The sequence below is a fragment of the Colius striatus genome, chromosome 11, assembly GCF_028858725.1.
Source record: "Colius striatus isolate bColStr4 chromosome 11, bColStr4.1.hap1, whole genome shotgun sequence".
NCBI lineage: Eukaryota > Metazoa > Chordata > Aves > Coliiformes > Coliidae > Colius > Colius striatus.
Genome location: NC_084769.1, coordinates 13481457 through 13553545, shown reverse-complemented (window position 1 = coordinate 13553545; position 72089 = coordinate 13481457). Strand labels below are relative to the sequence as shown.

Here is a 72089-nt window from a genome sequence, read left to right as displayed (position 1 = left end):
AGAGTCCAGCACAGGGCCACCAAGATGATCAGGGGACTGGAGCATCTTCCTAATGAGGAAATGCTGTGGGAACTGGGGCTGGTTAGTCTGAAGACGACTAATGGGAGACCTTATCAACACTTAAAAGTTCCTAAAAAGTGTATGTCATGAGGATGGTACAATACTTTTTTTCTGTAGTGTCCAATGACAGGATTAGAAGTAATTAACATATCAGTTCCACTTAAACAGAAGGAAAATCTTCTTTCCTGTTCAATTGAGGGAGCCCTGGCACAGGCTGCCCAGGAAGGGTGTGGAATCTCTTTCTCTGGAGGTTTTCAAAACCTGACTGGACCTATTCCCGTGTGACCTGATTGAGGGAAATCTACTTGAGCAGAAGATTGGACTGGATGATCTCTAGAGGTCCCTTCCAACCCCAGCCATCCTGTGATTAGCCTACAGTCCACGCCTAGGTGCCAGATCTCTGCGTGTCTTTCAGGCTGCCCTGTCCAACAAGTACCTCCCCTCACAAAATCTAGAAATAAATAAAAAATGTAACAACTAGAATGTCCCAGTTAATGATTAATCAGGGACAGTTGCACAACTTTCCCTGGAATGTCTATGCTGATGGCTGCGGTACACTGACGGGCAGGAATGGCACAAACAGCCTGACAGCAAGGAGGGGACAGGCCTGATTGTTACAGCAACCACAGTAAGACTTGGCAGGAGATGGGCTGTCCTTCCAGGACAGGAGGCTGGTCCCCACTTTAGCATGCCTGGGCCTCAAGCTTCAGAGGTTTGAGGCACAGGGCTGGTGGCAGCCAGGCTCAGCAGGGCGCGGGGCTCCTACCATAATGGCAAGAAGGAAAGCACAGCATCCCTGTGTCTTTTATGCAACTGGTTGATTTGCAGGCACGGGTCAACACAAAGCAAATGCAAACCTCATGCCTCAATGTCCTTACAGATGCATTTAAAAGCACAGAGTACGCTCATAAAACGGCTGAGTCTCCAGGGCTAACTTATAAGTGCCAGACAAAAATCCATCCAGATTGATGAGTCTTTTTTTGTTGTTTATGACGTTTGGCACATCAGATGTTATACCGGACTTTGAAAAGCCCTGTAGGAAGGAGGGCAGTTAAATATGTACAGTAAATACAGTCAAATAGAAGTTCAGCCCCCCAGCTGTTTGTTTGCATGGGCATGTCCTATACTTGGAAATGCAGTAAGCTTTCAAGTCAAATTCCTGGAAAGATTAGCCTAATGCACGAATCCCAGAATCCAGAGCTCATTAGGAAGAGAGTCTAATGCAATACCTTCTGAGCAGTCCATAGTACACCGGGGCGGTAGCTTCTTGTATACAATTGTTGGAGAAAAAACTTCTCTACCTGGTCATTGGGTCATTTTGGCTTCAGGGACATCACCCAGCATGAAGGTACATACATAGCAGCACAAGGGATATTCAATGATAAGTCCTGCAGAGCAGTGGAACGGGCTGCCCAGAGGGGTTGTGGAGTCTCCTTCCTTGGAGGTCTTCAAGACCCACCTGGACATGTTCCTATGCGACCTGATCTAGGTGAACCTGCTTCTGCAGGGGGGTTGGACTAGATGATCTCTAAAAGTCCCTTCCAATCCTTACCATTCTATGATTCTATGATTCTATTTCCAACTACTTCATTATTTAAATTAAATACAAGAAATTCCTTGACCACAGCCTGTGTGAAGGCATCTGGAGCTGATGTAATTTTTTAAAGGGAAGTTCTGCTCTGAAAACTCATGGTCTGTGATGCCCAGGGTTCCATGAGACACTTTTGTGGGGTTTTAAGAGATGCATCTATTGGAGACCATAGAAGAGCTGATGTTCCCTACAGCTCATCACAGGGAGAGAGTAGTTTGTATGCATGCTGGGGCTGTTGGGAAGAAGAGAGGGGGCCAGATCTAACACTATGTTCAGACCTGAAAGGAAGTTGTAGCGAGGTGGGTGTAGGTCTGTTCTCCGTAGTGACAAGCAATAGAACAAGAGGAAACGGCCTCAAGTTGCACCAGGGGAGGTTGAGGCTGGATATGAGGAGGAATTTCTTTCCTGCAAGGGTTGTCAGGCATTGGAACAGGCTGCCCAGGGAGGTGCTGGAATAACTGTCCCTGGAGTTGTTTAAGAGATGGGTGGATGTGGCACTTAGGGAAATGGTCTAGTGGTTGATAGGGCTGCGACAAAGGCTGGACTCAATGATCTTAAAGGTCTCTTCCAGCTGAAATGATTCTATGATTCTATGACATAGATGGTATTAGGGATGTACACATTCCTGCTTATCCTTCCTAGCCGTGTACTCTCACTGTTTTTCCAGCAACATGGTTGTATTTGCCTGTGTTTGTGGCCTGCAGCACTGGCAGTTGTTTGAGGGCTGTCAATGCTCCAGACCTGCCTCTCCTCTTTCCAAGGGTTTTACCTACCCATATCAGTGAATTATTTCCACCTCTGCTGAAAATGCTTCTGAAGATACTCTTCATAAAAAGTACTTAGTTTCCTGATTTTCTGAGCCTGATTCAAGCCTCATTTAGCTCAAGAGGGACAGAGAACTGCTGGAGAGAGCTGAGCACAGGGCCACCAAGATGATCAGGGGACTGGAGCATCTTTCATATGAGGAAAGGCTGTAGGAACTGGGGCTGTTTAGTCTGGAGAAGAGGAGACTGAGGGGGGATCTTATTAATATTTACAAGTACCTCAATGGTGGGTGTCAGGAGGTTGGGGCATCCTTTTTTGAAATGGTATCTAGCAGCAGGACAAGGGGTAATGGGATGAAGCTGGAACACAAAAAGTTCCACTTAAACATAAGAAAAAACTATTTCACTGTTCAGGTGAGGGAGCCCTGGCACAGGCTGCCCAGAGGGGTTGTGGAGTCTCCCTCCTTGGAGGTCTTCAAGACCCACTTGGACATGTTCCTATGTGACCTGATCTGGGTGAACCTGCTTCTGCAGGGGGGTTGGACTAGATGATCTCTAAAGGTCCCTTCCAACCCCTACCATTCTATGGTTCTACGATTCATTGACACTTTTTTAAGCCTTCACCTCAATTCGCTCTTACAGTGAAACATTGTTTTACTCAAGTGTCCACTAAAGTGTTTTGGAAAGCAAAGCAAAGAAGCAGAATCTTGGTAAAATCCATCTTTGCAGATGCATCAGTTTTGCATGCATTGCCTGCCTTTAAACCCAGGAGAGCTCTGCTTTTAGTGGCAGCACAGCTGTCCATGCTGGGAGCCACAGGCGTTAGCCACTTGCAGAGGGAAGAGCCAGCCTGCAACACTATACATCTCACTGCATGCACTGGTAGGTGTTATTGTCCACCCAGAGTGCTGGTAGCATACTTTATCTCACCACAGGACTGAGCTTTTTTACCTCCTCACCTCAAGTTCAGTTTCAGACAACCTTTGCTTGGCCCATCTGGGAAGGAGATCAGCATACACCACTTGTATACTACAAAAAGTTGCCTCTTTATCTCAGGAATACCTGGGAATGATGAAATCTAGGATTCTGATCCCATTCTTGTGAGTTCAGGGTTTGCAGTACTTTGTAACAATGTGCACTCATACATCATCACAAATTAATTAATATACACTCATACACCACTCACACAAATGTTTCCAAAATACTTATCATGTGTTCTTGTTTGTTTCCCATGTTCTGAGTATTAAACAAAAGGTTTTCCAGCACATATGTGAATTTTTTACCAAATGAAGGACTAATGAGTGTATTTTGCCAAGAGATGGAGTACAAAATTCTGTATATCTGTAACATTATTATCCAAAAACTCATCTTTTAACAAATATTCAGCCCAGTATTTGCACTAGGCTGATGTCTCATGGAAAGCTCAGGGTGTGTTTATCCATCATGTACCTCCATCCTCACTGCAAGGCACATCTCTCCAAAAGAGGGGAAAACAAAGCAAAACACACATATGTACCTCCCTCCCCTGAAAGGATCAACTGGACCATCAAGGAGGTATATTCTTCATAATATCTGAGCACTTAATGGCATAAACCCTGCTGAACATAGCAGAAAGGAATAAACATCAAACTTCACGCATATGGCCCTGTATGTGCTTGGGTCTTTTCCCAGGACTGAACATCGAGGAAGGTATATTGAAATTCATAAAAGCTATGGCTGAGAAAACCCCCACTGAGATCCTGATAATTCTGGGAAGTTAAAGCCAAAAGGAACCACCTTGCTTGTCAGTCCTCTTCCCGTTTATTGAAATGTCTTTTTCTGCTTAAAGTAGTGCATTGGTATAGCTAAAATGTACCTTTCAGCAAGGTATATTCAGCAGTTACTCAGAGGCAGATAATTAACCACATCCCATAGTAATTTGGTTAGGTACCTTCCCATTGAAAGTTATGCTTTATTTTTGTATTTCAGCATCTCTCTTCACCTGGCTGCAAACACTGATGGTGGCTCTTTCCAGAAAAAGTGGCATGCTGCTCTCACTTCTGCTATGCTTAGGGTGGTAAAGGCAGCCTGCCCTACCACAGGTTAAAAAGACAGAGGGAGTTTCTTTGATCTCTTATGGTAAAAGGAGGCTTCTGCAATCCCAATGCCCTTTTTGGGGCACTTTTCTGTATATCGTTCATTCTTTTCATTTCTTACAAAGCTCTAGAAGTGCAGGTACTAGGCCAGTATCAACCTCAACAGTACACAATAAAAGCAGCATAAACCAGCTGAACAGATGAATGAGAGAATTAAAAGCCACAAATCTACTTAGATTTTAGTAATGTAGTCGACACTTTACCATCACTGAAATGCAGCCAACTTCCAAATGCACTATTGGTGCTTTAAAACTACACTTCAAATACACATCAGTTGCTTTGGCCAAGATGAAAAGAGCACTACAAAGAGCATAGTAAAATATAATATGATATAACCTAGCATAATAAAATATAATGACTAGAATTGCAGAGATTAATATCACCACAGAAGAAGTGCCTTTTTCAGTCTTTGAGGGCCCTATCTTAAATCCTTTAATGACCTCTTAACTTTATGGTAGTGCCACTATGTCTGTGCTGCTGCACGTGATTCAGTCACTCATACAGCCATGTACAAGAGATTATGTTTTAGTTATATTTTAACTGAAGTAAAAAGACAAGTTGTACAGCTGTTTCATACATGGTAGTCTCTCGTTTGTGTAATGTAATCAAAGTGCCCTCTGAGAGCTCATATGCTTGTTAAAGATGTCTTTGGTGAGTAGAACTGGACTACTGGTATTGAATCAGTTATTAAAATCACTGTGGATGGCTATAGCACAAGCCACATCACAAAAGCCCAAGAACAATCTTTTCAAGGACACTGATGAATATATTTGAAATGGCTGTTGGTTCTGCCCTCAAAAATCTCCACAAATGCCTGAAGTTTCTGCTAAAACCTGTATTTCACAGGCTGCTCTGCCAGGGATTTCAAGTCTGTGCTTCATACCATCACTGAGGAGTTCATAAAAAGCGTACTTCCAAACTGGGCGTGCTTTTTCCCTCTCAGCCACACATTATGTGATTCTAAATGCATTGCAGTTTTTCCCATGAGTCTGCCGTAAGAACCAAATCAAGTAACTCCCAGCTTGTAGCTAGATTAGAAATTGAAGACAAGCAGGAGCAATAACCAGACTGACAACATGCTAATCCAAACAAGATGATCTGATTACATTGCAGGGAAGGTTTTTCTGTAAGCTCTTGCAGGAACAAGGGACTTCACTGTCTCAGAAACTCGGCAGAAACACCAGCCTTTGGCAAGGTTTGGAATTGTCCCTAAGTGTAAAGATGGCTGTCAGCAGAAGGAAGTGATGACACAAAGTTGAGAACTCAAACTGCAGACCACCTTTGCTAAGGAAACTGGTGTTGTCTTACTCAGCCCATGTAAGGAGAAGCCTGTATGAGTGTGGGCACGTGTGCACAGATCATGGAGCTGGCTGAAAACACGACTGGTCAGCTCTATAACTAATTATTGTTCATGGTCTCTCAGAAGAACAACTTAGAGTCTCTTTAAATGTGGCACAGTGGAAATGCTGTTCATGGGCACTTAAAAACTTAAACTAGGACAGGGGAAACCTGAGTTTTGTAGGGAAGGTCAGTGCTCTGATAGGGTTTATGTATTGCTGATTACATTGGTTTTCAAATATAGGTACTGTGATTTTTTTCAAAAATGAGTGTCAGCTCATTGTACCACAGGAACTGTGATTAGGAATCATAGAATCATAGAATCATTTCAGCTGGAAGACACTTTTAAGATCATCGAGTCCAGCCTTTGTCCCAACCCTATCAACTACTAGACCTAAGTGCAACATCCACTCATGTCTTAAACACCTCCAGGGATGATGACTCCACCAGCTTCCTGGAAAGAAGACAATATTTTCCAGAGAGTGTCAGCATCTGCACACTGCATATCCTGACTCTAAAGATAGAATAGAATTACAGCAATAAACTTCCAATTACCAAACCTCTGTGTGAACAATTTCTGTCTTGTCACTATCAGAGCAAAAATGGTTATAATACTGAACAAGTGATCAAAACAGCATTAAAATATTTTGTTTCTGTAGGTATTTGACTCAAAAAAAATGAGTCAAGATTATTTACAGAGGATTATGTAAATGAAAGTACTACCTACATGTATGTGCACACACATGTGCATGCATCATGTTCAGTATGCAAAGGCATACCCAGAGTTTCTTGAGCCACATTGGTTTGAATGCATGCCATTCCCATCTCACTATCCTTTCTAAAGAGCATTCCTTGGTTTCAAAACAGGAATGTGTTTTATTGAAAACTGGCTTCAACCAGTTCAAACAGGTTGAAATTTACATCCTTTCTAACAGCAATCAGTCTCTTGGGAGCAATGCTAAAGGGAAATGACCCTTGAAACACCACTCTGGGTGCCTATGGAAATCCTTTTAATTGTACACTACTCCCAGTGGTGACAGTAAGTAGATACATTGATTGCCATCAGTCTGGGGTTACTATACTTTCATACCTACAGACTGCATCTCAGATAACCCACATATAAAAGTATGAGTGTTTGTGTGTGTGTCCTCAGTTCACCTGGACATCAACTACACCCCACAAAGCTGGAGGCAGAAGCAAGTACCAGAGGAGGTGGGACAAGGAGGGGGTGTTTGGGCAGTGCAGCAAAGCAGCTTTCTCTTGTGTCATGTTTGGGAGTGTGTGGTCCCTCCCACTACCAAATCACAGGGACTTTACAGCTGACGTGGATTGATAAATTGCTAATTAAAATACAAGTAGGAGAAGAAGGAGGGTGCCCCAATGGCATATCTCAAGCTGAGCACACAGAATCCTCAGTCACTTGTCACTTTAGACAGTTTCAGACAAGTAGCCACACACCAGAGAAGATAAGGAAGGTGCAGGAATGCCAGCATGCTAGTTTGGATGGTCACAGCAGTGCCTCTTGTAGCCACCTGGCAGGGATGCCTACACCACACAGGGAGTATAGCAAGCTGCAGTGACATGCTGAGACGTCATGCCAGACATCTCCAGCAAAGCCTGATGGCCACAGATGAGTCCAAAGCTTGGCAGAAATTACATGTGTGCTACCAAGACTTTTTCAAGAGGAGAATCTTATAGGCATACATGTTTGCAAGAACATCACTAACTGAAGTTAGAAACTAGGGATCCACTAGTCATTCAATCCAGCCCCTGATTATGTCTGGCAGCTGTAGAAAAGTCTCTGAAATGAAACTAGGGAGGCAGACAGTCATGTCTGCTCCCATCCTTTGCCAGTTTACTTAAATACAACAACAATGTGCACACAAGCCATGCTTCTTCACCTCCTTTGTGTAATACAGCCCTTTTGTTATCCTGATTGTATTGAATGCGTCCCCTCTGCCTCCCTTCTGGTTTTAGTTCTTTTCCTTGATTGGAAGTCACCAGTGATGCAAGCCAGTGTTACAGAGGAATTGCTCCACAGTGGCAGAGCACAACAACAGCCAGGAAGTGTTGATAGTCAGGATTTCTGTCCCAGAAAAAGAAAGGGAAACCTGACTCTACCCTACTTAAGCATAGGAATACACTTTCCTCAGAAATGGTATGTTTCCTGGGTCCTGCCCATGCTACCATGAACATCTCAAATAGCTGCTGCATTTGTCCAGAGGCTGTTACCCACACCCCTGCACATCCACTGCTGCTGGTGCCACCAGCCATTTTCAGCAGCAAAGGGTCCTGCATCACTGTAACAAAATACAGAGGACTTGGTCATAGCAAGCCACAGACGCTGCTCACAGCCAGCTGTCTCTTGAACTGAATTGGTGTCAGATTTTGGATTCTGTAAGGTACTCTTTATAGACGATATATTTTGCCATAATGCCTCCTTAATACAGTTTTTAATTGCCCAGTAGCAATTAAAGCCACATGTTAGCATGAAACATGGATAAGTACCCGTGTCTTGAGACTGTCCTTTCTGGGCATAGCCAACTGGGCAGTGTTCAGAGAGGGGTGAGCCCATCTCTGTTAAGACAGAGAGGAAAATCAACAGGTCCCATGCCAGGGTGTAACCTCATCTGCTAGCAGACACATAATGCAGTCATCAGTCTGTGTGGGGCTGGAGGACCAGAAAGCAATTTGTCATGGCAGAGGTGCTGCCCAAAGCCCTGCCAGCCCCTGCCCTCGCAGGCAGCACACATCTGCAGAAGGGAAGCTGCCCACACACTGGGCTGCAGCACATCACACAGAGGCACCCATGGCTCCCACTGGTGACAGAGCTGTCACCCAGCATGGCTCTGCTGTGCAGGAGGCACCACAGCACGGAGGCACACTTTGTACCAAAGTGTCAACTGTTGCCAAAATCCATCACATTCAACCAGGGGTTTTAGAGATGGCTTGTGTTTATGAGGCAAAAACCATCCCAAATAGAATCATAGAATGGTAGGGGTTGGAAGGGACCTTTAGAGATCATCTAGTCCAACCCCCCTGCAGAAGCAGGTTCACCTAGATAGGTCACATAGGAACATGTCCAGGTGGGTCTTGAAGACCTCCAAAGAAGGAGACTCCAGAATCCTTCTGGGCAGCCTGTTCCACTGCTCTGTCACCCTCACAGTGAAATAGTTTTTTCTTACATTTAAGTGGAACTTTTTGTGTTCCAGCTTCATCCCATTACCCCTTGTCCTGTTGATAGCTGCTGTAGAAGTAGATTTGTAACAGCAGGCAGAGGAGACTAATGGAAAAATGCACCTTGGGTCATCCTGGCTACAGCTGGCTACTAAAAATAGCTTTTGTTCTGGCCTCAAATCATCCATATTACGTGGGTTGGGGGAGAAATTTGAGGGAAAACCAAAAAGGCTACTGAGACCTCCAGGCATCAAGAACCTGTGTTTTCTCAAGTGTCAGAACATGGAGGCATCATGAAGTAAAAAGATACCTTCTGTTCAGGGTAGGGACTTCTCCAGGACCTGTGCTGACATCTGTGTAGCTACCTCAGATGTTGCTCAGCTTCTGCTTCCCAGATGAGGATGAGTATGGCATGGCTCATTCGTTGAGATGTGTCCCTCATCTGCCACAGACAGTTGCTTGGCTCATGCTCAGCATTTGATGTACTTCAGCAAAAGCCATTAAATAATGTTTATAGGGAATTGCTTTTGATTCTAGCTTGGTTTAGAGAAGAGCCATGAGAGTTCAGAGGATATGGTAAGTTTTACAAAGAATATGCATGGCCAAAGCAAAGCTTGTATTAAAATAAAACTTGCTGAATTAAAGCAGCATGATAATTTCAAGGTGAGCCCCAGTGGAGATTAGGTGGGATGGGACATAGTTTGATTACAACCAGGATAATCTACTTGATACCAACTGCATCAAATGCCCACTGCAATGGGTAAAGAAGAGCATGAGGAGTCCTAAATGTGATGAGTGCTGCAGGGAAATTGTGCCCAGAAAGGAAACTGAAATCTATTTTGCAAGTGTCCAGCAGCCTGAGTAGGCACATCTTAAGAAAGACTTGGTGCCAGTTCACAAAGCATCAGCCCTGCAGTAGTACACAGGAGCATAAAACTAAGATGTTCCCAGACATGCAAAAATGAGACACTGTTTCAGTTCCCTTGGAGCAGCAGCAAAAGCAGAGACAAGTGGTGTGTGTATTCACACTAATAACAGCAGTGCCAACGTGCCGAAACAGGGAAAACAGCTTGGCTTAGGGGTGAAAACTGTTGCATCCTCACGTACCATACAATCCCCTATTGATGTACATTGCCAAATATTGCCTCCAGTTCAGAACTATAGCGATTATGCACTCTGCAAATTGAAAACAAATGTGGGACAGAGTGAGGGACTGAAGAAAGAGTTTGACAAAAGAAGAGAGGAGCAGAGACTGTGCCTATGACAGTTCCTTCAAGAAAAAAAAGTCCTGTCTGACTTCAGAACAAATGGTGACCATAATTGGCAGTTACTGCTGAGAACTAGACACCCATTAAAGCACAGTCATGTCAGGATCACATTTTCCCATCAGTTCAAGGTAGAGGTTGCAGTAATAGGCAGGGTTTTGTTGAGAAGGACAAACAAGGTGCTCAATAACACATCACAGAAAAATATTGGTGAAAGAATCCAAAAAGGTTATTTGAAAATTAGACATTAAAGTTCCATTTTTACTGGCCATAAGCAATGACATGAAGGACTTCAGTTGAGATAGCAGCATGAGCAAAGCTGGAATGAGAAAAGATGTCCTTCCTAGGGCAATGCACTTGCAGTTCTTTAAACTGAATGGAAAATCATCTATACTTTTATTCTCACTTCCTTGAGCTGAGGATACCACAGCCAAAGCAATGGTTTCACAGGTCAAGTGTATTTTGTCTTGACACGGTTCGTCTGACAACAGGGATGGAAACCACACATATGTAGTTCTCTTGGGTTTTAAAGACTGTAAGGTGTTGTTTAGGCAACTAACTGCTTGGCCTCACTGCTAGCTAGCCAACAAGCCACTTGAAAATGCTAAAAAAATAGTAACTCCTAAAAGGATTTCAGAGTTTGACTGCAGCATGTTTAGCTTTAAGGTACACAGTAATTGCACTAAAACCTGCAGACATTTTGCATAAGAGAAAACGGAAAAGAAAAATGACTGGAATGGCAGAAACTGAGATCAGAGGAGGTCAGAATTTGTGTGCATATTAAGAAACAGGTAACACTAAGCTACAGAAGCCTGCCTGAAATGAGGCTGTAGCAATGCTCCCACTTGACTAACATCACCCTGACCCATCTGTGCAACGAGCACAGCCAGGTAGGGACACCTACAGCCTTTACACAGGGGAACCTCAAGAGAAGAAGATCAGGGGTAATTCTCCACCTTCCAGAAAACGGAAGGATACACTTGGGAGGAATGTTCTCAACTATGTCAATCTCCATCATTTAAAATTTAGTCACTAGGGTAAGATAGTCACTTAGGCTACTTCTGCATATCAATGGGTAAGGAGGATTGACCCCAAATTGAGACCAGAAGCAGGCTGGAGTTACTCCACACTAGCTGGCCATAGTGAGATATGGTACCACTAGCTTAGACACTTGACTTTGGGATGGCTAAAGATGATTCCTAGGTGTGGTTTGCCATTTTACCAGTGAAGGTCCCGGTGCCAGGCAGCAGAGATCAGCCGCAGGACCTAGCACTGCCTGAGCTCCTGAGTTTATTTCCTCCAAAAGAGTGGCAGAACTGAAGAAGACTTTTAAAATCCAAGCTGTGGCAAAGCAAGCTGATCATTGCTAGCAAATGCTTCCGAGTCCAGGCATGTCAAATTTCCTTGATCTCATGAGAAAAAACCTCCATACAGACAAGAGTCATGAGGTCCTTGCTCTGAAGCTGGTGTGTTAAACAGATCGTATGGCTCTTGTGCCTTGTGCAGCTATGCCATCTCTCCTGTCATGATGGGACTGGGGAAGACTGTCTCCTGGGAGCAGTCCTTGGTGGAGGAGAGCAGGTAAAGTGCCCTTGGCCCTTGCCTGGGACACACCAGTTATGACCTAAGGCTGTGCTAGGGAGTGTGTTCAAGATTAACCAGCATGGACAGCAGTAAGCCAGAGCCCGAGGCCGGGCTTTGGTGCTGTTTGATCTCCCAGGTCTCAATTGTCTTTCTTGCTATAGCCTCCCTTTAGGCCAATACATACAGATCTTCTTTGCATGGAAACGCAGCCTGTGCATGTCAAGACCTTGCCTCTGCCAGGCACTAGGACACAACAGGATCAAGCACCGGGTCTGGCAGTCACAGTAAAACTACTTTTGGTCCCATGCTGCTCCAGAGCTACTGTTTATTTTAAGCATTTCTATTTCTCAAGCAACGGAGACAGCACTCTTTTTTTTTTTTGTAAGGCAGAGAGCTCTACAGAGGGTTTCTTTCAACCACATCTGCTCAGAGTGACTCCTGAGACCCATTTAACTTAGCTAAAGTTATCATCTGTCTACATTCAAAATATCTTACAGTACGCCCTCAAGGAAAGATTTTGTTCTGACCACTGACAGTCTCTATCTGATAAATCTTTTCTAGAAAAGTCAGAGTATAGTAAATAATCTCATAAAAATAGAAGTTATGGGTATTTAACAAGCCTGGATCTTGAGAAAAATAGCCAGTTAAATCAGCATGCTTGGTAACAGCATTACACTGTCACATCCCATCAGTTATTGTTAACCAAAAGCCATGTCTGTGTTCTTGAGTCAAACGATCGGCATGTATCATTCTCTGAAGGCATGAGCCTGGCGTCTCATGCTTCCCGTCAACCGCTAATGTCTCCTTAATGTTAGAAGGCATTTTATTCCCTTTGCACATATCAAGCTATTCCTCTTTATTTTCCCCTCAGGAGGGCTTCATTCCTTCTGTCTCTTGAGCTACTTTCCCTTCTTGATTTTCATTGATGACAAAAATCACATGACTAGATACTCTTACGCTCACAATCCAGATCAGCGCTTTGCCTGATTATCCATTGCTACAATACTTAGTTTCTGTGCTCAGGTCCTATGATGAGCTTCGCTGCAGGTAGACTTTCCTTCCCTCACTCCTTGTGTCTTTATGACCTCCTCTGATTTCATTTCTCTCTAGAAGAAGCAGTGTTTCTGGGTCAACAATTTTCCATCTTTGGAAGCTCTCCAACTAGTATTTTGCTATTTCTTTTGGCATCCTTGTGTGTGTGTTGAGCTACTGTTCCTAAAACAGTTTTAGACTGGTTATTTTTCTTCTCCTGGAGTGAGAACACACACTCCTAGCTCACTTTGCCTTGAATTCAGCCTTCATAACACTACACACATTTTCAGCAGTTTCCTTCTTTATAGCTCATTTGCACAGTCCAAAGATGCATCCCCTCACACTAAGCATTTTCCCTGCCTTTGTTGGTGGCTGGAAATTAACCCACAAGCCCAGAAATCGCATGGTAAATCTTGTTTAGCATACACAGGGACTATTATCTTAATAGATTTAACATTTTGCAGCAGCAGATTTACATCTTCTGCCATGCCTGGTGCACTGGGTTTGCAGCTCAGATGACATATCAGATCTGAGTGGCACAGCATATACTCAGATATAAACAAAGATCCTCTCCAAGCCCCCCAAAAGGGAGCTGTCAGAGGACATAAATTGTCATGGCTCATGGAAGTCAGTGGTATCATTTCACTAACAAAGCTAACTTCATTGACTGAAGAGGCAACTAACCCATGCAGTCATTTCTCTGTTTTAAATTACTGTATCACTTCATTTTACTTTTTTTTTTTAGTTAAATTTGTCTGCACTTCTGGTCCTAATGTCATTCTTCTGGTTCTCACTTGTTTCACTATCACTGGCAAACCATGTTTGGGAACACTAACGATTTTTGTCTGCTGCTCTAGGTACTTGGGTTCATGCTCTTTCACTATTACCAAATCTGTCTTTGCTGTTAAGTTGAAATTGGTGGCTGATGTCATATGTTAACAGTCTTTTCTAATTAGCTTCTCCTTTAAACACATATGACAAAGAGACATCTTTTCTTTTCAAGTGCATACTGCTGGGCAACATTAAGATACAGCACGGTCTTTGTGTCTCAATCGAGAATGGTGTATTTATGGCAAAATGACAACATAATCCAGGGGGTTATAAAATGAAAGCTGCCTGCTGATGCCACAGGTTGCAACTTTTTTAGCTTAGAATTCACCTCCATCCGTGAACCCAGGGAAAACAAAACAGAAAAGAGAGAAAAACAAAGTAAAAGGCAAAGACAAGAGAATAGACAAAGGAAAGGAAGGTATTCTGCTACAACAGCACAGATAGAGCCATTGGTCCTACCCATTCTTCTCCTTTGCTTAGAAATATGAGATTGAGGGTCAAGGATCTCCATTCCAACAGGCAAACTTAATGAGCCAGTGTTGGAGACCCCAGTGAGAACTGTACTGAAGATGGCTCGTACATGTTCCTAAAGCCCAAGTTGCACCCATCTAACCCCAACATAGCAAAATATAGGAAATGCCACAGCATCATAAAGAAAACTCCCTTCTCCACTCTCTTCTAAGCTCTGGAGTCCTTACATTGGCTATTTATAGTAGAAAAGCCTTTAAAAAAAACCAAAAAACCAAAACACACCAAACTTTAAAAGTCTTTCTTCAAGAACATCATTTAACTACAAAATGTTTACATTTGTGTCATTAATTTGAGCATCTTTGAATTGGAGTCCTCTATCTCAGAATAAGCCCTGTCTGACCATAACCCTTTTCACAGATATAAGATCCTGTAAATGAGGATATTGTTCAGGTAACTATTTGAGATAACAAGTTATAATGCTTGCTTTCCAACACAGAATATGTAAGGGTTAAACACCACCATGACCACTTTTAATCCAACTCACTGTTCAAAATAATTACACACAGTTTATGCTTAGAAAGCAATTGATGTAGCTTAGAGATTCGTGCCCCTTCTCTCAACCCCAAACAGTATGAGGAGGGAGAAAGGCATTTGAGCAGATGACTCAGCCAGGTCAGGGAGGTCTATAAAAGATAGAGCATTTTATCTTTTAAAAGATTTTCCTCAGAATTTGGGAGCCTAGAGCATCTCAAGCAATTGAAGAAATAAGATGAGATATTATAATTCACCATCAGGATACATCTGACCAGCTAAATCCAACTCAAACTACATTTAAGGCTCCTGTATGTTTTGTTGATTGCTTTCCTAAGTCCCCTGCCTTCTGACACAATGACACTTCACAGAGACGAAAGTTGAGCTTTCAGACTGCAGAACTGGATTTCAGCAGCAGCCATACACATAACTCAAGGAGCAGTAGGTCAATGCCTCTCAACCAAATGTTTTAGTCTGCGTTGTGGAACATCACGTGTAAATAGCTTTTTGTGACAATAAGAATTTAAAATTCAAATTGCCATACATTTTTTGTGTACAGCAACCAAATGTCAGAAGGCACTCAATACAAACCTTGTTGTTTTGCTACATGATCCTGCAACTGTGAGAAAGAGGCAGCTGACCCTCTCTGTGAATTTCAGCATTCAGCTTAATACTGATGGCCATAAGATTCCTCAAGTTATTTGGTGTGCTTTGTCACATCCGCAAACTCTGTTAGTTAAGGACTCCTGGGAGCCAGTCAGGGTTCACTCTGGGTGGAGATGGACTGGAGCCACAAAATCTGGATGCAATCCCATGCAGGAAATGTCTCTCATGGATATATGTGTTTTATTAAGAGTCACATAAGGTGGCTAGACAAGAGAGTCTGATTCCCACCTTTGTCACGTCCTGCAATAGCTTCTCTCAGGCCTTGTCACTGTTGCCCCTTGCACAATCCATGCTTTACGTGGTTCTTTTCCATGTATAAGACCACTAGATCTTTAAACAGCGCTCTTCACACAGCTCTGGATTACAGACATACCTGAGTAGACTGTGGAAGTGTGGATGCCAAGTTCTGCCTGCCATGGTAGTCCCAACATTGTGACACGGCCAGGACAATGGAGCACACCATTCCCAAACCATCTTGTGGCTCCAAAACCTGGCAAACAGCAGAGAGTCTGGAGTATGGCAGCCATGGGATGCTCACCCTTTCTCTCACAAAGGGAGTAGGCAGCACCCAGAGTTGCCCCAAGTCATCTCTGAGATGCTGTAGTGATGAGAACATAACAACCAGGTTACACAGAAGGAAGAGGAAACAACCAGTCCAACACACATGGAAAAGTCTGCAATGCCAGCACTGGTGCATGAACCAGAGCCAGCTGGGAACATGAGCAAATGCTTGCAGGAAGGCAGACAAGCTACTTTAACAGCACTGCTAATAAAGGGTGAAGTGGAGGCAAGGAGGTTAAGTAGTTCACTTAAACTATGGAGCAGAGCCTATTCAGGCATCCTGGAGCTGGGCTCAAGCCACTGTTAGACCAGCAGATTTCAAATAATCATTCCCACAAAGTTCTTCTGTGGTGATATTTCTGAACAATACCAGGGAACATTCCATCATAAATTGTGCCGTGTTCCAGTTTTCAAATTATAGCTATGATGTAACTCAGTAACACTTTGTCCCATCAAGCCCAACAATAGATTTAATCAGAACATTTGTCTCAGAGAGACAATGGGGAGTTCTGATTAATCTGGCACCAAACTCTGGCAGTTGGCTATGAGGGACTTTTTTTGGATATTTTGTTTTCTAAATGCTTGCCCTTGGCACCATTTCAGTAGACAATATGCCAGACCTGTGGGCTGCCAGGAGAGCTGTGAAAATGTCCCCTGCCATTTGACATGCAAAGAACACACTTCATTTCAGGAATGTAACTTTTGTGCAGAAGCGCAAACAGGAAGATGCTGCTCCCCAGACATCCCACCAGCCAACCACATGAGCACTGAAGACATCAAACCACAGTCATATGTGAAGGGTCAGTCCTGTGAGACCTCACTGGTGGAAATTGAACTGCAGGCACGGAGCACCTAAGGGGGGAGTAGGCAAGGGTAGCATCGCACCACTTCTCCACAATGGCTTAGTTTACTCCTTTTGCATGTCTGCTGCTCCTCAAGCAGGTCAGACCACAATAACCCTATGGGTTTCTTTGAAGTGGAGTGGCCCCTTCACATCAGGTAGATGCAGGTGGGAACTCAGGTGAGAAGTCAAAGCATAGGTTTACTCAAATACAGTGATTGACAGACATCACTGTCAGTCATCAAAAGTACAAGAGCATAAGCAACAGCCTAGTGTAATTACAAAGGCAGAGATCAGTTCTGCTTCCCTGCATATTTCTGCAAAGACTGAGGTTGTGGTGGGACGATGTAAGCAAGCAGTCCAAATAATTTGCGTGGCTCTTGATAACACTGGCAATAAGCCACATCGCTGCATCCAAACAACAAGTGGCACAAATCAGTCCCCTCAGGGTGAGGTAAAGTATGTTTCAATGTAGGCTTGGGGGATATCCTGAGTTGCCCCTTCCCACAGCCTTCCTTGCCGACAGCCCATCCCAGATAGCTTCCTGCTCAGCTCGTAGTCAGTCTCCCCACATCTCCCATTCATCCACCTGTCCCTTGCATGGTGTGAGGCATGGTCTTGCTCACATCACACAGCCAGGCTGGTTCCCCACATGCCTCTGATTGCTTTTCCATCACTACAGCCCCAAAAAGCTTTTCCATAAAGGGCCAGGATATATCAAGGCCAAGTCTCAGACTTGTTCATGAAGTGGATTGCTGCTGGGCAGTAATGCTTAGGAGTTGAAAATTTAATGAGAGGGTCTATCTCAAACCAGCCCTTGGCATTTGCAGTCTAAGAAAGTTTGACGTAGGTTGGGGGGAGATGAAGAAAAGAAAAACAATGAATAAGGAAGCAGAAATGTAGTAACCAAAGCCTGCAACAAAGTCCCAAAGCAAGTATCAGCCTCCAGCCCTTGTTCCACCCTTCTTCCTCTTGCTCAGCTTTGCTGTCACTGCTTTCACTGCAGTAACACAAGGGAGAGGCCAGTTCCGCTAGAGGACATTTGGGTCCAGAGAAAGAAAGGGGCTTCCCCAGTGCTCCTAATCAGCAGAACTGTAAATTTCACATTAGCCTGCCATCTTCTGCAAATCCTCCTTTCTCCACCAAAAAATTAAAGGCAACTGCTCCAGTATTTGAGACCAGACAAAACTCCAGGTTACCGTGATTTCACCAACACCCTCTTCTACTCTCATCCTTTTGCCTTTTTCACGCTTCTCACGAGAGGTACTTGTGCAGTTACAGAAGCGTGTCTGTGTGTTCATGATGGAATTGAAGAAGCTTTCTCTGGATGGATCTAGTCAGTCAGAGAAGAATATTGAGAGTTGTTACAAACATATTACTGAAGTTGGCCAGCGCCTGTCTCTCGTTCCTTTCAGTAAAACAAGTTTGCTTTGCTGTAAATCTTTGATTTTTGGGTAGTGAAGTGACCATTCCTGTCGAGAAGAAATGCTACATTCTATATGTCACCACTATATCCTTCTCTTCTTAGGAGCCTGTTGTTGTGAAATAAAATGTTCAATTTATATTAAGGTCAGATTTTTATCAGGTCAAGGCTTGTAATGAGAGGAGTCTGTGTATAGAAAATATATTAAAAATCACTGGAAGTTACTAAAAAAAAAACCCAAACAACCAGTCACTACTCAGTGCAGGTAAGCCACTACTTTGTTTACTATATCATTTATCCAAAAATCCCTCACATTCTCATGACAGTTATATTCCATTTGATCTGCCCTTGGAATACCACCCTGACTCTGTGAATTCATTTCAATAGCTCTCAAATCATATCAACATACCACTAAGTATGTAACCAAGAAGGGAAAAAAAAAGAAAAAAGAATGAAAAACACGTTCTCTTAAGCTTCCTTATCAGGCCTTAAGATATCAAGTAGAAAGCTCTCTGGTTTCTTGAAAGACTGGTTCATTATGGAATTGTATTCCTGCTTTGGAGATGTACAAATGTTTCCAGTCCAGAGTTTTTAGAGCGATGCCATTATTAGATTTTTCCCTCCAAGCTCAGGAGGCAATAGAAAATTCTGGAGATACTCAAGTTAAAAGTAGAGTCTTGTCTACATGCTTGCAGAGAGGCTTGACAAGCAAGTAGAGAAGACCCAGCTGTACAATTATCTTCTAACATTAATGTGTAAGCAATTCTGGAGCTGGTAATAGTGTGTGTACACCAGAGTTTTGTTCCCTCACCATCAGCAGACTAATTCATATGCAATTGCATTCCTAACCAACATTACCAGCATTCCTAACACATGGCATTTCAAGGGGACTATCAAGTCATACTCAGCCTTTTCGTGTGGGTGCTTTAAAGCTATCTCTTCAGTTGTTCAGTATCTTCAAGACTGACCATATCAAATTAGATTTCCAATGCCCCAGCTTTGGGCTCACTTGCTATGTAGAGCTAATGAATAAAACCTACAGAAATGATGTTCAAGTTCAAGCAGCCTTTCACGCAGATGCTGTTTACAACTACGAGTTTGGTTCATGATTTTTGCAAGCCATTGAGCAAGACACGTTTACCACAAGCTAACTGTGGGGTGAAAACAATGCCTGCAGCTGTAAGGAGCCTGCAGTTGTAAGGGGCCAAGGCCTTCTCAATGGATAAGGCAGAGATCTGGAAAGAGGAACAAATTGGCATGGCCTAAAACACAGACCTATTGACCACTCAAGATGGCTTTACATGGTATTTCTCTGAACAGATATTACTTTAAGAAACTATTCACATCAATAGCCACACCCACACTTACCCCATGCTCATCAAGAGCTTGAAAATAACTATCAGCTAAAAAAAAGAGGCCAAAGCCAGTCATCCCCAGGTTGGTTCATCTTGCTATGTTATTTGTGCACTTCTCACTCTTTAGTATCAGATAGTTGCAGTTCTACCTCCAGATTTTTCCTTTCTGTATGCATTTCTTTCAGAGTCTAGTAGGCTTAATCATTTCCAGACCTTACAGCAAAAAGGGGAATGCTGAAAGAGACCTAAAACATACAAATAGAACATTTTTTTTTCCTTAAAACACGATGAATAATCCATTACAATTATTTATGTCTTTGGACAGAGTCAAAGTAAGAAAACAAGTATGTCATAAATGACATCTTGATGTATTTTGGTATACCACCGAACTGCGTCAATGCAATGACTTTTAGCTTGTTCAGTTCATGCTCCTGAGAAATCTTATCAGAATTATTGCTGAACACAAGCCAAAGTTGATATTGTTGTATTCTGAGTCACAAATTAAGGAAAACACAAGAAGTATCTCTTGAAGACGACTAAAAGAACAAATGTTTTTACAAAACAGCAGTGGTTGTGATTGTCTAAGGGCAGAGGCAAGATGATGTCTGTAAGGAGAAGAGAGTTTTTCTGAAAGTGCTCTGTTGAGTCTGAAAACCTGCCTTCTTTTTCCAACTACAATAGCCAGTTTTTGCCCAGACTACTTCTATCCCACCCTCTACCTACAAACCTTGCCCTGATTACTTGTACCTGCAAATCTTCCCATCCCTTCAGGTTCAGAGAATCAAATTGCTTTAGGTCAGGTGGGATATGAGTGAAATTCAAGCAATAACCTCTTAGAAATTCGGGTGTATGGTCTAAAGATAGTCACAGCATATGTAAGCACCTTTAGATATATGATGATGAAGAACATCAGAAATCATAGCATGCACCTGCATCCCCTTCATAGCCAGAAATCACTGACTTGTCTTGCTTTCAACTTTCAGTTTGCCATCATAAGATAACTTATCCACTGATTTTTCTTTACCAGAAAGCTTGATGATATAGCACACTCTCCTAGCAAAAACTGATTCCTAATCAATTCTCGATTGTTACTCCTCCAGGAAATATTAATTCTCTCCATCAAGCAATACTCATTACTAAAAAAGATGAACTCACTACCCCTGCAGTCAGCATTCGTGTTTTGAAAGGCCACGAACAGGCTAAAGCAAGCTAGTTCATTCATTCATTCATCACAAATGGGCAGTACAGTGAGGGAAACTCGCACAGCACCACATTCAAAACAGCAAAATGGGTCTATCTTCCCATATATCAGGCACCTCTCACAAAGGAAGCAGCAGGTTGGTGGCTTCCCATTTTCTGCACAAAATAGACAGCAAGTGTGAATGCAGGAATCAGGATTAACTAAAAATGACTATCCATGTTGGCTTGTAGAATAACAGGCACTCTGGGTTTGGGATTTTTCCAGTTCATACCACATAAAAACACTGCAGTGCAAGGGTTTGGGCTATGCATCACATTTTTTTTTCCCATTTTTGCCAAGCCACTACATCTCTCAAATACCATGTGAAAGTAGTTTTGCCACAGCAGGACTACCTGTGGCGATTAACAAGCACATGCACTCAGTCTCCTCTGCAGTCATGCCGACTTGCAAGAACTTCACGCAGTCATAACTCATCCTGAAAGAACAGTTCTGATTCAAACCTTATGGAAGAAGTCACACTTAAGAAGTTAAGCAAAATGAGTGGTGCTGGCATTTATGTGTCCTTGCAGGTAGAAGATTTGTACTCATTCTATGAACGGTACTGAAATGACACATCTTGAATTCCTCAGCACGTTGGTTTTCATTAAAAGAAAAACCCGCATCAAGCTGTTTTGCAGCTTTATTCTTGAAAATCAATGACACAACGTCTGTTGTTGCAGATAAAAATGAGAGTTCTTTGTGTGAGTTTTCCTGGTTTGAGCAATCCCAAAGCTTTACAGAGCATGATGTTTTTGAGGGCTCTCACAAAGTCATCAAGAGGCTCTGGGGCTTTGGCTGTTTTCCAGATTTCTCTCAAGAGAAAACAAAAGAAAATAAAGAGCATGGATTAGTTTGTCTTTTAAGAAGCTTTTTAGTGGAAGCATGAAAACATGGAAGTGCTCCATAGGGGGATTAAATAACAGTTCACAGCAAGTTATAATGCTGCTCACATTGCTTTTTAAAGTAAATGCAAGAGGTGAGGAGCTGAGGCTGTACCTCCTCACAACACGTGTTGCACTGCACTTGCAGTAGGAAGCCACAAGCAGCTCTGGATCCACGCTGCTGCCTGCTCCCTCTTTTCCTCTCTTTCTTTATGGGCCCATGGTTTTTTATGTTACTCTTACTAGTTAACTGTTTGATCCCTAGCTGAGGACCTCAGCCAGATCCACAAGCAGCTTCCAGAGCCCGTGCTCAAATTCCCTGTAGAGAATCAAGGAGTTAGGGTTAACAAATGAGCAGCAGACACAAGGGTGGTCATGGCCTCTTGCCCCTCAGCCACAATTGTCAGCACAGAAGAGAACCAAAAGGACCACTTCCATCCATTCTTGCAGCTCTGCTGTTTGAGAGGTCAGGCACCTCTATTCTGTAATCCTTCTGACACAGCCACCCTCGACACAGACTGTCCCCATCCCCAGTACACCTCTGCCCCAACAGTGGCAGCTACTGTCATGAGCAGCCTTTGCCTTTGTAGGGCTGCAGCCAAGCCATACACCCCAGCTGCCCTTTCCTGCTGAAGGGTTTCAGCAGCCTGGGATGGAAGTAGTAGGAATCAGATCAGGAAACTGACCCTGCTTAAAAAAAACCAGAAAAGATATTTTTCTTTAAGTGCTCCATTCACCCACCCCTGTTATAATCACTTGTTTCAGAGATGTCCTGGGAAATGGTAAGAGATGGAGGGACTAAGAGTGCAGTCACAGCTTTATTGTCGCAGTAAAAGGGAGGTGAAGTTAAATCATCACAGGGTTTACTGCTGGTGGCTGAGCAAGATGCTGACACATGAACATCTGGCCTCTCATTCAAACTGCACTAGAAAAAGAAACAGGGGGCTGCACAACATTGCTGATGACCTCTCTGGTGTTGTCTGTGGGAGGACAAGATACACACTTTTCATTTAAGGCTTCTACCATTATGAATATGTATTTCTTTTCCCGTCCACCTCAAACACATTGCCTTGGGCCAATATGACCATTGCTGTAGCTGTGGGATGAATCAGATGAGGAAAGTCTCACAAGACAAAACTAGTCATTTATTTCTAACCTATGGTAGTGACTGTGTATGGCATGGCACATAGTGCAGGCAACCCACCACAGCCCAGGTAGAAGTGGTACACAGGGCACTGCAGCAGCCACATAACCCTTGTTGCAAATCCCATTCTCTGGCAACCCACAGACATCTCATCCTGAGACAAGTGGTGAGGCATCAACAATAGAAGTAGGGCAAATCACACGTAGAAAAGCTGAAAGGAGAAGAAAATGCAGAAAGAAAAACTGCAGAAGAGAAAGCCATGTCTCTGGTTTACCTACAAGCATGTAGAGTGAGATGTTGCATCAATGGCAAATGTTGGACAACAGGAAAGCTTGGTCATTAATATGTACATCAGTCCCTGGGACTATCTGACCAAGATCACCCCTAAACACAACAGTGTACAAGACCAGGGAGGAGGAAGGGTTTACTTTGATCTGCAGAGTGGTGAAGAGCAGGCTCATTGCCGTGTCTACATGAGGGTTTTACCTCTTGGTAGTTCACAAGCTCATAAAATCTCCACAGGCATGGGAGGCACAGGCTGGAAACATCACCAGCAACTGCTCTGACTGCCCATGACTCCTACCTTACCTGTGCTGCAAGATGAAATATTGCTCCTGCCTGAGCAGGGCAGGAGTCCCAGCTCTGCACCCTAAATCTCCAGTGACAGTGGGAACTGGTACAGTCACAGATCCTTGCCATTTGTTCTAGGGACATCCTCAGCTATATTTTCCCATGTGGAGAACACAGTCTGTACGGTGTGATATGCTGTAACCATTTGGTGCTGATCCAGCACTTGTATGGTTTCTCTTAGAAGGCACTAACCTCCACTCGTGATCGTCATCCAAATACACTTTTTCCACCACACTTTATCTCCCCAGTTGGTAATTGCACCAAAGGAGACTCTCAGATAAATATCAGTAGTAACACTTTCTGCCTTGCTTGTCATTGTTCTTCCATGATTCAAACAGCTTCAAATGACAGGTTTGAAAAATGGCCAGGACCTGTGAAGTGTGGGAATGGAAAGTTTCTGAATGCTGGCAAGTACTTATCAACTTCTGCATTGTAATATCAGCAACCAAGTGGCAACAGAGCTGTGCCAAATTAGGTGGAAAAAGAGTGCACACAAAGAAAGATCAATAGATTTAAAGGCAAAATTGCTATGAACATAAGTACTCCTGAATAATTTCTCCCACTATTTGCTACAGCAGGAGTTTCTCTTCAGTAGCATCCCTGAAGTGTTGTTTCAGTGACCCTCAAGGAAGCTGACAGAAACATCCAAGTTCTCCAGCTGCAGGAAAATATACAACTCACTCAATCTTGCAGATTTTAAGCAAAACTGATCCAGTAGCTCAGTCATAGTGACTTGGGGAAAACATTTTATTAACACGTGAACTCTTTGTATCTGCATAAGAACATGAGACCACTCAGGCAGCTCTATCAAGTGCTACATAATGCTACAGAAAAGTCCTTACTCAAGAATATATAGTGAATATGTTGTTCTGTGTGGTGGTATGCACTCCCTGAGTGTTACTTCGCTGGCCCACTGTTGAAGTGATGCACTTGGTTACAGTATGTGGGAGCTTCAAACACTGCACGTCATTTCTCTGTGGTAAAGAGAACTTAGACATGCTTCACTAGTGCAGATGTTGTCACAGGATTCTAGCAGAGCAAAGCTATTTTCACACCATAGAATTTCCCTTTTTTGGAAAGCTTCTGTGGAAAAAAATACCCTTCACTCCCCAGAAAGTTCACTTCAATATTACAAAAGTGTAAAGAAAATTTTCTGCCCTTTCTCCAACAACTTTTGCAAGACATAGGGCATCTTCACCAAGCATGAGAAAACCTGTCCTTGGCAACATCAAATTCACACACACACACCAGACATTGTGTCCTCCTAAGCTCTCTCAAAGGCACTCCATTGAAAATACATAAAGAAATAAAACATGTCACAGATTAGTTAGTGAAGGTTGGGCTTAAAGCTAATGCTAAGCTCCCATCAACCCTGCTGACTTATTTCCCAGGATGCTGCAGCTATAGCCAGGAGGCATTCAGGTTTATTTGGTGTAATGCCTTCTTCCATGGTGGTTGTGGATACCCCTGCACAATGCTACCAATTCCTGTTGTGTATTTAAAGCAGGAGGACTCAAGATTTGTGACTGTTGCCATGGAAAACAGGAACTGATGACCTTGGTAGACAGACCTACCCTGAAGCGTGGACAGCCACTGGGACTCGAGGAACTATTGACCACATCTCTGCTCTACCAGTCTTCAGCCCACAGGTAAGTCATTTCTCCCCAAGTCCACAATAGCATCGAGGCACTAAATGGCATGGAGGTGTCAGGTGCCCAAGTAATTTAGAGGTTCTAAGTGTAAACCTTTTTGGTTTAGTTTCTCTACACTAGATGAAGGAGAGGGCACCTCCCAGCCTCCTCAGGCTCCTGAGAGGAACCTATGAGATGGGGAGAGCTCCTACAGCAGTCCATCAGTAACTAAACAGCTTATTAGCTGCTCTATGAGGGCCATGTGGGGACCCAAGGGACAACAAAAGCTGCACAAGCCTATTTCTCTAAAGTTTAGATAGCAAAATGAGTGATGCTCTCTGGGTTTTTTTTTTTGTACTCTTTCTTAGCCACAAGCACAAAAGACATTACACTCCTGCTGTCCCAAAACACATCCTTCCTAGGCCAGGATTTGCAGCATGCACAACTGCAATATACCAAGAGGTGCTTCAGCCAAGCCACTGAGCCAGGTACCTTTTCAGATGACAATTTGCATACTCAAAGAAGTAAGAACAAAGCATACACGCTAAATAACCTAGTAAACAAAAATGTACCTTAGGCAATGGGTGTTCTACCCTGCTCTGCTGCCCTTCATTTACTGAGGTGAACAATGAATTAAACTATGCTTTGCCAAGGAGTGGCGGGCAGGGGGGAAAGTATGTTGAATTGTGTTAGAACATCTCATTTTGGAAACAAGGAATAGCAAAACCTAAATTTACTGTTCGTTGAATCACAGGTTTAAAGTGATATTTTCACCTTAAATATAGATTACTCTAAAAAAAACCCCAATCCCCAGTTATGAAATAGGAAGAAGTTTCCTCTTTCTCAAAAGCTTCATCAGACACAAACAAACTGAGGGAAGTTTAAAATGAATTTCCACAAAAACATTGACTACTGAACAGACCACAGCATCTGCAGATCCTCAGTCGTGATGGCAGGGAGTACTCACAGCACCAAATGTGTCAGTTGGGGTTTGAAATGGGGAAAAGCCTGGAATACATAGTGGGTTTTACTGTCATCGTCAGATGAGTCTATTCTCCACATTTTAGGTCTTTCAAAGGTCAAAGCCTTCCTGGGGGTGTGTCCATCATGAGTGTGTTGCTCTTCAGACTGGGCCCTTCAGTGTGGAACTCATGGTTACAACTTGGATGATTAAGAAAACTGCCAAAGCACCTATTAGAATTTCCCCTTTTTTGAAGGAAAGCAAGACAGCCAGGCTTTCCTCCAAAGGAAGGACATGAAGGCACCATGTGATGCTCCTCAGGCTTATAGCCTATAAGTCCATCTTAGCTTATAAGACTTACCTTGTTTTCACAGTAGAAACTCCTGCCAATTGTAGCCTCTGCATTCAAATTCAAAAGGAAGACAACTTGCATCTTTATTTACTTCAAGCCTGTAAGTGTAAGTATCTCTTATCCACCAGCTCCCAGCCATTTCTCCTCTTGATTGTATATTCTTTTACCATATACAAAGAAAGCTGAGTTAACACACTCCCTCACATCTAGGTTACACAGAACACCAGAGCAAGAAAGCAGAACTGGGAATTCATAGCATGCACAGAAGATTGCACAAGACCTTAGTTTGGAGATGTAATGCATTCACAGCACAGGTACCCTAAGCTGCTCAAAAAGCACCTTACACTTGCCTTCTAATACAGCACTCATAGAGCAAAAGGGTATCCATACAGTAGGGAATAAGTCACTCAGTGCAACTTCCCCTTATTTAAAGCCTCCTGAACCCCTCACACCACCCATCCCACCTGACAGTCTGAAGCAATACTGTTAGCAAGTAAAACCTTGCATTTGCAGTTGCATTTAGCATGTGTTCAGCTCCGTTGTGACAAGTTGTAAGGTTAGCTGGCAAAGAACCCACGGACTTAGTAGAAAGCAGTTGCCAAGTTTTGTTCTTTCTATTTACTGGGGGAAAAAAAGTAAACAAATATAGACCATTTTAATTTTTAAATAGTCATTCTTAAGGGATGAACTGAAGGATAATTATGGCTTGGCACGGCTGTGTTATTTTACTTTTCTCCCACTCATCATTGGAAAGACAAAAGCTTTTCTTAGTGAGTGTATTCATAGATTATCTGAGGCAAGAATGGGGCATTATGATCTCTGGTTGGATTTCCTGGCTCGTGCTGGCCACGGGCTTCCCCTTGCTGACCCCATACAACATCAAGCAGCCTTTGGACTGGCCCTGCCTTCAGCAAGACCAGATGACTTTTGAAGACTCATTCCTCCTAAATTATCTTACAAGCCTATGAGTTTATAGCCTTTGTCACAATCACAAGTTGACGTCAATCACATATTCTGGCAAGACAGTGAAACCTGTTATTAAGACTGGGCACAAGTTTCATTCATACTGCCAGATTTCAAGAGTTATTATCTCACTGAGTTCAAAATCACCATCCTGTAATTAGTTTAACTGCATCTTTCTGCAGCTCCCACCATTGCCAAGCTCTACACAGCCAGCACTGGGCTGGTAATAGATTAAACATCCACAGGTGAGCCACGTCACGAGAGATCAGCACAGTTTACAGCAGCAGGCACTACTGTTGGCTACCCCAAGACTTGATGGTTTTGGATCTGAAAGCTACTTGCCTACATGACCGTTTTTACCCCCTAAACAGCTTAGGCAAGGTTAATTTTGCTCTGAATTGCTCAGGAGTTGTCCCATTTACGTGACTGCATAGGCAAAACCTCAATTCACACAGATCCTTAAGGAACAAGGCAGAAAGCACAGATGGAGCATCACTCACTAGAAAAAGACCATCAAGACCACTAGCAGCTCCCATCACTTCTCCAAGCAATGCCATTAGCTTCATTCCACACCCATTGCTACCATGAGAAAGCCTCGTAGCACAGCTGGCATGGACCAAGCACTGACAGACCCCAAGGAAATGAAAGAGGACAGAAAGACACAGAAAATACTGATAAGGATGGGGAAAATGGAAAGCAATGGGGATGTTCACACTGTGAGACATGAGATGTCACCTGAGACAGATCTTTAATGAGCACAATAAAGCCCAGCAATAAGTTCTGTACACACTAGTGGTCAACAGACACACAAGCGCAGCCTCTTCAGCCACTCACCTGGGATGAGTCCCCTCCTCCTATCCCAGCACTGGCTCTCCTTCAGCCACTTGGGAAGTGATTTGGCTTATAAGCTGTTCAGCCTGGAGAAGACTGAGGGGGGATTTCATTAATACTTACAAGTATTTGAAAGATGTATGTCAAGAGGATGGGACAACACTTTTTTCTGTACTGTCCAGTGATAGGACTAGGGGTAATGGATGACAGCTGGAACTGTCCAGTGATAAGACTAGGGATAATAGATATGAGCTGGAACACAAACTGTTCCACCTAAACATAAGGAAAAACTTCTTTACTGTAAGGGTGAGGGAGCCCTGGCACAAGCTGCCCAGAGAAAGTGTGGAGTCTCCTTCTCTGGAGGTTTTCAGAACCCACCTGTTCCTGTGTAACTGCATCTAGGTGGACCTGCCTTAGCAGAGGGGTTGATCTCTAGAGGTTCCTTCCAGCCTCTATGATTCTGTGGTAAGGCCAGGTCTCCTGACTAGCTGCCTGGAGGACTCCTTGACTCTGTGGTAATAAGGTTGATCCCATCATGGACCAATCAGGGAATCCCAGGAACACCTGCTGTCTTGTTTGCATCTCCCAGGAATGACTGAGAGGGGAATCTCATTAATACTTACAAGTATATAAACGGTGGATGTCAGGAGGTTGGGGCATCGCTTTTTTTCTGTTGCATCTAGCAACAGGACAAGGGGTAACGGGATGAAGCTGGAACACAAAAAGTTCCACTTAAATATAAGAAAAAACTATTTCGCTATTGAGGGAGCCCTGGCACAGGCTGCCCTGGGAGGGTGTGGAGGCTCCTTCCTTGGAGGTCTTCAAAACACACCTGGACACATTCCTGTGTGACCTGATCTAGGTGGCCCTGCTTCTGCAGAGGGGTTGGACCAGATGATCTCTAGATGTCCCTCTCAACCCCTATCATTCTATGAAAGTGAATTTTCAGCCCCATCTTCTTTTCAAGACCACCCAAAAAAAGTCAAATGTGTAGGAAAAAAAGGTGTCATTCTTAATTAAGGGCCATCATTTTCTTCCACAACACTTACTAACAAGAGGCTTTCTTGCCCTCAACCCACCCAGCACCCTGCTAAAGGTGACACGTGAAGCAGCTGACATAGGGTCCTGGGGATGGGACTCAGCCTTGGGGGGACTCAGAGCTCTGCTGGGATGGGGTTCAGTGTCTTGTATTCCCAACTACCAAAGTGGCTTGTTAATTTTTTACTTAATGGCTTATCCTAGCTTCAGCTATAAATCTCTACAGAAAGAATCAAGTTAAAAATTGTCTTATGCTTAGCAATACGCCCTAAACAGCCACTACAGACAACACACATACTGTCACAACAGATCTCTGTATTTAGGTCAATCATTAACTGAGTGATGCACACGGTGTTTAAGTACTTATCGTTCTTCCAGGGCTTAATGGGTGCTACATAATATTTCATTTCTTTCTTTAATGCATGTGTTTTATATTTATTACCTTACTTTACCTGGAATCACCTCCACACATATTTCCCTGTTCATTTAACTGGGATTGGTGACAACTAGTCAGGACTTTATGAGAAGGCCAATGGTTTGGGCTTATCTGAGTTCCACAGTGCCGTAATATCATGAAGATTTCATTTTAAAGGCAAGTTCAAAAGGGCCCCTGATGGCCCTTCCCTCCAGCCAATGGACCCTTTCCCTCCCACAGGGACACAAGTGATCTGGCACTCCAAGATCACTTATCACCAGGAGGAAGTGGGGAAACACTGTATCCAGGGTGGACTTGTTCTGTCTTTCACATCTTCATTTAAAACATTATTTTCTTCCATCTTTCTGTTTATTGTCCTTACTCAACAGGCTCCAAAGTGGATTTTATTTGCAGCATAACACAATATGGAGTGTAGAGCCTAATTTGCATCACTGCTCTACAAAAAAAAGGGAGGATGTTTGTGATGAGCTAAGAGAGGCACTACAGCCTGTTGTGCTCTCCAAGGCAGACTCATTGCACTGGGTACTTTAGTTTCCTCCTGAAATGTGAGAAGCTGGTGCATCCCAAAGCCTAGCGAGTGCCCTGCCTCCCCAAAGCCACACATCTCTGGGAAGGAGAAAAGGCTTGTCTGAAACTCCATTTTCATCAGGACAATCAGCCTCTGCAATAAAGTACCAAAATCATTGCAGAATCAAAACTTTCCTACCCAGGTAAGCCTAGAAGCATTTAGCTTATCTACACAAAGAGCATAACAGATGTTCTTTCTCTGCCTGCTCCACAGTTATGAGTAATCCTTTCAACCAAAAAACTACATTGTTCTGTAAATTGGAAAATTAGGTTTTAAATGTTTGCTTGCTGTTGAGGATTTGGATGAGATTAGGCCAACTCTTTGGCTAAGCAGCTCTAGTCTTATGTCTTGGCTCCCTTCACTCAAAAGCTCTTTTCAGTTCCTGTCCAGTCTTAAAGCTGCTGCTCACTTCTGGATGTGTTCTCTAAAAGTTCTTTTCTTTATAAGCTTCCCCATTGGTGTGTTTCCCATAGAAATTAAATTGCACAGCACTATCCCTTTCCCTGTCTTTGAATTCCTTTTATTAGGCAATTTTAGGTAAAAAAAACCCCTTCCTGGTATTCCTTTTTGCATTTACCAATCCCTGTCAGCACATAGGTCAGACTTCTAGGAGAAATGGGATCATTTTACATGGTGCTTGATGGGAAGCAGCCGTGAACCTTATGCTCAAATGGCATCCTCACACCATGAGGGGCTCAGGGAGGGATTCAGCTCTGTCCTCCTGAAAGCCCCAGGCATGGCCCCTGCAGATGGCAGGGTGCATACAGCCAACAAGCTCTTGCTGCCCATAGCTTTACACACTCAGCATCCTCCAACCAGCCCTGGAGAGCTCAAATGCCAGACTTGGACTCTCGAGTGCCTACCAGCATCCTGCCATCCTGGCATGACCCACACAGCTCCCATGCTGCTGCCTGGAAGCAGATTAGAACTTAGGCAGAAGCTGAAGCAGTTGTAGTGAATCCCAGCAGCTGTGAGTCACGATGCTGCTCAGCCATGCACGGGGCAGCTGAACATTTCAACAGTATCAGGCTTCAGACAGGTGGGCTGCTATCTCCAGAGATTCTAAGCTAACAAAAGTCAGGACAGACAGTCCCATTCCTCTTCCTAGGGATACCCGGGTCACCAGTAGGGAAAAATGATCAATTCTCCTCTACCTTCCTCTGGGCAGACTGTCTGTGCCCTTATACTTTGCATATGAAGTTGGTGTATATGTTGCATTTTCAAGTTTTGTGATTCAAATACTTCCTCAGCAAAAGCAAGGTGACAAAATTGCTCTTGAGGTCACATCAGGTGAAGTAGCATCCTTACATAGCATTATATGCTTTGCCTTCACATGAAGTTTGGCTGCTGGAAGATACTGTTTGGGAACTGGGCTCCATCTTCGCCAATTGGAAAATGACAGAGAATATCTGTCAATCTCCTGACCATGTATGTTATTAGATCCATGGCTTAACCCAGTTCTTCCAGCCAAACCACTGTGAATGTTTCACATCCAAACCTTGCTGTCCTTTCTCCAGCATGTGTCTAACAGCTGCTAAATGGGACAGAGCATTGCTACCAGGAAGGACTATCTCTGAAATGCCTGCGTCCTCTGAGACCACTGCAAGACCAAAGCCAGCAGTCATCTCACACAGCTTCTGCTCTATAGCATATGCTTGTTGTCATGACTTCTCCAAGAACTAGGTATTTCTCCTCACATCTTGACCAGGATTAAATACAAACTGGTCATCACATTGTGCTGCAGAGAAATGAAGTCAGTCTCAACACAAAGAAAACACTGCAGGACGTTCAGTTACAGCTGACATTCTCTCACTAGCACTTTGCAAACTCCACTTGCAGTGATTTTGAGTGGGGGCCCAGCACCTTACAGCTGCATGATGAGGAGGAGCCGATGCCAAGGCTCTGCTGCACCTACCAACGCCAAGCAAAGCAGAGACAAAACTCGTGCTTCTTACAAACAGGTTTATTTGCATTTTGACTGGAGCACAGATTCTAGATACAGATTTCTTCTGCACAACAGTACAAGAGCCAGTGCAAAATATGCTTTTTCTTTTTATTCATGTACAAAAAAAAAAACCAAACCAAACCCAAAAACCAACAAATGAAAAGACAAAGAGTGTGGCAGTATTCACTCACAAGTGGTACACCTCAGCCTCCAACCAACCCTCCTCCACTTGCCTGTCACGCTGACTCCATGGTCAGCATTGCCTGTCTCAATTGGCTGCATTGTCAGTGAAGAGAGGTAACTCCCCTAAGCCCATTGAAAGATAAACACTCATCCCAAGGAAACCAGGACAACAGCAGGCTACTTAAAGTTGGAGACACCAGCTGCTCACCAATGTATCCCTCCCAGGGAGCAGAAGAATTTTGAAGGAATGGCAAAAAAAAAAAACCAACCCAAACCAAAGTACAAATCAGAAATGCACAAAAAAAATAGGCACCAGCCTAACCCATTTGTTATAGAGAGGCAAGGATGTTAAGATAGCCCTCCAGTCTGCCTTCTCATATTCACCCACAGTAGTGATGACCAAGGCCAAATACTCCCCACTTTGAGTACCCTGTGCTGTCAAACAGACTTATAACCTTAAGAAAAATATTTCTATTAGTAGCATAAAGCTAAACCATTCCACAACTGGAGAAGAAAAAGAAGCTACAGACTGAACACAAGCATTTCTTTGAGAACAGTCAAAACCAGAAACAGATTAAAAAAACCCCAAACCTGTCGCAGTCATCCACCAGACGATTGTTAGAGTTACAGCCAATGCTTAAGCAATACAACATTGAGCTAGGAAAGTCATGGTAGGGTTGCTCTGCTTAGGGAGTAGCTCTTCTTAGTTTACAAAGCATTGGGCAATCTATTTCTCTTTAAACTAATTTTCAGAAGCTGCAATATAGAACTGCAGTGTTAGTGCAAGAATATGCTTTTCTTCACCAAGGCCTGGGATTTATATTGCAGAAATTCACCACATTTATATCACTGCAAGTGTGCCATGTCCAATCTAGTGTTGTGGACTCTTAGATTTCTACCCAGTGAATGACTGGATTTCAAAGCTTGATCAACCAGAGTCTTTTACATTGAACTGTAATTAAACAAAGCAGAGTACCAGTTGAAGCCAAAGAACACAAGTACTCAGCACATATATGTGTTGATACAGAACAGTATGTATGTGTGTATATATATATATGCATAAATATGTATATGTTACATAAGGAGAGTGCCATTCAGGACTTCTCAACTGCAAGAATCCTTTAACCACCTCCAAGTCTTGAAATTTCAGCCCATTAAATTTCACACCAAGACAATGAGAACTTCAGTATTTTCCAGATTCAATTATATCTATTTTGGCCAATTAACCAAGCAGGGCCAGCTGAACAAACAGGAGCTTTCATTTTAACACCACCAGTCCTACCACCTCAGGCAGATGGAATAAACTTCTGTCACCAGATGTTTTGCCCCTTCCCTGCTCTGCAGTTGTGTATCATGGGCGGTTCTGTGAGTTCTCAGACCATCACCAGAGTTCTTCTAACTGATCTGTATCAATCTAGTCAATTGTCAGAGAAAAAGCCACAACTTATGAAATGATTTCAAACTGCCAGTATGGATCCAATGCAAACCCCAGGTTTATACTTTGCAGTATAAACCATCAGCTGGAGTCATATTTGTTTTACTCATGTAACAGTTCTGCCTTTTCATCCCCAGGCAAGCCCACTTCTACTCGTACTGGCTGTTACCATACACAAAACCTAAGAGCTGGACAGTTGGGGGATACTAAACTAGTCATTGTAATCCAAAAATCCAGACCTTACAAAGATCTGCTGTACAAATGTCACATATAAAAATGAAAGAAAAGAAGTCACATTTAAATCACTTTGAGCAGAAGGTTTCATCTGATACTTTACAAAAAAAGAAAAGAAACAGGAGCAGCAACAACAACAACAAAGTAACAGGCACTTAAGAGCTAAGTTAACACAAAACCCTTTTGGATACTTCAATGAGAGGGAGCTACTCTTCTCCCTTACCTTTAACCTATCTGGAACTTAGGTAACCTGGCCAGATTAATCTTTTGTGCTTCCTGCAGTCTTGAGGAAACAAAAGCTTCTTTCTGGAGGCTGTCACAGCCCCAAACTGGGCAAATAAGTCTCTCCAGGGGCAACTGGCCCTCTGTAGCCACAGGGAGAGTCTAAGATCACCTGCCACTTTCACACATCAGACAATTTTCTCTCCTAACACAAGCCACTAAAACCCTGAAGGCTTTGCTTGGTTCTCACATGGACAAACTCACCAACTTCAACAGGGCAAGGGTTTGTTTTTATGTTTTTGGGAGGCAGAGGGGAAGGTTCATTGACAGTCTAATCTCACACCAACATTGCTCTGACCACTTGCACTGGCAATTCAGCCATGAACGCTCATGGCCCCTTTGCTAACGTACAACAACCAGTTGGTTACACAGCATCATGCAACAAAGGCAAAGGATGTAACCTGCTTTCCTAACACCCTCAGATGCATCACAGTCTACACCTTCCTTGGGGGAGGGCAGCAGACTGGGAGGCACTGATCTCCTCTCTCTGGTGATCAGTGATAAGGTACAAGGGAATAGAATGAAGCTGCACCAGGGCAAGTTCAGGCTGGGCATTAGGAAAAGGCTCTCCATGCAGAGGGTGGTCAGTCATGGAACAGGCTCCCCAGAGAAGCGGTCACGGCACCAAGCCTGTCAGAGTTCAAGAAGCACTGGGATGGTGCTCTTGGTCACATGGGTTAGTTTTAGGCAGTCTTGTGAGGTACAGGGAGTTGGATTCAATGATCTTCTAGGTCTCATGCAACTCGAGATACTCTGTGGTTCTAAGCTGAAGACACCTGACATTCTCCTAGACACCAAACTACCTGTCCCATGTCTTCATGGGCATGTATGTTACCTGATGACAATACTCCCAAACTTCTGCTGGGACTACAAAGGTTCAATATGGATTAGAACCACTCTGTTAACTAAGTATAGGCCTTAATCACACATTGAGGTTGTAATGCTTTACAAACAGGCCAACACAGATAAAATAGTAGGGCCCACACAGTAGGACATTCATAATCCATGAGATTGTTAGCTCTGGTATACCTTCTGACAGCATGGAAAGTGGAACAAGATATATTGTCAAATTCACCCCTCTATCAGTGTAAAATTGTTTTATTTTTAAAAATCTAAGTCTAACAAGGCCCTAACAGAGTTATTTTCTGTTCAAAATTAATCAGTCCAATGCTACTGAAACACGATTTGCCTGGACACATTCCTATGCGACCTGACCTAGATGAACCTGCTTCTGCAGGGGGTTGGACTGATGATGTCTAAAAGTCCCTTCCAACCCCTACCATTCTGTGATTCTATGATTATGAGGACTTTTTCATCTAATACCTTATAGGCAAAATTTGTTTTTAAAGTCATCAAGAACATATTTTTGTTTAAATAAGCAAATGGTTCTCGGTCCCAAAGTCTGGGAGCAACACTACCTCTATGTTTTCTTCACACTGCTCTGTTTCAGTATTGCTGTCCCCTGAATTACAAATCTAAGTGGCTACAGTAACAGCTACACTCATAGCAACTCTAAGGTTTTTATTTAAACCCCCTTCATCAGGTCAGATTCACCTTCCCGAGTTGCATATCATTAACAACCATGCCATATATTGGGCCAGTATTACAAAACAGGATGAAAAAGCATAGCCAGCATACATCTTCCAAAGCACCTTCCACAAAAGAAACCAAACAGCTGCCAGTACACAGGGGCATGCTGGTCCCAGCTGTTCAAAGAAACAGCTGGAATTGATGTCCTGTTTTCAAAGGCAGCTGTAACTTGTGGCCACAACCTGGATGTCTGAGAACCTAGGGCCAGGGGATCCCCAGTTCCACATGCACAGCAGTGCAGAGCAGGCTGCAAAGCCAGGGAGGTGACACGGATAACATGGCAGTGTCAACCTTGACATGCATCACACTTTCCTCTCAAAAAGATGGTGTTTGCCATCCTCCATGAAGGCATTTCTTCTCTCAAAGCTTCCCCTGGCCTCTCCATCTGACCTCCTCTTTCTGTCAAGACACCACTTACAACCTCCTCACCTATGCAGTCTGGTGCTCGACCAAGAAGCATCTAGAGCTACTTCAGTTCAGGGAGAACCACCACCATGTCCCAAAGCCTGGGCATCCCTTCTGGAGGAGCACTAATCCATGGAGTATGCAGAACAGCCACTTGAGCAAGATGGTGCCTAAGCAGACAGTTACTCAACTATCTGAGCTGGCTAAAGGCATTGTAACACCACTTTCTTATTCTAGTAAATTGGTGGGGATGGGTAGGCTTTTTTGCTCAAAACCTGATGCTTTAAATGAAAAAAAAGGTTGGTTTGTTGTTTTCCTCAGTATTTTGCTATTTCTGTTGGGAAAACTTGAAACATAACATTTTTGTCAGACAAATATCAGTCCGTGTCTGTCCGAATTCCTCTGGTGTCAGATGGGAGCTGTAATTCACAGGCTCCATGTCCCCCTCTTTCCCAGAAGGCTGGGCTCCTGGGCACCCCTCCAGCCTTCATGACGCATTCCCCCTTTGACTAATCCATGGGAAAAGCATCATGGGATCTGTAACCCATCCAAAGAGCTCGGTCTCAAGGGAGACACAAGCACACAAGGCACTTGGATGGTAATTTCTGAGGTCTGCAACAGTAGCTCAAACTGATTCTGCTTTAAGGGCCAAATGGATTTAATTAAACATTTCCATTTCAAAAGGCTAGAACATTTTATTCAGTGTTTTCCAGTCAACAAGTTCTCTTTTTTAAAAAAACTTCCAGGAAAATGTGGGGTATTTCAGCTTTCCATCTCAATTCAGAATGAAATCAAACGTTCAGGTATCAGAATTTCATGCTATATGGGCATTCAGTTTGGGAAACAGCCTTACTAATCAGCTGCCAAAAGCTAAATTACTCCATTCACGCAAGAAGGGTGTGACACAGTTTGCCTTTGACATCAGTGGAAGACACTTTTTCAGCTTAGTTGAGTCTGGATGGAGTCCTAAAAGACCAAGGGAGGGTGGAGTTGACCATAGTTGCAAATGTTTGAAACAAGAGTCAAGAGTAAAGCAAGAAGAATATAGAAACAGCAACTAAGATGATCTGTTACCTGGACTCAATCAAAACTCAGTTTTACTTAGTAACAAGAGGGGGAAAAAAATCATTCAAGACTATAAAACCCAGTTATAGTAAAGATAGAAATTAATCAATGCTTTGTAGAGTATGATGTGAATGTCATGAGCTCTACAACCTTCAACGTCCAAAATATATCCTCAGAAAGCCTTTATATACTCCATGCAAGGAGACTATTCCAAAGCTAAAGCTACAATATGGCAGTGAACTGCCAGCCTCAGGTTGTCTGTCCTCCCTTGAACTCTGCATGGGTATTACAGAAGCTCTGTCAGAAGAGACCAAGGTCTCAGGACTTTGAGCACATCTACAGGTGGAGAGGAGCCAAGAGCAGGCTTTTTAGGGTTGACACTTTGGGTGAGGACTGGGCATCAAATCTGGGCACCAAATCTCTGCATTGCCCAATCTGTTTTAGGGTGTAGCCTCAAGTCTTCCACCTCAAAGAGTAAAAGAGGAGCCCCAGAGAGCCTACATCCATCAGCAACAGGGTGTGTGTTGAAAGCAAGAGAGCACTCAGAACAGTAAATAAATCAATTCATCCAGCCATGGTGGGTCTAGAGAATTGTTTTTTTGTTTATCTTTCATTTCCCTTTAGTACAAGGCAGATGTTTCTAAGTAAGAAGTAGAAACCTTGACAATTTTTAAGACTGAAGAGGAAGGGAGGGAGGAAGAAACATGTATGAGAGCTCTGAGGATGTTCTCAGCTCCAAATAAACAACCCCTCTCCTCCCCCCCTCTAAAAAAAGAGAAAAAACCCAACAAAATCACACCACCAGAAAATGTATATCTGTAAAAGCAACTTTTCCTTAAGCTGTTTGGTAATTCTTAGTTCATAGGAGCATTTTATCCAGAAGGTTCTTCACGTTTCCAGTCTAGGTTGTAGCAATCTCAGTGAGGCACTAAATTTTAAGGCTGTTAAAGTCTTTCTTGTGCAGCACGGTCATTTTAAAATGATGTGGTAGCCATCATTGCTTTCAGCTGTAACAAAGAAATGCAAATCACTTTTTCATTGCTTTTAGAAAACAGCACAAATACAGAACTCCAAATTTCTTCTTAGGTAGTTTGCAGTAGTTTGGACTATTGTTCCACAACCCACTCACGAAAAGAAAAATCACTGTTGAATATCTAGGTCAAAAGTATTGACATAAAAAATACAACATGCTAACTGTCATCTTTTATCATTTTACTAGAACATTTTCTGCTTGTTTATCTCAGTGTTATCCATGGATTTATGGAAGTTTTATAGCAGTGTAACTGAGAGGAAAGCATAGATCAATCATTCTGTCACACTGTAAGTTGATGCAACACCTTGACTTATACTAAATTAGATTCCTTATCTTTTCAGGAGTTTGTGATAATGTTTAGTACAATTAAAAGGAGCAATTATCTCTAGAGCCACATGTAATAGCAGCAGTAATACATACCTTTTAATGTGCTGATAACAAAACAAGATTCATCTTGGAAGTTTTGTACCATCTGAGGGTAAAAGGAAAACAAAACAAAAAAAATCACAAGATATTTTTAGCAAATATATTTAAGCTTCTTTCAGTGCCAGTACAGACTTTACAGAAGTAGCAAACAATATCTGGGGTCTAGTCCCACAAACTTCTGAGTAACCCTGCCCACAAGATTATCAAAGTACACGACTGAGTGTTAGGTCTTTGCAGCTGCCAATGTGCTTAAGAGAAGCTCATAGTAAAGTGCCTGCCTGGAACTGCTCTAGCTCAGTCAGAATTTTACCATTCTCTCTGCAGCTCTTGATGCTTCATATTCACCTACCACTTCAGTTAGTCTATTAAAGATGATGCTCTTAATTGCCTTCAGTGAAGCTACACTAGTTTAGAGAGGATGAAGGCAGTCCCTCTCCTGAAAACCAACAATGGTAATACACATTCAGCTGAATGATGAAGCTCAATTGAGCTTACATTAGCATCTCAAATAACATCTAGAAGATGATTGGCTTTGAGATCTGGGCCCCTTGCTGAATAACAAAATATTGGTACTGTAAAACCATCTCAGCAGCATCCACCTGGCTATTTTGACACAGCACTAGTATAGATGCTGTGTTTGCAGGAATCATTTACCTGTTTGTATTTTGCTGAGGCACAGGAATCTCAATGAAACTGCTGTGAGAGGCAAGGCAAATCATGGGAAGCAAGATCAGCATCTAAAGCTATTTGAGTTATTCATGAGAAAAAAGTAGATTTTCAGAACACATGTAGGTTCTAGTGAGGCCTCAAACTAAAGAGATGAGTTAAAAGGTTCAGTTGACATCAAATCTAATCTGAAATGCTCATTTTTACTTTCATCCTGAATCAATGTTTCCTCTCATCTTAAAGTAGCTATGTGGGACAGTTACCTTCAGGAGGTGTCTCATACAGTTGACGCAGATGCTGGACACCCAACTTCCAAGAGGAGGTGACCAGAACCTCTCTGATCAGCTCAGAAAATTCAGCTTTAAGCAAAAACCTTCTCCTACCTACTGAGTACCATTCAAGTAGAGCATTTTTCAGTGCTAAGTTCACACAACAAATATCCTTTTCAACTTAGACAAATCTCTCTATTCTTTTACGGGCTTAACATCCAACCCCTGCTCCTGCAAATCAAACCTCACTAGCCAGTCTGTGTGTCTGTGCCTAATGATGCATAAAGTACATTCATAGAGTGCCTCACTCTTGCCACTGTAGTACTAGAACAAGAAAAAAAATATTAAAAAAGCAATAGATGTTGTTAATAATTGACTCAAATAAATACTTAAAGCCTTATACCCAAGCTGGTTCAGGCAATTCCCTATCAAGAGTTGCCTCCAAGCACTTTAAACCATAAAGCATCAAGGTTTCAGATTTAATCAGGCTGAAATAGCAAGGAGACTTTAGGAATATGCATTACAGCCTTCAATTTAGGCTCCAGTTGAGACCTATGCTCTGCTTCATTTGTTTTAACAATGTTTCTTATAAATGAAGCTCCTTAAGTGATTCTGGTGCATGAATGACTAAGTAATATACTTTGGGGGGAGAAGAGGAAGAAGGGCAACTCACTATTACCCTGCAAACTAATGGAATGGACTAAATTAAGCCATCATATGGGACACAAACAGCTAGCAGAGGTCCATTAAATTATAGCGTGCACTTACACAGCACCAACTCTGACCCAGGGGCTGTAATCACTGGCCGAGTTGTAAGACTAATTGCCCTACAGATTTTCATACTTGCCTCCTTTGGGAAATGTTTCTATTTCATTTTAAAGGTTCTAACTTTAGATCTTCACTTCAAAATTTGTGTTTTGTTTCAGTCTCAAAGAAAAACCCAAACGCTGTTCTACAAAAGACCTTAAAACCACACCAAAATCAATGGTGTGCATGATTTTACTTTAACTTATTGGGGTTAATAACCTTGCAAAGCTTCCTTAAAGATTCACTCTACAGTTTAAAGGGTCATTCTGACTTCAAGAAGTCAGACTACTGTTACAAACTCTGGCATTTAGCATTAACCCCTTACTTCGTTGCTCACTAATACATGGATTCCTGTGGGTCCCTGCCGATAGATTCGATTTATCTGCTGTGGAGAAATGCTGTACAAGTTTGCAATCTTCTCCATTAACTCCAGCGTGGTCAATTCTTCCAAGAAGATTGCATGATACACTGCAACAAGTTGAAAGTAATTACAGAATTAGAGAGTAATTATAAAATAGCAGCTACAGATAACACCAAGATGCTCAAGATCAACAACAAAAAGGGTTTAAGATCAAGGTTCAAATGTCGACAGTAGATAGACAAGGTTGGTACCTTTAAAGCAGCTCCTAAATATCCAGCATGATGACTTGTAGAAAAATGACTGTATATGGATGCAGTGGGCAAACAGAGCATACAACTTTTGCCCAGAGGAAAACACAGCGACTAATGACATCAAGTATGGGGCACTAAAAAAAAAACCCTTTCCTAAAGATGTTAATCTTTGTTAACACCTTTACTAACATAAAGATGTTAGTATTTCTGGATAACCAACTTTTACTGAATTCTGCTTTTTAAGTAGATCAATTTATAAAGCACATTCCATTATAAAGCAAAACACATGATATTATGTTGCAAAAGTATCAGCATCTAGTAAGATGTTAACCCACTGAAACCAAGAGCACAAGCTAAAGACTATAATGTATCACATAACTATAGATAGATGACAGTATTGCTTTTTAAACCCAATTAAATTGGTAGAAACAACTAGGTAGAAAAGCTGTGTCTCACAAATACTATGTGCAAGAATTAAGGACAAGCTCTGTTCTCATTTGTGTGTATGATATATGAACATCATGTCGTAAAGGATAGCAGTGAGTCCCCAAAAGCTTGACAGGATTTAGGTTGGAAAAGACCTTTAAGATCATTGAGTACAACTGTTAACTCAGCACTGCCACATTCATCATTAATTCACATCCCTCAGCATCACAGCTACACGTCTTCTACATACCTCCAGGGATGGTGACCCCACCACTTCCCTGGGCAGCTTGTGCCGGTGTCGTAACAACCTTTTCAGTGATTTTTTCACCCTAATCTCCAATCTAAACCTCCCCTAGTGCCACTTGAGCAACTTCCTCTTGTCCTGTCACTTGTAGCTTGGGAGAAGATCTCAACCTCCACCTCACTACAGCCACCTTTCAGCTAGCTGTAGAGTGAACATGTGTCCTCTCATTCTCCTCTAGTTTAAACATCCCCAGCTCCCTCAGCCACTCCTCATCAGACTTGTTCTCAAGACCCTTCCCCAGCTTCATTGCTGGTCTATGGACATGCTCCAAGACTTCAATGTCCTTGTAGTGAGAGGCCCAGAACGGAACACAGCACTCAAGGTGCAACCCCACCAAAGCCAGGTACAAGGGGATAATCCCCTCCTTGGTTCTGCTGATCACACTATTTCTGATACAGGCCAGGATGCTATTGGCCATGTTGGCCACCTGAACACACTGCTGGCTCACATTCAGCTGCTGTCAATTAACAAGCCCAGGTCCTTTTCCACTAGGCAGTCTTCCAGCCACTCTGCCCCAAGCCTGTACTGTTGCATGGGGTTGTTGTATCCCAAGTGCAGGACTCAGCACTTGGCCTTGTTGAACCTAAAGCAATCGGCCTTGGCTCACCACTCCAGCTTGCACAGGTCCCTCTGAAAAGCCTTCCTGCCCTCAAGCAGATCAACACTCCTGCCCAACCTGGTGTCATTTGCAAAGTGTTTGAGGGTGCACTCCATCTTCTTTCTCCAGATTGTTAATCAACACATTAAACAGAACCAACCCCAACACTGAGCCCTGGGGAACACCACTGGTGAACCACTTCACAAGTTCAAAGAATTAGAATCTCATTTTAAGATATACCAACCTTCCATTCCCCAGAATAATTTTAGACAAACCATTACCTAATGCAAATTGTGGGTGGGAAGGTTGTTTTTAAGGCTACGGTCCCTTTAAAGAACCAAACAGAGATTTTGCTGTGGCATTCTGCAGATAGCTTGTAAATTGGGTCTGTTCCCCAAGCAGATGGTACCAGCTGGAATCTGTAGCCCTGAAATTATACAAAGTGGCAGAACTGGGAAAAACAGGACTCTTTAAATACTCAGGACACCAAGCTGTCCCACATAGGAGCTCAGGCAGAATGCAGCATTCTAACCAGATATGTGTTTCACAAAATGCATATGGAAAAACTCACCACAAAGACTGCCATCTCCATTTTCTCGTTTTTGGTGGAGATGGGACCTGCTTTGCTCTGGCTCTTGACAGACATAAATTGTCATCTTGGGCCTTACATTTCTATGGATTATTAAAAAAAGGTTAATGAGATTTTCAGTAGATCTAAAATTGCTCCAGTCAGCTACCAAACCATGAGAGATGGAATCATTCAGGCTATGCATAAATAACCAAGGGATAGTCTTGATGCTGGTGACCAGATTTCTTAGGAAGTCTAGTAAGACCCCCCATGGGAGGTGATGGTACAGGTGATGGAACCTTAATCTCTTAAGGATCAGATAAGAATAAACAGTTTACAGCACTTGCCAAGCAGCTCGTCACATCTGCCTTAACAGATTTGAATTATCATGAATTTAAGATGTTATTGCAATGAAAGCAAGTTTAAGAGTCATTTAAGGCTCCAGTGGTTGGTTGTTTTGTTTGTTATCTGTAATGGAGATGAAACACAGGGTATTTTAGGCTGTGTCTCTCATGAAGTGGACGGAAGCCACCAACTGGTAGCAACTAAACTACTGGAGATCTGCATCATGCTGCTTCATTTCAGCAACATTTCTGAGCTGTGCTTGGATTTGAATACTATTGTGATGTCCAACCTCTAAAGATGATCTCTCTGAAGTGTTAGAAGCAGGTATAAACACTACAACTCTGGGATTAAGTTCTAATTAACACTGAAATTACCAAGGGATGCTGCCATAACGAAAAAAATAGGAAGGAAGTAGTACAAACCTTCCTTTGATTGCATTAAAGAGCCGAATTCCATCAGCAGGCCCACAGATTTGAACAAAATCTTCTTTGGACATCTTCAGTAAGTCAGCACCTACATATTTCAAATTGATTTTTTTTCAGAAGTTAGGCAAATCTTAGCTTCCAAATTGTGTGTTTGGGCAGCAGGAAAGGACAAGGGGAGAGAATCTACAAAGCTAAGTCACACGGATTTGCCTAGAGAAGCTGCAAACTCAGAGAATTGTACACTGCAAATCAATTAGTTTGAAACAGAGCTAGAAGCTGCCAAAAAAGCAGTGCTACACTGGAATATATTGTAGCCAACTCAGAGACAAGCTAGATATTTAACATTGCCTGCTAAATGGCCTAATTTTCTCTAAACTGTCACGTTCATCAGGTTATTTAATCATGTTGCAAGTCAGAGAGAGGCTCCTTGGGGTTTTAACATGTTTAACAATTTCCCCTTCCACCATCTTACTGCTGTGTACAACTACCTAACGGGAAGGCACAGTGAAGATGGAGTTGCAGATGAAGCCAGACTCTTCTCAAAGGGGCACAGGGACAGCATGAAAGTCAGCAGAGAGAAGAGGCAAAACACTGATTAAGTATAAGGAAAAAAATGTTTTCACTGTTAGAGTAAGTCAAGTATTTGAAGAGGTTGCTTAGAGAGATTGTGGACTTTCCAACCTTGGAGATACTCTAGCACAACTGCATGAAGCAGTTTCAAGCAGGGGGCTGCACCTAATGAACTCCAAAAGTCCCTTCCATCTTAACTTATTCTCTTCCATCTTTAGTGACTCCATATTTCTACAAACTGTTTTGGCAAATGCTAACTAATCTAAGATCAAAAAAACAGCCACACTGGGTATCAGACCAGTGATCCCATCAACAGTGGCCAGCAGCAAATGCCATTGATACAAAGCATGAGCTGCACTTACAAAAAAAAGAATAAAGATAAATAATTGGACCGTTTAAACTCACCCGAAAAACTTGAGAAGAGTCTACAGAATGGAGAGAACCTATTACGATGAAGCCACTGCTGGGCATCTTGAATAGAAGCAGAAGGAAGGAGGTGCTACATTGCAAAAAGAATAAGAAGGTCTTGAAATGAACTGTTCACCAGTGTCCTAAAAAAGAAAAGCACCACATTAACATGATCTCAAGTACTTACATCATTGCTGGGAGGCAGGAGCTCCACTTGGTGGGTTGGAGAACTGTTGCTAAAAAAAATTATACAAAGTTGGAAGAGAAAAAAAACCATTATTTTAAGCTTTACATTGCAGTGTTCATCCTCTTCCCCTTCCTCCATTTGACTGTACTGTCACAAGGTACATACCAAATTGGCTTCTTTCTCTATCAGATTTTTAAAAAGGTGGCCAAAATTTGGCTCAAGACAAGAAAAAAAAAAATCTCTTCTGAGCCTTTTGTTAGTCAGTTGAGGTCCTACACAACAGAGAGGAAAACTCACTCTACTGACCGTACTCAAGCTTTACCATACAAGTGACACCATCTAAGCAAGGAAGTCATGACCTACAGGGTGGCTGAACTCAAAATTTCTGAGTCAGAAATTCCATAACTAAATTCACTGTCTAATAATGATTCTTCACAAAAATCGAATTAAGAACAATACAATCCTGGTGTTATCTTCAATATGGTAAATTGCAGTTTAACTACATTCCTCAAAACCACATTTCTGCTAAACTCTCCTAAAACATAGATAGGATTTCAAGGGTTTTCCCAAAGAGTTATTAATCTACCACTGGAAGAAAAACGTTCGACAGACCTCTCTACTAACACCAACTTTTGAGTTTGGCCTTACTCATAGGTTAAGGTTGCTCATTGAAAAGTTGTGATACACCATTGATTAATCAATAAGCTGTACAGGAAAGTGACAAGGCTGCAGAGTCCTAGAGGAGGAAAATAAAGGCCTACATCAAATTCCTAGGGAAAAGTATATTGCAGGGAAGACTCAGAAGTACCAAGGGACCCAGCTGTATAATTTCTATCATCAGATAACATCTTGGGTGTTTCAGGACCATTAAAATTGTTTCTTTATAACAGCTGTATTAATTAAACATGGCTCCTGTTAGTCCTTTATTCTGGAATAGCATCTCAAAACCCAAGCTGTTTTGCCCCAGACAGGTTTTCTCTACATGCCATTCAACTGGGAATTCAGCACCCCAAACTACCGCTAGAAATGAAGGAAGCAATACCAACTTTGCAGAGGTGCTTAAGGGCTCTAATACTGTTGGCCAGAAGATACTGGGAATTTCTGGTACAGGGCATAGTATGTTCTCTGACCTCCACAGTAGAGAGGAAATTCATGGCAGTAATTGCCTCATCACCTCCCAGCCATTGAATAAGCAGCAGACACACCAACAGTACTCTGCATTACAGAATCTAGAACTCTTGGGTGTCTTAAAGGGTTTTGTGGGACATATTTTCTCCTTTGTAGGAAGGGTGGTCTGACCCCTTCTTCCAGGGTACAGAATACACAGATACACAAAACACGTGCACACAAAGGCTATCACATCAATGGGGAAGATAAAGCATTTATTTGTTACATACCCATCTCCAAGGTTAAAGCTGTTGGGAGAACTGTTGTAGCTTGGAGATGAAGCATTGTTCATTTGATAAGGCACATCTGGCCAGGGAGAGCACTGTTGGAAGAAAGGCAGCAGGGATACTTTCATGAGGATGGAAATAAAGGATTCAGTTCTCCTCTCATACCACATTCATGCTGTTGCCACGCCACTAACTTCAGCTCATCACTCCTGCTGGGAGGAGGAGACGGGCCATGGATTCTCTATGCTGCTCTCCAAGCAGGCTGTCAGGGGGCCAGATTGATTCCAGTTGTGCATTCCACATTTCTCCCATTTCACAAAGCCTGTCCCCAAATAACACTGGGCCAAAGTGTGCACAGCTGTAAGTCAGAGCAACGCTAGTAAGTCAACTCAGACTGAAGGCAGAAATGATACAGAAATACCCCTGGTCTCAATTATAAATCTCTAATTAAATCCAGGCAAGAGTGACAAATATGCTCCAGTGGCATTGCTTCAGGTTTGTACCAGTGAAGGAGTAGAATCTGAATCAGCCTTCTAAAACCTCTGGCTATTAGTCAAAGAGCCAGAGTTATAAATGGGTACTACATGGAGAAAATTTGAGATAGATAGAAAGCTACTAAAAACCTTCACAAATATAGGTCAAACTCCATATTCCATTACCATAGTGTAAACCCAGAGTAACCCAGCTAGAACTGGCAACTCTGTTCTGAATTTAAGCCACTGTAATCAGTGGGACAAATCTAGCCCAGTGGGACTCTTTGCCATCAAGGGCTCAAGAAAAGGCTCTGTAGTATCCTTGTTTGCAATGATAAAAAGAAGTGCAGCTTTGGAGTTTTATCATCTCCACAAATACTAGCAAATACTTTATTATCTCCACAAGCAGTAGCAAATATTTAACTCTTTGGCAACCCACATTTCCCCATGCAATATGTCAAAGTGCATCAGAGCTCACAGGGAGAGTTTGGGATCTGTCAACTCAGTAGAATTAGGTCTGTGTACACAAGAGCCTAGTTAACAACAGCCACGTTGAATTAGAAAACATGCTGGTTGCTCCTGGCAACGTGAGGAAAACTGAGTGGGAGGGACTGGATCTCACAAACAGGAAGTTTATTTTACTTAAGAAAAACACCTCATTTTTGGAAGTCCATGAAGTCTCTTCAAAAAAAGAAAAAGCCACCCAAGAACTAAATCAAATGACAAGACATTCCCATAGGGAGGTGGAACAGCACTTTTAAATCACTATCTTGAGTTGTATTGCTTAGTATTCCTAAAGCCTGGGGTAAGCTTATATATCCATCTTAGTAGCAGAAACATACATCTGTATGTCAGATGCATAAGGCATTCAAGATATTCCTAGAGTACAAGCCAGAATTTTCAGAGATCTTGTATGCAACAGCAGCTGCATAGGCATGCTCACAGAAAAACAGATTGATAATTAGTCAAACAGCCTATTCATCTCGTTAAGTGCCCCATCTCCAAGGTGAGCTTCTGCCAGACAGCTCTGAAGAAAATACTTCATACAACTGGCAGCTAACTGCCATGACAAGTGCCCAGAAGCATGACAGAAAATAGAGAAAAGGTTTCTTTAAAAGCCAAGCTGCTAAGACCTGGTTTATGCTCTGAAACCTAAGAAGCTTCAGCATCTTTTATAAACTTCAACAGTGATGGACATTTTAAGACTTCACTCTGCTCTCAGTTTCAATCAGATTTGGGCATATGTGTGTCTACAAGACAGTCACCAGGGCTCAGACTGAATTTTCTCTCAAATCTGTCTCCCAATATGCTGAAGTAGTACAATGTGTCTAAAACACATTACCTCTGTGAGAATAGTCGTCTCATAGGAAGGCTGATACTTCTCCTTCTCTTGGGTGGTCTTCTTCTCCATTTTTTCCCTGTCAGTCTTCTGTTTTCTGTCTGCTCCTTTAGGCTATAAAAGTAAGCACAAGCTTTCCCTTATGCCAAGTACTACAAGCTTGGAGACAGATGCCAACAGATTTTTTTTCTTCTGATCTTTTCACAGAAGTTTTCTTTAGATTTATGGGCACTCTACATACAGAACAAGATCAGATCTGCATTTTCTAGACAAAAAAAAAAGTCAAGCGACTCTACTCTTTCTGTAACATCCCTCATTAATGCCTATTGCAATTTCAAAATAGGCTGACCACAGCCCTGAGACTTGGTACCAGCTATTTCAGACCATAAGCCCCATGAGTTATGCACCTCAAGTGGATTTTGTACCTTCTCTTCTGGTCACAGGAGTGAAAATGGAGCAGCAAATCCTCTGAGAAAAACAAGCCTATGAAAAACTTGTTGTTAAGTAGTTACAGGTCTGCCATACCCAGACTGGGAGGTTCAGAGACGCTTTCTCTCTGAATCTTTACCTCTGCCAGGTAGCATGGAGAGAATTCTGCTGCAACAGGCAAAGGGTATTTAAGCTCTCCAAAACATAATGTCATTGTTCATGGAGGATTGAATCATATAAACTGGAGATGCCGTAATGTCTTAATTGCCTAGGAGCATCAAGACACAGTGGATACACTAAATATCTCAGTATTTGTATAGCAGTCAAGGCACAACAGACTGGCACAAGCTTTAGTGCAGCCCTTGGGTCATTTGAATTTAACTACAACGCTCTGTAGTTCAGTGTTTAGGTCACTTTGTGTGCAAGAGTCCTGTTTAAGATCTCTAAGCACACCCAGTTAAAAGTCTGTTCTTTTACTCCACTATTTGCATCACTCCTACACAATTTAAAAATCTGTTCATCTTCCTATGTTTTTATCTAGTTGATGACAAAGCCAAAACTACCTCATACCTTGAACACTTTGATCTGGCAGCTTGCAGAATGCAAGTGTTCTGTGTATTCACCATTTTCATTCTGCTTAAAGGTATCGATTTGCACACGGAAGGGCACTCCTTTCTCTCCTCCATGTTTCCGTGGGGTAAATTCTGTGCTGATGCAATGTACCTGGCAAAACAAAAGTTGTTCTCATCTCTGGAGACTGTTGGCAGCTGTGCAATTCTGAACTTCAGATTCTGCCTTAACATGAGGCTTTGGCTCCTCACGAGAAAATAGGAGAGGCAGAAGAATTCATATGTTTTCATTTCTGTTCCTTGGGACAAAACAATTAGAAGAACAAGCAGCCCGGAAGGAAACTGGGCACCAGGCAAAACATCCTTAAGTAAATCCCATACACAGATTAAAAACAGACAGTTGGCATTTGGGATGCGAAACACTCAAGAAAGCAAGCAAAACTAACAGGTTGGGAATAGTTTCCTCCAGATAAAACTCATGCTTAGAAAGAAATATCATTTTTTAAAATAAGATAGACTCTTTGTTGTAGCAGTTGGCACTCCAAAGCTAGCAAATGGCTAGCAAGTTAGTTTCACAAGTATCCTACAAATTAATTATACATGACTGTCACTTGCATTTGTACATTATCATAGAATCATAGAATGGCAGGGTGGGAAGGGACCTTTAGAGATCATCTAGTCCAACCCCTCCGCTGAAGCAGGTCAACCTAGATCAGGTCGCATAGGAACATGTCCAGGCAGGTCGAAGACCTGCATCCTTCTCTCTTCTTCACATTCTGGCTACCTTAACTCTCCAGGTCTTTATAAGATATGTCACCATTGCGTTTACCACAGGAATGCCACTTGTCTCTTACCTGAATAAATGCTGAGGCTCTCTTTGATGGATCCCACAGAAATTCAACAGTGTTCAATTGGGTTGGGCTGGCTCTGGGATCCAAGATACCGACTGACAGCGGAATATCTGTAGAAGAAAACCCCTAAAATTTTAAAAATATTAAATTGAAGAAGAGAAAGCATTTCCATACAATTACAAGATCCATGTGAAAAGCCAAGCTGCCAATGATATGTCTATCTGAGACCTGTAGTGCTCGGTCTCCACCCCACTCCAAGACATATAGGATTCCTACAGCAGTAAGATATGAAAACCTAAGCACACATGCAAACACTCCATATGCCATTCAGCATCTCTCCCAAATGCTGCACGAGAACCACAATGAAATAGTCTCACCTATATCAAGGATGCGATCCCCTGGCCGACTCCACCTCCAGCCCTCCAGCTGCTGATGCTCTGTGTACTGCAGGCGTCGATCGTGGAAAACTACACGAATTATGCTCTGTTAAGAAAAGATACCAAGATGAACAATGTGGTCCAGAGACCCTTCTCTTGAGATGACTTCAGTTTTCCAGCATAGAAGCAAAAGCTGATCTGTTTCATGTTTCTCATCCCCATTCATGACGAGAGGGTCCATCTAAGATACCCATCACTATGTTTATCAGATTCCTAAGGGACTCCTGAGAGAGACAGGAGCATGCTTTCCCCTTCACAGGGCACATCTACACTCCGTAACACAGCCCTGTACAGCTTTCTGGGATCTGATCTGGAAGCAGTACAGCAATGCCCACCTAATCTGAGGTGTCATGCTATGTAAACATCACTGTACTGCCTCCACATCCAAAATGGCCCATGTGGGGGTAAAATGTGTCTGTACCATGCCCCAGACCCAGTATATTCCATTCTGATTAGCAAATGTGAAAGCCAGCTCACCTGTCCCTGCACTAGTGGAGCCGACATGCCCAGATACCTTGTCAGTGGGAATTAAACTTGATTCCAGCCATCAACAGCCAGTCATTGGATTTGCCCCAGCATAGGTAAGCAAATATAGAATAAGAAAGCTTCTTTAACAGAAGAATTTTCATCTCTGGTCTGCAATGGGGCAGCCGTGTCAATAACTGGAGAGAGAAGGCTGGAATAAGGGCAATCCCCATGGCAGATAAGTCCAAAGTACTCCTAACTAATAGATCCTTTTGTATATTCAGAATGCTACACTTGCATAAGTTAATGACCCCTTACATCCCAGTTTCTCAAGTCTATGCTCCTGTTGGGGACTTCTGTATCAAATGAGTGAGCAATTTTTGCCAATGAACCTGAGAAACACCTAAATCAAATCCTAGCTCCAAGAAGCAAGGTAGCTACAAAGGGAACACCTCCAAAATTGGAATCCCAATCCACATGCCTCTTGATATGGGCCAAAAGACAAACAGGGAATTAGCTAAACTTGGACAAGACTTAAAATGTAGATTGGAATCCAAATTTTGCAACTAGTCCCCACTTCTGAAAGAAATCCTGAGGCAGAACAGCCAAGAACTGTGGAGAGGAAGGATTGAAGGCTGGATCCAGAACCAAGGTCTGGACCAAAGCTTTTGAATTTAAATTGTTTTGGGAAGGGGGAAACAACAAAAAAATTTCCCCAAACCAAACAATCAAATTCTGTATGTTCATAATTATGCCCATTACCAAAGTAAACTGGAGCTATGAGGAACATGCAAGTCAGAACTACATAAACACCAAGGTCTTCCATTTGACATGTAACAACCCAGACATATTGCTGGGGTTTAAAAAGGAGACAAATCTGCCTCTCAGCAGTTTTGACCATGTTCACCTCTGAACTTTGGGATTCCCCTGAACCCAATATTCACAGTGAAACTCTAGGGTCGTGATCACAAACAGAATAAAGGTTCCCCTGAAGCCCTGTAAAGCCAAGCTGCATAGTCCCGTGAAACTAGCACTCAACAGCTCCATCAGCCCTGCTCCCATTAAAAACAATGGCAAAGTATTTTCCATTGTCTCAGTGGGAGCAAGGTCAGGCCCTTCATTAGAGGCTGTATGTAGAAGCAGGAAGAAAAGAAATCTATGTTTCTCCTTACCTTTACATATTTTGTGTTTAAATCTTGAAACTCTCCCAATTTCCTATTCTCAAGTAGACGGATTTCATAAGACTGACCTAGAGTTTAAGGAAACATTTCCAAGGTGTTTAATACGTTGTAGCAATGAGAGAGTCATGCTGGCTAATAAAGCATAAGTTTGATCAGGGAAAGCTCATTTTTGGCAACACAACGCATTTTGCCCCAGTAATCGAGTAGGCACAAAAGCACAGCAGAAATCTGAGGGGAAGGCTAGTCTTTTGGCAGCTAACAGCTCACACTCAGGGCATCAATCACAGTCTGTCACCCAGGGCTGCTACACTTTTCTGGTCACCCTTGAGAAAGTCACCAAGGTCATTTGTGTCCCCTCCACCCCGTGTCACATGGTTGTAACAGCACTGCCTTTGTCCCTTCTGCTGAAGCAATGGTTGTGTGAAGACCTGCTGGCACAACAGGTCTGGGCAGTATTCTGCAGAACACAGCAACCTGGGCAAAATCTTGCCTTCTTCAGAGAGCAGTCAGGCCTTTAAGGTGTTTCAGTGAACCAGAAATACAAGATTTGTTCCATAAGGCCTTGACCGTGTCTGTCTAGGACATAAACACTCCTTCAGACATGTATGTGGAAGACTAATGGGTATTACAGCATGTGCAAGGGCCAGTTCTGGGAAAGGAATTCATATGCCAGCACCCCACCACCACCCCCTTCAGCATAAGAAATTTAACCAGTTCAGTGCAATTTAGCTAACTGGTTTGTGAATTAACATTTCCCTCCAAGGCTCACAGCAGACAAAAGACAACGATGTCTCAACACCTTAGCACAAATAGCTAAGACAGCACAAAAGCTCATTGTATAGGACCAACTCTTTACAAGAAACCTGCAGCCAATATAGAGGCAAGCAGGATCATTAGAATTAATGGAGCATATTTATACCTCATAGCTAGTTTTTCTTGTTCATCCTGCTATTCTCCCTTTCACTGAAAAATGTTCAGGGTATGGCAAGGCAGGCGCCAAGAAAGAGATCAGTTTGGGTTTGTTGGCTCAACAAGGATCTCTGCAGAAAACTGCAAAGCAGGTGTATCTCCCCCTAAGCAGCTGCTACCAGTTGAAACAACAAAAAAAAAGCGACATTTCTCAATCTAGATGTAGAAATCAAAGGCATACGACAGCAGATGTGTGAGAAGGGCACTGTGTTTGAGGCAGATTCCCTTTTGGGAATCCTAGTTCTTCCAGTTGCCTGCCTGAGAACAGACTATATCAGTACGGCATAGAGATAATTGTGCTTATTCAGCTGGCTGGCCAAAGGAAAAAAGGAACAAAATAGGCCATATTGAAACCCCAAATGTGTGCACAACACTCCTATTGATGTCAATAGGAGTTCTGCAAACAGGAAACGACCCTTGAATCCAGTAAGTGGCTTACAGCATGAGGAGAGGTCATAAACCATATGACCTACCAAATTAAGCACTAGAGACACGCACAGATCTTAACTCACCTCTTCAGGTAAGTAAATCCAAATGACAACAGTGACCTCCTTTTGAAGGCTGGTGGACAACAGAAGTGGATTTTGTAAGCCAGAGTCCTGAAATTGAGGACTTCCACACTTCTGCTCACGAGGCTTTGTCACGCTCCCACTGATAGTTGTTACTATTGTTCACTTGGCAAGCTTTAGAGAGATGTGTGTATCTCCTCACACAGCCCACGGTGTTGCATTACCATAAAAAGGTCAGGCTCAGGTTCAAACATAGAATCATTTAGGTTGGAAAAAAACCCTTAAGATCAAGCCCAATTATTAACCTATCACTGTCAAGTCCACCACTATACCACGTCCCTCAGCACCACATTTGTTGTACAATGTACCTGTGTATATGTTGTACTTGTGTGGCTATGTTGTTTGAAGTACACAGCTGCTCAAGAGTGCAGCCTGGGGATAGATTTCACCAGCTAAAGAGCGACTGCCTCAAACAAACTTACACAGCCAAGCACCTCTTGCACTTACAGTTCATTCCCATGAGGCTAACTAATCATTATAGAAAATGAGTTTAGGATTTGAGACCATAAGCATACAAGAGACAGTAAAATATAGCTATATATGTACTCAGATGGGGTAATGGAGACAGAGAAACTAGTGCTGTAGAGGAAAAGTAATGGTTGAACCATATGCACTGCCAGGCATTCAGTATCTCAGGTCTGAACAGGTTTTTGGGACACCTTTGCACACTGATATACACTTCTACCATCTTCTTAGCTTGATTTGCTTATTTGTAGTTCCAATGAGACCAAAAAACATATATTGTCCATGATCCTTTCCAACTAACAGCAAGCACTCAGAAACTCTGCCCAGAATGGTGGTGGGTGCCCCATCCCCAGAAATGTGGAAGGTCAGGTTGGATGGAGCTTGCAGCAACCTGATCTAGTGGAGGGTGTCCCTGCTCAGGGCAGAGGGGTGGAAATGGATGGTCTTAAAGGTTTTAATCCAAATGAGTCTATGATTCTATGATTTTTCTGACCACTTTCACGAGATAGGAATAATGTTGCCACCTGACAGATTGCAGGCACCACACATGTCCTGACAGGAATGATTCAGCTCAGATGGAGCTAGAAACAGATTCTGCCCCTTGGTAAAAAACAAACTGTAGTGGAAAGAGTTAATATTAAATGAAAAGCCAAAGAGGAAACAAAATGCTTTGATAAAAGATATACAGGTCATCTGATGTGAGCCCTGGAGCTTGTTTTACGCCGTGAAAAGCCTCAGTCAAAATGGTATTTTATGCTTACTGCTTTCCCCTTGACCTCTGGATGTTTAACTCCAGTTACTACACAGAACTGCTATGAAAACAAGACTGCTCCCAGTCAAGTTTCAGAAAACATGCAGTTTATTTCTCTCTCTGTGGAACTCAGTGAGAATTTGCTCTTAATTCCTCACAACTCTGTTATATATGTGTGTTGCTATCAATTTTTAGAAATATGTTCTCCCTACAACTTATTCCAGTAAATTCATTGTTTTGTGGCCAGTTGCAGCCATAGTTTATTAGTATAGCATGGACAGTATTCAGATATTTTAACTTTTATAGCACCAAACTGCTTGGCTTATATTTTTTTCCTTGAAAAAATACCTCCCAAATTGTGTTTACTCTATGTTTTCTACCATTACTACCAGCGAGACTCCTGAAATGGTGAATTACAAATCTCAGCCCTGCAATTATAACAAATTCAGGGAAAAACAAGCCCTAAAGAATGGGTACTTGGATACTGAAAAACAGGATCCCTTTGTAAAACAAAACAATCATTGACCTAACCTGAAGAAAGCCAAACTCCCCCTGGTGTCAGAGAGCAAAGAAGCCGCTCAGAGCTCTGGTACACAGATCACCTACGAATCCTTCATCAATGGCTCACTGGCACTAGCAGGTATAGACTGACAATTCTCTGCTAAAACGAAATCAGTAACAGATCATTCTTACTGGGGTATCTAAATCTCTAAAGAAATGTGGCTGCCAGTCTGAGTAAAACAAACTGTATTGTCACTTCCCAAGACAGATGGCTTGTTAAACCCAAAATATACAGCTGAAATACAGGGTTCCCCTATACTGGGTTTTTCCATCTGTCTCAGAAATACAGATTAATACAGGTTAAACTACAGCTTTACAAGTCAATGCTTGGTGGTAAAGCTGGAGATGGGGGCAGAGGGTACCGACACTGAGACTTTGCGGTGATTTGATTGAGTCGTCTGACCTTGGCCAGGGTTGTATTTAGTCCTCAGCTGAGAAGGGTTTAACATCCACTGGGCTCAGATGAAGAAGAGCCTGAAGAAAACATCTGTGGCAATGGAGAGAAGTGATTGCAGTTTTAGAGCAGCCTCACTTTACCAGGATAGTCTTTACCAGGACGATACTCAACACTGCCGAACGTTAGCCTTAAATGCAGAGCTAATGACCAGCAACTTGTTGAAACCCTTCTTGTTCCATGCTCTCAGCACTGGCCATAGCTTCACCACCACAGGCAACATGGGTTCAAGATTGCTTCAAATGGTGTCTAGTCACATTATAACACTGGGCACACATATACAATAGCACCCAAAGCATCTCTGTCACTACCCGAAGAGTAAAGGCTATTTTTTGAACATCTCTCCAACGTGGCTGAGGCCAAAGCAGCCTCCTGCCTGTCTGCCCATAGCACCCAGTGCTCCCTTCACACAGAGCTTGCCACAACCCTTCTTCCCTACCTCAGGCAGAGAACAGAACGGTAATAAATATTTAGAGAGCCACAGTAAATTCCTGAGATGCAATTTGTCTCCCAGCTTCACTGAAAGCTTCAGGGACACCAATAAAAACCTGGGTGGGTGATGATACACTGTAATTTGTATTTTGAACAGACATTCCCTGAGCAACAGCAAATTTATGCAATCTCCTCCTAGGCTAGAGTTTGAGCAACTCTGCTTTATAAACAAGAGTAGTATCCAGCAAAGTAGTAACCACCCAGGTCCAGAGAGTTCCTGCTTGGTGATTCATAAAGCAACTGCATCTACCTTAAAGTGGGTTTATAGACTGTTTACTTTCTAAACTTTTATTGTCTTTGGTAATTAATGAACATTCAATGCAAGCATGATCCTTTTGTTTGGGGACAGAAGAACTTCAAGTCAACAATTTTCCACAGATAAATAATTCAGTTCAACATGGGAACACTTTCACACGTAGGTCTGAGCTTTAACAGCTTAACTGATTTCCTATTGCTGGAATTCAGCCAGCCATTAGGAATTAGAAGATATTATCATTATTTCAAGCTCAAACATTTTGTTCAGATATCACTTGCTACAAAACCACAATGTTCCCCTTGCTTTTCTGTGTTTTGGTGTTAGGCTTCAAGGGCCACTTGAAAGGGCCCTACACATTTTGTGGTTTTCTGCACCACGCACTGATACAACACAATAATTGCCAACTAGGATGCTGATGTTCCATACCAACATGACTCAGGCCTTACTTAATCTAGCCAAGTAGTCTGCTTGCCTTTCCAGCAATTAATTAAACCCTAACCTTAGACTAAGCAATATCCCCAAGAAAAGTCTGTGGAAAGAAAAAAAAACTCTGCAAGACTTCTTTCTGAGAATGGATTCACACAGCACTAGACAGAACCAGCTTGGAAACTGTCTGATTATTAAGCCAAGCTGGCCAATAAAAATTCCATTTAGTAACTTTATATGGACATCCTAAATAGTGCACAGATAAAGGCTAAAGAATGCTGACAGTCAAATGCAGGACGAAGGAGAAGGGGGAGGAAAAAGAAAGCATTTATCCTCCCAAAGCGAAGCACGTCTAGCAGGCAGGAGGAGCACCTTGGAAAGAGACAAATGCAACTATTCAGGGCATCAGGCACACACAAAGATTTTTATGGCAAGAAAGATTAATGAACCTCCAGGATAAACAGGGAAGAGTGACAGAGCTGCCATCTGAGCTTGCACGCTCAATGGTCTACACCGTTTTAGCCAGACAAAAGCAAAAATAAAGCTTAGCCTGAGACCTGCAGAAGCATCCTGTGTGTGGACACTCTGGAAGACAATGAGCAAGGGCTGAATCCTCTGTTCCCAGGGCACAAATGGCAGTGGATATTCTGCAGTTGCTTACTGCAGCCTCATTTGACAAGATGCTGCGGGAGATGTTTATCCAGTGGATATTATGTATTCACCAGCTACACAATAGGCCACCCTGAAAGCTCCCACTATGCTGGAAACATGGAAATCCTGCAAAGGAGGACCAACTGTGGGCCAAAAAATGCAAAATGAACACAAGAGACGTCCTGACACTGTAGGCTCATCTTGCTATACATCTCATCTTCAACGTAGCACCCAGTTCTGAGCTGAATACAGACAGCCTTTCCCTGACCATAGCTTTCCAGTTTCAGTATCCAGATGGTATCCATATGAAGCTGCCCAGTCATGACCAATGCTCACAAACTCCTCTTTAGTGTGGTCTCCTTCCAAACTTGCTTATACTGTGGCAATAAGAACAATTCACACATGCTTTAGTATTTCTTGTCTTGCCATTCACCTGCCTCCTGCCTGTTTCCCTGCTCCACTGCATTTTGGTAAGCAACATTGAGAATACTTGCTCTAACTGCTACTATCATCAGGGTTGCAAGATTACAGGATCACAGCAGATCAATTCTACTACCACACCATGGAGCTTCATTGTCATCGTGTCTCTTCATATGTTTTTCCTCCTTTTACAATCTGCCCCAAACTCCACAGGGTTTCTTTGCCCTGTTCTTTCTCTTTCCCTACCTCTTTCTTGTGGGAAAGCCAAACACATGCCTCAGAGCCAAGTTTGCTTGAAGAACATTTTAGGGCTCATTTACTATATGAAGTGAGCAATAGCTGAGCTCTACCCTTCCCAGACTTCTGAAGATGATCTGTTTTACAGTGGTGAGACTTCATAGCTAACAGGCACTTACAGAAACACTCCTCATTTACAGTGGTTTCCACTCAAACGAGTGGGATGTACATTGAATTCCTCTAAGACAGCAGTTTAACTTTGAATCAAGGACACAAAAACAGCCAGAAGATACAGCAACACTCCCAGTTGATAAGTTCACTGTGTGCACTCAGGCTTCTATTGCATAGATTGCATTCACTTTGTTGGACCTCACATAATCTAACTCATGGTATGAACCTTTATAGCAAAATACAATCAATACAAATTAATCAGTGAAGAAATTACAAACTTCTGATGGAAAGATGAAAAAAAATACCTGCCCTATAAAAGCAATTTCTTCCTGTATTTCCACTTCTTCAGTATGTACTTGAAACACCCAAGACTATCTTTGTCACATCTGTCCAGGTCAGAAAACCCCAGGCCCCTCTGTGTGAGTAAAAAATACAGGCTTTTTCTGGTTTCAACTTGTCCTAAACCAATTTGGACAACAGGTTTTATAGCTCTGTAAGAGTAGCTTTGTGTGTAATATTTACTTGAGTTTCAGATAACTAAGAATGGTCTTGGGTGAGGGTGCTGAAGAGGGATGAAGAAGAGCTGAGTGCACCTCCTGACCTCACCCAGCAGCTCCCTCAGATGCCCCCAGGTAAGTTGCTTCCTTCATCACGTTTCTGCACTAAGAAACTGGGAGAAAGGAAGTCCCACTCCCACTCATGGCTACTCAGTGCCTTCTACAAAGCAGGGGAGGAAATAATATGATTAGCAACTGTCCCATCAGAGCAGACTGTACTTTCGATACCAATCACAAATGTGGCACTGAGCTAGGACAAGAATCCCACTGCTCAAGTACTTGCTGCCTAGTTTGAGGAATACATAAATGCTTGGCAGAAAATGGGGGGAAAAAAAGTGGCTTTCTCCAGTCTCCTTAGGAAAAATAGTATCATGTATTACTCCTATACAAACAGCTAATCATGTCAAAACTACAGTATTTACCAAGCTTCTTGTTGCTACCTAAAACGTGATCTTTCAGGACACTGCAAATTAGAGCAAGCTAATTGGAAAAATTCAACATCATCTCATATCACTAGGCACATTGATACAAACATCAAATGCTGTCAAATCATGGGCAAAAATGTCACTATTTTAGTGATGGGAATCTCAGAGTAGACACCGTTAATGGGGGGAAATAAAAAAATGACATGGAAGATAAGGAAAATATCCTACAGACTTTCTTTTACTTCTCACTGTACTCAGAGGAACTTCTGAGCACTGCCTTCCTTCACAGATACTGAAGATTTATAGAAGTGGGAGAACAAAATGCAGTTTAGGGGCTTCCAGCAGGAGTTGTGCACAGGCTACAATCCAGCAAGTTCACAATCCCGTTTGACTTTCATCCAGATAAAGAAGAAAGGAATACAGAAAGAAAGGCCAACCAGAAGAAAGGATTACAGAAAGAACAGAAAACAGCCTCTTGGTTAAAAGACAACTGAGATTCTAGCTTCCTAGGGACAACAGAAGTCAGATGCTCTACTTATGCAGAGGTGCCCTGTCATCTGAAGCAAGATTCATAGTGACCTTAGGGATGGTGTGGTTTGGAAACAGGGTTGTTTATCCTGGGCTGCCAAGTGAAGACAGAGCTGCCAAACATATGGGGAAATTGCTGCTAGCACAATTAATGGCTTCAGCTGAGACACCAGAACCTATTCAGAGCTGCCTTCCAAGTCAGGCAGCAGACATTCCTTCTCCAGTGATGAAGAGGTGCACCACAAGAACCAAAACCATCAAGTAGCCAGTCTCAGAAATGGAAGAGACAAACTAGCTTCAGTAGCCATTTTTTAAAGCCCTCCAAACCCAGAGACAAGAATGGTGAGGGCCAAGGAGAAGCACGGCACCCCACAATGATCAGGGATGAAGGATGCACAGGTTGGCAGCCGCCAGGAAGCACCTGACAGTCACAACCACACAAAGTCATTTGCTGTGCCTGTGATCTCTGGTGAAGGTGGCGTGCACATTCACGTGTGAGAGGCCACGAGCAGCAGAGCTCCCTGAAATGCCCAAGGCCTGCTCCTTTGTGGCAGTAATTGTGAGGAAAAGAGGCGGTTCATAGCATATGGGACAAAGCAGAAATATCCCCATAAACGGGGCTATAAATAAAGCGAAAGCACACCCAGGCAGAGCTGGTCACTCAGCCTTCGCTACACTTCATTTAGGCAAATAAAGAATTGTTCCAGGAAAACTACAACATTCAGGCAGTTGTGACCTCATAAAAACTCAATTGCATACAAGTTAACGTCAATACAAAACAGCTTTCTTCGTTTACTGTAAATCCCAGTGTTTAAAAACAGCTTCTCTGGGCGGCAGAAGATTAGACAACCAATTCTGGACTTCAGACTTTTTAAAGGAGGCAAAGGTTTGCCCTCTAAGTTACTTCATCTCCAACCCAAGCAATTAGCAACTGGCTCCAAGGTGTCCTCTTGAGCTGCTCATTGCCCGGTGTTTTCTGCACCTTTCTTTGAAGGAGAAACCTCGACACATCTGCAGTGAGTTGAGTCAGGGCAACACCCAGCAGACTTTAAACACAGCACAGCTCAAAAAGAACCAGTTTATGCACACATGCTTGAACCTCGATACACCTCTTGCACCCAAGGGCTGAAATTCGGGGTTTTCATTTAGGTGTGACCCAGATTCAAACATCTTCAGCTTCATGAGGCATTTGTTGCTAGTGCACCTCTACAGCAACATTCCCAATACCACCTCAGCTGTTAGTGGTTTTCTCTTATGGTTAGGGTTTTTGGCTTGTTTGTTTTCTGAACTGTCTAGGACTGGCAATAAAGATGACTCCTGGAAGACACTCTGAAGCAGAAATGGCCAACGTTCCTAACCCTAACCAGCTGTATACTAAAATCCTCAGATGGCCAAGAACCACAAGTCACATACCACAGATCTGGAGAGCTGAACAGAGCCCAGGAAAACATTACAGGCAGGTGACAGCCAGTTACTCCCAAGTACCACCAAGGGACAGGGCCGGATTAGTCACACAGGCTGCTCTCAGTGACCCTCTGCCAACCACCTTAACCGCATTCTACTTGGAGCAATTTAGATGAGTGGCTTGGAGCCAACCCAATGCTGCTCATGAAACAAAATCATGACTTGAACAGCTCACAGCCTACATGTGGTTCTGGCACTACAAGCTGGTTCCCTTGAGCAATGACTTTCAGGTTTTTGTGTTCTTTGGCTCTTTGTTTTGTTTTTTAAAGGAATGGTTTTATTTCCTCGCATTTATTAGCATTCAGATACCCTTTGCAGTGTTTGTTTCCTCTGCATTCCTCCTGGTGCAATTTCTGGAACCACCTTCATTGCTCCCATTTCTGCCCAAGTTTGAAACTAGTTTTGACCAGCCATGGTCAAACCACACCCCATATGACTGTAGACCACGGAATATGCAACTGCATCAAGCCTTCTTGCTAAAGCAGTGGTTTGTAATATGGTTACTGGTTGATTGTTTGTCTGAAAGTCCCTACCCACAAGAGACGCTGAAATAGTGCTAAAAGGAGGGCTAGTTCCAAAAACCTTAGGTGACACGCTGCAGATTTTTGGATAGTGGAGCTCTCTTGACAGATGCAATCCCTGACCAAAGGAATAATGTCAGCACCAGCTCCTAATGTGAGGACAGCACCTTTGCCAGTTTCATGGGTTAAAGGTGGAGTGTTGTTAAGACACCATAGCAATACGCCTTACACTTTGATGAGTAATCTTCCTGAGGTCCAGTAAAGATGTCTCAGTATAGGAACTGCCCTAAGGATTAGCAAACTAAGATCGTGTTCAATTTGGGCTAGCAGGCCTCTGGCTCCAGCTTCCCAAGGAATGTGGGAAGGCAGGGGGGAAAGAGATCAGGAAAGACAAGTGTAATGAGTCAGTGTTTGGAAACTAAGCTAAAGACTCGACTCTAGTTACTTCATTTACAGGCTGGTGGTAGAGCTGCAGCCAGCAAGCACTTACAGTTTCAAACCGGAGCAGACAGCTTGGGAGTTTGCCACTGCTGAGTGTCCCCAAGTCAACTTAACACAACAGCTAAGCTCACCCTCTTAATGCTCCTTCAGAAATGATTCCTGTGCCCTTGCTGAAGACACTGGTCTCCAGCTCAGGGATCCTCTCAGCTTCCTTCTTCACCTTTGTGGAGAGTCCAGTCCCAAGACCTCTTACTCCTCCAAAGCCACTAACCATCTCTCTAGGTCTATATTGCAAGAAGGCTCATGAAAAATCATTGTGCTCTACAATCCTGGGGCCCTCTCCCATTCCTCTCCTGTTTATGTACAAACACAGTCATTGGACAGCCACACTGTCAAGCCCATATGAAACCCTTACGTATCTCACCTCAATCTCTCCCCCTCCTCTTATCTTTGTTATGCAAATTGGCCTTCCATTTACTACTCAGTTCTTTCAGCTTTCCCCACTCCAAAGCTCTGCCAGGTTTGACCTTCTTCTATGCAGCTCTCCTGAGCCAGTCGACTCACTAGCCACCATCGAACCTATCATGTGTGAACTAAGTGTTTGAGGGCAGGGAGAAGAGCTGCTTCATGGTGACAAAAGGTCACTTAGTGAGTAGTGAAAAGCTCAAGTCAGGAAGGAACATTTGGACAACCAGGGGCAACAGTCACCTAGCAAGGAAAAAACTCCAAACCCAGTCCTCACAATTTGAGTAAGTAACCACACTGGATGTGAAGTGCTTTTCTGGAGCTGGGACAGCCACCACATCTTTGTATCTGCCTTACTAGGAACCAGACATGTCTGTGCTAGTGACAGCATCAGTCAGGGACATGCACTAACAAAGTTACCCATTTGCTAAAGTAATCCATCACAAAACCCAAGCATAAAAGGAAGAAGCAAAGTTTTATGTAAGTGTTTGGTCAGACTACGATAAGCATAGAAGGAGGATAAGGTGCAAGAGGTGTCCCTTTGCTTACAGTCAGCATAAAGTGATAAGGTGTAGGCAATGGTCTAAAGTGCTTCACTGCAGGGTCATAGTGCCCTGGAGTCAGAGCTCTTCTGCTATGCCTTGAGCATTAGCTCCAGAGACCTGGGATGCCTCCAGGTCTCTTTCCTCTGGTCCACACAACATAATTCTATCAATTAGACTAATCTTCTGTCGGGGCCTTTACCTTGCACTTGCTCTAGGCTCAGGCAGGACAATTGAGACCAGTGTGGTAGTGCCCAAATGGGATCCCCCAGCTTGTGTTGAGCACAAAAAGTTGCAGCACGCTCTTCTGGTTTTGGAGAAGGGACAAGAAAGTACCTATACAACAGGTATCTGCTTGGAAATTACATAGTTCAAGAATAAAAAGTGGTTCCCACAGAGAAGCGTTGCTGAAAGAAGAAAATCTGACTTGAGCACTTGAATTTTTGCTTTTCAACAGACATACCTCCTATTTTTTATTCCAGAAGGTCAATGTACAAGGAGCATGCTTTTCACACATGAATACTCATGAATACTCTTTTATGTAGAAGTTACTAAACATAAATCTAAGTGAAATGGGAGGATAACTGCCAATTCAAACTGATTCTTTGTCCTGGAATTGTAAAATAAACTCTTATCTTTTTAACCCCAGGCAACATCCTCACCTATATCTCACCAACAGGAGTTTGACTCTCCAGCTCTGACCACAGCTGTTTGAAAGGTGTGTCCAGCATCCTCTTCTTCCTGCATCCACAGTTGCCTTCTGTGAAGCCACAAGCCTCTTGCATCAGCTCATATCCACGTGGGAGCAGATACCACTCCCTTCTTCCTAACTAGCATAGGCAAGGAATTTTAGCTTAAGGGACTTAGTATCAAGGTAGACTACACATCAGGTGAATTTAGTCAAGGCCTGCCCTTGCTACTGGGAAGGGTCAACGCCGAGGGGAAGAGTGCAGCCAATGGTGTGGATTCAGAAGTAGCCTACTGGTGTGGAGCAGAAAGGATTTTAAAGTAGGTGTATTGCAAGATCAAGGAAAAAAATCCTTTTACATACAGAGTGCCTTGAATTTCAAGAGGTTTTCCAAGGAATCCAGAGCATCTCTGCTTAAAGAGGAAGATTAATTGCTTGACAGCTCAAATGAACAAGGTGAGGATGCTACTGAGAAGGTAGCAAGAAAATGTGACGCTCCTGTCAAGAATAGAAAGCAGTGAGCCACTCAGCTCTCAGGAGACGTACTACCTTTTAACACTAATCACCCCAAAGATCCTCTAGGAAAAGGTACTGTTTCCATCCACTGTGGCAAACCAACAGCACTAAGGAGTGATCACTTCTTCCCTCAGCCCCTTCTCAACTGCCACACTACTCCTGCCAGCCTCATCCCTGCTTTGTTCCTCCAAGCCTGTCCAGCATCGTGCTCTCCAGGGTGTATTCTGCAAGGACACATTTCACCTTCCCTCTTAAGAGAGACAGATGCAAAAGATATCCATGAACTGGTGGTCTGCCAATGAAACAAGTCAGTACTGTGTCAAGATGGGCCAGGGCACAACTCTGTGACAGTAAGCAGGAGAAAGCCTAACACATCATGGTCTATCTGCAAAGCCAGTCGTAGCCTTACTTTGCCTAGGAAGGTTTAGACTGTTCTAGTTAGTTTTTTAAAACTCATGGTATTGTGTAGAGCTGTCTAACTTTTGCTCTACAAAGGTAAAAAAAGCAGACACTGCCTCATGCATGTTAAAATAATGTGGCTGTCAACTTCTCACAACAAAAATCTTTTACTCTGAAACGGGACAAAATTGTGTTTCACTGGAAGACTCATCTCCATCTCACTCTTGAGATGCCCCATATCACCTCCTAGGGTCTTGCTGTATTTGGATGGATTAACTGGGAAGAGAATAACAAATCTCACACATCTTTTGATCCTGGGAGACAGCACAGTGTCAGCTTATACAACAGGAAACATCTGGCTCCTTGGTGAGAGCCTGTAGCACCTGGCTGATCTTTTTTGAGGGGGAGGAGTCCATGGGTCTACCACTAAGCAACAAGGATCCAACAGTCAGATGCACCTGAGGTCAGGGTCCAAGGGAGGTCAGGGCTTTGCTTTGTACAAGTATTGAGAGAAACCTATGCAGAAGGGCAGACAAATGAACTTCATGCAAAATGCACAAAGCTCAGAGAGCTGGAACAGTGATCTGAAGCAGGAGAGGATCTAAGCAACAGTGCAGACAGCCTCCAGGTTGATGTTAGGCTAAAACCCACATTTACAACCTGGCAGAAAGTAAGTGTAGTAAGTTTTAGCATAATCTGTGCCTGAAGGTCTGATCCTCCTGGGATCCACATGCAGGAGGTTCTACAAAGCGACAGCCAAACTCCAGCTACAGATGTGTCTGCATAAGTTCTGCCAAAGGGAAAGAAAAAAGTCTAGAGAAACACCATGTGTTTATCCAGTAGTAAAAAACAACCTATGAGGTCAGTTACAGAAGACCTTGCTGCACTGAATCCCAACAACTTGTCAAGTCAGGGACTGAGCAGAACCACATCACACAGCCAAGTGGGAGTGACGTCCCGCAGCCCAGACCACTGAAGAGCCCTTGGATATCTGCTAACTCACCCTCTGGCAATGCTTTCCAGCAGCACTTGGGGACTTTCAATATCAAAAACTTTCCCCAACCCAAAGTTTGCCAATCTACTTAATTAATCTAGCCTTTTAAGATGAAGGTAGGAGGCTTCTGTTTAAGTTATCTGAGGTCAAGCCAGGACCTGGCCACAGGAAACCATGCATGCTATAATACTGCTTTAACTGTCACATCAGTGGTACTTCATTGTTTTATCAGTTGCCAATCTGGTATAGAAATGTGAAAATTTAAACACTCCTTCTTTCCTTCACACCCCTCCCCATCTCTAGCCATCTTTTTCCCATCCCACTGCCCTCCCTGTAAGGCATAACTATGGGATTAAATCTCTCTCATCAATTGTTCCTAGGAAATACGCCCTCCTTCAGTGTAGCACAAAGCCTACCTTGGTTGAGATAGGTCAGGGTTTCCTCATGCAGTTTCACAGCAGGTGATGTGGCTGTGCAGAGGACATACTGAAAGGGTGGCAGCTTGGCATCATTCTCAGGAGATAGCTGCGGTTCCTCCTGCTTGAAGATCGGCAGCGCAAGGACATCTCTGCAACACAGTTCACACATTCAGCCACAAAGACTTTATGGAATACCCTAGCTTCAACCTGCTCTTGATTCTCATCCTCTGAGATAATGGAGATAGCCACTGAAAAAACACCGAGTTATGATGGAATTTGGCCCGTGCCATGTAACAAGGCTACTTCTACCTTTAGGATGTCAGAACTAGATGCAAAAGGACATAGCATTAGCAACACAGAATACTTTTGAGAATTAGCTTATGTTTTTAAAACATAAATCAGATTTACTCTTCATTTCAGCACTCTCCCCAGTGAGGAAAGAAAATTAACAAATATATATTCTCTATCCTTGTGAAAGCACACCTGTTTAAGAGTTCTTGAGTTCTCAGACGGAAGCTTTGGGGGGAAAAAGGTCCCTTTATTTTGACAGCTGAATGTCAGATTAGCAAAATGTCTCCATGTAGCAGCCATAGGTGAGGAGAAGACACAGCTTGGATATAAAAAGCAGAAATTCAGGTGACTATAGCATAAACTGCTGGGATAACTGACTCATAACATCTCATTACACTATAATAAATCTGGTCCCAAGGTACTCAGGAGCAGCTTCACTGGGACCTGCACATAGTCCCAGTTCTTGCACCTTTCCAAGATGTCCACGCTGACCTGCCTGCTCATTTAGTGTCACACTGATCCGAGACCACGCTAATCTCTGAGCAGAACAGGTATTAGCGAGGCTGAGAGCACAATCAGAATGATTAGAACAAAATGAGATGTCAGGAATAAGCACCTTTATCTAATCATGCCTGAGACTGAAGAACCACAACAACTTCCCCATGTCACTAACTTTCTGGTCATTGTGCCTGCCTACTTAAAACATTTCCTTCCAAATTAGGAGGATTACATTGAACACAGAGACAGTTCAGAATAAACAGCGATTCTTTTTTTCTCCTCTATTTCATCCAGGTATGTGAAGACTTGAGATTCCCATTATAGAGGCTGCAGTTCTGCTCCTTTCAGTAATCTCATACACAAAAAGCTTTAAGAAAAAAACCTGTTGAGAAACATTCCAGTCTCTACAGGCAAGCTCCCCACGGAAAGGGCATTAAGAATTCTTTTCCTTGCCTATTCAGTTAATGATCCACCCTGTGCTCACTCACAGCACCCACAACCTTGAAGGCTACCCAGGTCATGAGTGAAATGGTACAGCAGTTTACAGCAAGCTTCAAACACAGGTACTGCTATTTATGGTAAAATAAAGCCAGAGAGCACAAACTGTGCCATTTCAGATATAGACATGAGAAAAGAAACATCCATCCCTGTTTCCGTTCTCTCTTCCAACCCCACCCCCTCCATATTATCACCAACTCGAAGGCATCCAGCCACATTTGCTTACTGGCATTACTGACATAATCACAGCTCTTGCCTAACTGCAGCCATAGAGAGAGGGGTTTTTTTCCTTAGTGATGATGATTTACTACAGCAATGAAGTGACAGAAATGCCTACAATAGGTTTCTAAAATAGACAGCATTGCTCCACACACATGTAGGATCTGATACTGCTGCACAGAGTCATCTCACTCACCCCAGATGCCAACATTTGCTCTTAACACACCCATCTGCACAACACCATTGCAACATGTGCTGCCCTGCAGATCAGAGCAGGTCACAAACTCTGAAGCCTGAAAGCTTCTGCAGTTGTGCAGAAAAATAGCACATAAAATCTGTCCCAGGTTTAACAGTTAAGGGTGAGGGACTTATACACCTATTCAGCTGAAGCAGCTGAGAAATTTAGGCAAGGGGAAGTCAAAGCTCAAATATCCTATTTCACACCAGGCTCTTCACACCCCTACACTTGCTGAACAGCTGTCTGATCACTGAAGAGTGTAAGCAGGGAGGAATCCACAATATGGTTTCTGGAAAGCTTCTCCATATTAATGCATTGATAAAGACACACAAGGTAATCATTTTTATTCCTACAGCATCTGAACTAATGGCCAGTAGTATCCATGGCTTTAGGTCAAGCCCTTCAAAACATTTCACCTTATCAAAAGCATTCAGAACTTCAAAGGATGTGGGCAAGAGATCAAGGCTTAAAAGAATTTCTATGGGTATATGAGCCATCCCAATACTTGTTCAACTACCCCAAGTCCAGTTGCAAATCAAGTTCTGGGAAGAGCAGGCTTTTACAAGAGTTCCTATCCTTTAATTGGAAAAAAAATGGAGGTGAGGGGAAGAAGTCTTAAAGCTCTCCCAAGTTTCACCTGTATGCTATAAAGTTCTGGTCTTAACCACTGAGGTACAGAATTTACAGAAGCAGAATCTACACAGATATCTCACAGCCACAAAGCCTTTGATGTCTGCAAAGTATAACTGATACAAACTTTTCCTACAAGCTACTTAAGGATGGTACTACTTCAGCTTCCTTGCTACAAGTAGGCATGGAAAGCCTTGAGAAGGGCACAAGCTCAGCAGAAAAAAAACCCTCTAGAAACACATGTCCTGACATGTTCCCACAGAGAGTGACCTGGCCAGAATTAGAGGTCCCTACAAAAAAACAAGGGGGTTATTCAAATGACCTTCCCTGAAACATCTGAGGCCATTGCTCCCATAAAACTGGTTTTAGGGCTTTTTGTCCCAGATAAAAAACACCACTCTCACCACAGCAGACACTCACTACAGCTGAAGTCTGCTCCTAAACCACTAACAGGTTACCTTCATGTTAGCAGCCTTCCTACCAGATTAGATATCCTTCATCCCTCTAGCCAGCAAAAATAACCTAATGTGTTTTCTGGCCAATTAAGAGGAATTTGAATTGTGGGCTCAAGTCTGACACAGATTTGATGGAGTTAACAGAACAACCCAGGCACCATAAATGCTCTCTATAGTGGAGACAGTACTCACAAGTACCAAGCTGATGCTGTTACTACCATTCTCACTGTCCTAAACTGACCAGGTTTGTAAGCACAAAGCAAGAGATAACAAGACCCTGCTACATACACATTGTTAGATTTACTGGGATAAAGGCATGAGGTGAAGAGCTCTGTGCAAAAAAAAAAGTGGAGAAGCTGCCAGAAAGCAAAACTCTCACAGTGTTTTATCATTTGATAAGGGGAAATTGTTATTCAGTCCAACAAAAAGAGAGATGCTTTGTAAATACACTGATAGGGAGCTGGAATAGTTCAGATCACACACCTCCTTGAAAGGGAGGTACTATCTGTGTTCAAAGTGCTTCACCAGCCAAACTCGATGTTCTCACAACAGTGGTTATTTGGGGGTACATTTTGAAAGCAAGGCTCTTGAGATACAGCCAGCTTCTCCACTGCTGCAATTTAGCAAAAATCACTCTTCAGCAGGAATTGACACCAGCTGAGATCTCAGCTTTACATATCCAGAGGGAAAAAAACCCCCAGTTTATAAGCACTCAGCAGAAAGGAAACTCCCAAAGTTGTCTGCTTTGTTGTCTTTTGGAGGAGGAAATACGAGTTTGCACTACACATGTTACAGACTATTGTTTAGCAGCCCTTGTGCTTAAATTAGGCACATTTAATTAAACGCAACTGTGTGAAGGCAGGAAAAAGCTGGTTCAGACAAGTTCAGAAAGTTAAATTCTAAGCTTTTTACCCATCGTCCCAAAAAGAAGAAAGCTCATCCTAAGAAAATTAGTCTGCTGACAGACGTTTCCCACAGCCTTTGAGCTGTCACACCTTTTCCCTTTGAACCGCTCGCCCTGAGCCCTCGAGAGGGAACCCGGCAAAAGCAAGACGAGGAAAAACGCAGAGCTGTCTAACCGGGCGCTAAAATAACATTCAAAATAAACAAATAGGGAAAAAAACCTAAAGCAAAGAGAACTCTCTCTGTCCGAAGGGGCTGTCAGCTCTGACCCCGTGCGGCACCGAGCCCTCGGGTCGCGCCCAGCCTCGGGCACGACTGCGGCCGCTCTCAGCCGGAGAACGGTCCAACCCCCTTCCCCCCGGGGCTCAGGCTGCCCGGCGGCCCGACTCACCGCAGGTAGCTGCCGGTGGAGTGCTGGTTGTAGTGCTCCGGCTGCGTGTGCCAAAACAGCATCTTGGGTGCGGGCGGGCGGCAGCGGAGGCACGGGGAACCGGGGCGACACGAGGGGGAGGCCGGGCTGCCCACCCCGAGCGGCCCGCGCGGCTGCGGCCGAACTGGAGCCGCGGCCCCGCCGGCTCCCGCGGCTTTTATGGCTCAGCCCCGCGGCCGCGGGTTGGCCGCGCCGGGGCTCCGCGGCCGGCCGAGCCCTCCCCCGGCCCGCCCCGCCCCGCCAACCCCCCGGCCCGGGCGCGCGGGGGCCGGGGCAGCCCCGCGGAGGAGGGCCGAGCCCGGGGGATGGCCGTGGGCGGTGCGGCAGAGGGATGCGCCCGGGAACCGCGCCGCGGGCAGCGTGGGCGGAGCGCAGCCCCGGGCCGGGGGACCCCCAGGAGCGGCCGAGCCGTGCTGGCACCTGGGCTTCCACCTCCACATCGCCCACGTTTGTCAGAAGCGGTTTTTGAGAGCCTCCTCCCGCTAGCCGCGGGGATGTGCCGGCAGCTCCGGCTGGCTGCAGCGAGGCCGAGCATGGAATCGCTGCTCAGGTTCCTCTAAAGTCTCTTTTAAAGTAAAGGGCAGCTGATTGTTTGACCTCCGTATTGTCTGTCTGTGCTCCGTGTTAATAGAGGAAATGCCCCCAGGTTGCACCAGAAGAGGTTTAGGTGGGATATTAGGAGGAACTTTGTCACTAAGGGGGTGCCCAGGGAGGTGCTGGAGTCCCCATCCCCACCGAAATTTAAAAGATGCGTAGATGAGGTGCTAAGGGAATACTTTAGTGGCAACAGTGTAAGGTTAGTGGTTGGACTTGATGATCTTAAAGGCATTTTCCAACCAAAGTGATTCCATGCTTCTAATGTGAACTTTATGCCAGGGAGTGAGAGACAAAGTAACTTGCCAGAGCACGTGCAGGAACAAGAGGACACTGTCGGGAACTAAACTCTCCCACAGCACATCCCAAACCCTTCTGTGTTTCCTAACCCAGCTCCCCCACTCGGTAACGAGAAATCTGTTTCTTTACCTTTTTAAATTACAGATCCTGATCCTCTCCTGCAAGGCTGTTCATACTCATCATTTTCCTAAACTTTCAGAGCACTGGCCTGACCCATCAGTCTTTCTCATTTGATAGTCTAGGGAGGGAGAACAAAAGGGAACAAGGAGGGTTCCCTGTCTTATTGCCTATCCACCAGCAGAAATGAAAACAGACCCTGAAGTACTCTGAGTCATTAAAAATATTACAGTTTTGCAGGAGAAGGCTTCCTACTCATAAACTTCCTGGTGAAATTTCAGCTGAGAAAAGGGCAGTTTACTCAGGGTAGCTGT

The 72089-nt window shown here is 43.2% G+C and overlaps 1 protein-coding gene across 2 annotated transcripts; it reads right to left on the bottom strand.

Moving 5' to 3' along the window:
- Positions 1 to 32333: 32333 nt before the first annotated feature.
- Positions 32334 to 70861, bottom strand: TFCP2L1 (transcription factor CP2 like 1). Of its 2 annotated transcripts, XM_062004938.1 has the most exons (15): positions 70726 to 70861; positions 66600 to 66751; positions 52213 to 52289; positions 50516 to 50621; positions 50142 to 50248; positions 49289 to 49441; positions 48293 to 48403; positions 46481 to 46572; positions 45084 to 45132; positions 44894 to 44987; positions 43916 to 44006; positions 43152 to 43252; positions 40966 to 41108; positions 38893 to 38944; positions 32334 to 38446 (listed from the first exon to the last, which is right to left on the bottom strand). In XM_062004938.1, the coding sequence occupies exons 1-15, from the start codon at positions 70785 to 70787 to the stop codon at positions 38409 to 38411; spliced, it is 1428 nt and encodes a 475-aa protein (XP_061860922.1). In that variant the 5' UTR covers positions 70788 to 70861; the 3' UTR covers positions 32334 to 38408. The 2 variants fall into 2 exon arrangements, with proteins under 2 accessions (XP_061860922.1, XP_061860924.1); XM_062004940.1 differs by lacking the exons at positions 32334 to 38446; positions 38893 to 38944 and adding an exon at positions 39555 to 39641.
- Between the last annotated feature and the right edge of the window lie 1228 nt (positions 70862 to 72089).

Excerpts from the sequence above, each read along its gene's own strand:
- TFCP2L1 (XM_062004938.1), bottom strand. The coding sequence starts at position 70,787 with ATGCTGTTTTGGCACACGCAGCCGGAGCACTACAACCAGCACTCCACC. Across the intron at positions 52,290-66,599 it reads CCTGACCTATCTCAACCAAG|GTCAGTCTTATGAAATCCGT; the intron begins GTAGGCTTTGTG and ends CTTAAACTCTAG. Across the intron at positions 46,573-48,292 it reads AGACGACTATTCTCACAGAG|TGCTCTCCCTGGCCAGATGT; the intron begins GTAATGTGTTTT and ends TTCTTCCAACAG.